The following is a 72,089-nucleotide window of genomic DNA, read 5'->3' as shown; positions in this document are numbered from 1 at the left end:
CTGAAAAATTGTGCTGGATAAGTTGTGTTAAAGCTGTAATTGAATATGTATTAGTGTGAGTTGCGATTTCCCGAACGTATAGCTTTTTACGGAATCGGAATCGGAGGTCCGGAAGTCCTCCAACGGCGGAAAATGCGGAGAATTCTGCATTCTGCTTCGTGTTAGCGCAGGAACAGCTTTCTGTCTTGCGTTAACCGGTTAACCCAGGGTGTTAACCGGTTAACACTGTTAGGAATTGTGAGGTATTGTTGTTTTGCTTGCGTTAACCGGTTAACCCAGGGCGTTAACCGGTTAACACTGTTGTGAGTTGTGAAAATATTGTTGTTCTGTCTGCGTTAACCGGTTAACCCAGGGCGTTAACCGGTTAACACTGTTGAGTTTTGCCAGAAAGCGTGTTCTGTGTTGCGTTAACCGGTTAACCCAGGGCGTTAACCGGTTAACACTGTTGGAAATTGGAAAAATTGGTATTTAAATGTTGTGTACATATTTGATGGTTGGTCTATATCGGTATGTGATCTAGTAGGGATCGTTTCCCGTTGTTTTGAGTAGAATAGGTATTAGTAGAGTGTGCTAATATTGTGTTGGATTAATTGGCATGACATGATATGATTATGTGATAAATATGCTGATGATGTGTAAAAATATGCATAATGTTGTGAATGTATATATTATGCATGTGTTGGTGAATGGACTGTTTTATGGCTTAGAGTGTGAGCATATGTCCATTGTGGGTTGTTGTTGATGATGTTGCATTGCTAGGTGAATTAGCATGCATATTGTGGCCTTTATGGTGGTAGCTAATTCCCATGGTGAGGAATTAGTGAGTAAATCATTGTAGATTGTTGTTGATGTTTGCATGCTAGGTGATTAGCGTGCATAGCATAGCCCTTGGGGTGGTAGCTAATTCCCATGGTGAGGAATTAGTGAGTGAGTCACTAGGTCTCAAATGAGTGGGACTAGTGGGCTTGGTAGCCGTATCTGGATTTGATCGGTGAGGTGAACTATATGTTCACGAATAGTCGGTACCGCATGCATGGAGTCTCATTGCATAATGTATGTATGGCGTATAATATGAATGGATGTATTCCAATATTATACGTGTGTCTGTGTTGGCATTGAGTATGAGTATGAATTGTGTTGGTATTGAGTATGATATTTGAGTTGATGTGTCGTTACTGAATGTGTGATATGATTAGGGTGATTAATGTGTTATTTACTTAGCATTACATGATATTTTATAATGCTTATTATATCGATTGAGGAACTCACCCTTACAACTATGTTTTCAGGTAACGAGCAGTGATTGAGTAGAAGCTAGTGCTTGGAGTCTAGTGTAGTTCCTTAGTGGGTCATGCTCTGATAGATGTAACATCGGGACGGGATGTTTTACCTTGTTGAATAATTTTACATGTAATGTGTTACATGTTTTGCATGATTGATTTGATTTCTATCCGCTGCGTATTGTGCAAATACTTTATGTTTTGAATTAATAAAAGAGCATGACAGTTGTTATGGTGAATGGTGTGAAATGATTGTGTGACACCCTTAATTGCATAATTACTCTGATTGATATATTGCTATTTTAATTAAATATTTTGGGTATTTTAGAAGGGTGTTACATTAGTGGTATCAGAGCATAGTCGGTCGAGTCGAGTCGTAATTATTATGTTTCCCTGTACGTGATAGGTGTTGTGTAACCCTATCAGTACTTATTGTTTTAGCTTGTTGGGTTTTCAGAATAGAGATGGCTGGAAGAGGTAGAGACGATGCTGCGATTGCTGAGGCTCTGGGTATGCTAGCTGGAGTACTTGGAGGGAATCCGAATGTTGTGGGAATGGGAGCTGCTCGTCAACTGAGTGAGTTCCAGAAGAACAATCCTCCAATGTTCAAGGGAGCATACGATCCAGATGGTGCTCAGAAGTGGTTGAAGGAGATCGAGAGGATCTTCCGAGTGACTGAGTGTGCCGATAACCAGAAGGTCAGGTTCGGTACGCATATGCTGTCAGAGGAAGCAGATGATTGGTGGGTTGCTACCCGCACTGAGTTGGAAGCTGCTGGGAATGCTGAGATCACTTGGGCGGTGTTCAGAGAGAGATTCCTGAGGAAGTACTTTCCAGAGGATGTCAGAGGAAAGAAAGAGATAGAGTTCTTAGAATTGAAGCAGGGCAATCGGTCTGTTACTGAGTATGCTGCTAAGTTCACAGAGCTGTCGAAGTATTACACTCCCTATGATGAGGCTACTGGGGAATTTTCTAAATGTGTGAAGTTTGAGAACGGGTTACGTCCCGAGATCAAGCAGGCTATTGGGTATCAGCGGATTAGAGTGTTTTCTGATTTGGTTGACTGTTGCAGGATTTTTGAACAGGATACCAAGGCCAGAGCGGAGAGCTATCAGCAGAGGGTTGATAGGAAGGGCAAGAATCAGAATGATCGTGGGAAACCGTATGCAGCTGGCAAAGGTTTCCAGAGACAGAGTGGGATGAAGAGGCCTAGTGGGGGAGACTCTAGTGCCCCTGCTAAGTGTTACAGATGTGGTCAGGCTGGACATCGTGTCCATGAGTGTACCAGTGCTGAGAGGAAGTGTTTCAAGTGTGGAAAGGGTGGTCATTTGGCTGCAGAGTGTCGGTCGAAGACTGTGACTTGTTTCAACTGTGGAGAGGTGGGTCATATCAGTCCGCAGTGTCCTAAGCCGAAGAAAGAGAACCAGTCGGGAGGCAAGGTCTTTGCTTTATCGGGTTCTGAGACTTCTGCAGATGATCGTTTGATCCGAGGTACGTGTTATATTAATGGCTTTCCTCTTGTAGCTATTATTGACACAGGTGCGACTCATTCCTTTATATCTTTGGATTGTGCTGTGAAACTTAAGTTAGAGATATCTGAGATGCTTGGTAGTATGGTGATTGATACTCCTGCGAAGGGTTCAGTGACTACTACTTCAGTTTGTTTAAATTGTCCTTTGAGTATTTTTGGTAGAGACTTTGGGATGGACCTAGTGTGTCTTCCCTTAGTGCAGATTGATGTTATCCTGGGTATGAACTGGTTGGTGTTTAACCGAGTTTATATCAACTGTTTTGATAAGACTATGATCTTTCCAGAGATTGAGGAAGGAAAGAGTTTGTTTCTATCAGCAAGGCAGGTGAATGAGGCAGTAGCAGATGGGGCAGAGTTGTTTATGCTGTTAGCGACTTTGGAGGCTAAAGATAAACTGGTGATTTGCGATCTAGCTGTGGTGTGTGATTTTCCTGATGTGTTTCCTGAAGAAGTGAATGAATTACCGCCAGAGCGTGAAGTTGAGTTCTCGATTGATTTGGTACCTGGTACTAGGCCGATATCGATGGCTCCGTACCGTATGTCTGCTGTTGAGTTAACTGAATTGAAGAGTCAGTTGGAAGATCTGTTGGATAAGAAATTTATTCGTCCGAGTGTGTCACCATGGGGTGCACCAGTGTTATTGGTTAAGAAGAAAGAAGGTACTATGAGGTTGTGTGTGGACTACAGGCAACTGAATAAAGTGACGATCAAGAATCGGTATCCTTTGCCGAGGATTGATCATTTGATGGATCAGTTGGTTGGTGCGAGTGTGTTCAGCAAAATAGATTTGAGATCGGGTTATCATCAGATACGTGTGAAAACCGAGGATATTCAGAAGACTGCCTTCAGAACAAGGTATGGACATTATGAGTATTCTGTAATGCCTTTTGGTGTGACTAATGCGCCTGGAGTATTTATGGAGTATATGAATAGGATTTTCCATCCGTACCTAGACAAGTTTGTTGTGGTGTTTATTGACGACATTTTGGTGTATTCGAAATCTGAAGAAGAGCATGCTGAGCATTTGAGAGTGGTTTTAGGAGTTCTACGAGAAAAGAAGTTATTTGCTAAACTCTCTAAATGTGAATTTTGGTTAGAAGAGGTTAGTTTTCTTGGTCATGTGATTTCAAGAGGTGGTGTTGCTGTTGATCCTTCTAAGATAGAAGCGGTATCTAAGTGGGAAGCTCTGAAGTCTGTTGCTGAGATAAGGAGTTTTCTTGGCTTGGCTGGTTATTATAGGAAATTCATTGAGGGATTTTCTAAGTTGGCGTTACCGTTGACGATGTTGACTAGAAAGGGGCAAGCGTTTGTTTGGGACTCAAAATGTGAAGAAGGTTTCCAAGAGTTAAAGAGAAGGTTAACTACTGCTCCTATTCTGATATTACCGAGTTCGTCGGAATCATTTGAGGTTTACTGTGATGCGTCATTGTTGGGTTTGGGTGGTGTGTTGATGCAGAATAAGCAGGTTATAGCTTATGCTTCGAGACAACTGAGGGTTCATGAGAGGAACTATCCGACACACGATTTAGAGTTGGCAGCCGTGGTATTTGTTCTGAAGTTATGGAGGCATTACTTGTATGGGTCAAGATTTGAGGTTTTCAGTGACCATAAAAGTTTAAAGTATTTGTTTGATCAGAAAGAGCTGAATATGAGACAGAGGAGATGGTTAGAGTTTCTGAAGGATTATGACTTTGGTTTGAATTACCATCCGGGTAAAGCAAATGTAGTGGCTGATGCATTGAGTCGGAAATCATTGCATATGTCTATGTTAATGGTTAAGGAATTGGATTTAATTGAGCAGTTTAGAGACTTGAGTTTGGTGTGTGAGAGTACTCACAATAGTGTTAAATTGGGAATGTTGCAGTTAACAAGTGGTATTCTGGATGAGATTAGAGAGAGTCAGAAATCCGATGTGCTTTTGGTGGACAAGTTGACTCTAGTGAATCAAGATCAAGGTGGTGAATTCAAAGTTGATGAGAATGGTGTTTTGAAATTTGGTAATCGGGTGTGTATTCCGGATGTTACCGAGCTTAAGAAGAGTATTCTTGAGGAAGGACATCGTAGTGGCCTGAGTATTCATCCTGGGGCTACGAAGATGTATCATGATTTGAAAAAGTTATTTTGGTGGCCGGGAATGAAAAGAGAAATTGCAAGTTTTGTTTATTCCTGTTTGACTTGTCAGAAGTCAAAGATTGAGCATCAGAAGCCGTCTGGGCTAATGCAACCGTTGGCTATTCCAGAGTGGAAGTGGGATAGTATCAGTATGGATTTTGTTTCTGGTTTACCGAGGACAAGTAAGAATTTTGAAGCTATTTGGGTGATTGTTGACAGATTGACAAAATCGGCTCATTTCATTCCGATCAGAATGGATTATCCGTTAGAGAGATTAGCCGAGTTGTATATTGAGAAAATTGTAAGTTTGCATGGTATTCCGTCGAGTATTGTTTCGGACAGAGATCCTAGATTTACATCGAAGTTCTGGGAAGGTTTGCAGAGGGCTTTGGGAACTAAGCTGAGATTGAGTTCTGCCTATCATCCGCAGACTGATGGTCAGACTGAGAGGACGATTCAGTCACTGGAGGATCTTTTGAGGGCTTGTGTTTTGGAAAAGGGAGGTGCTTGGGATTATTATTTACCTTTGATTGAGTTTACCTACAATAATAGTTTTCATTCAAGCATTGGTATGGCACCGTTTGAAGCTTTGTATGGTAGGAGATGTCGGACACCTTTATGTTGGTATGAGTCCGGTGAGAGCGTTGTGGTTGGACCGGAGATTGTTCAACAAACTACGGAAAAGATTAAGATGATTCAGGAGAAGATGAGAATTGCTCAGAGTCGTCAGAAGAGTTATCACGACAAGAGGAGGAAGTCACTTGAGTTTCAAGAAGGGGATCATGTGTTTCTCCGTGTTACTCCGATAACTGGGGTTGGTCGAGCTTTGAAGTCGAAGAAGTTGACACCTCGATTTATTGGTCCTTATCAGATTTTGGAGAGGATAGGGGAGGTAGCCTATCGTATCGCTTTACCGCCGTCACTTGCGAATTTGCATGAGGTTTTTCATGTGTCTCAGTTGAGGAGGTACATTCCTGATCCGTCGCATGTGATCTAAATAGATGATGTACAGGTGAGAGATAACCTGACTGTTGAAACGTCACCTATGAGGATCGAGGATCGAGAGTTGAAGCAGTTGCGGGGTAAAGAGATTGCCTTGGTGAAGGTAGCTTGGGGAGGACCAGCAGGTGGCAATGTGACTTGGGAACTTGAGAGTCAGATGAAGGATTCCTATCCAGAGTTATTCGATTGAGGTATGTTTTCGAGGACGAAAACTCTTTTAGTGGAGGAGAGTTGTAACACCCCGATAAAAATAAGATAATTATTTAATTTAAGTTAATATTATATTTATTAATTTAATTAAATAATTGGAATTATTGGATTATTATTATTATTATTATTGGAATAAATATTTATTGGAAAATATATATAAGTTGGAAATAAGAAAAAGAGTCCCATTTGGTAAAGAAAGGGTTTCACGTGAAAAGCAGAGAAGCGGCTGAAAAGAGGAAAAGGGCAAAGAGACAGAGCAAGAGGAAGAAGGTTGGAGAAGAGAAAAGCTTGAAGCTTAAAGATTCTCCGGATTAACTCAGGTAAGGGGGGTTTATCGTCGTTTAATGGGTATTATGGGTTAATATGTAATGGGTAGTGATAGACCGTTGAATTGACCCTAATTGGAATGTTGAATTGCTGAAAAATTGTGCTGGATAAGTTGTGTTAAAGCTGTAATTGAATATGTATTAGTGTGAGTTGCGATTTCCCGAACGTATAGCTTTTTACGGAATCGGAATCGGAGGTCCGGAAGTCCTCCAACGGCGGAAAATGCGGAGAATTCTGCATTCTGCTTCGTGTTAGCGCAGGAACAGCTTTCTGTCTTGCGTTAACCGGTTAACCCAGGGTGTTAACCGGTTAACACTGTTAGGAATTGTGAGGTATTGTTGTTTTGCTTGCGTTAACCGGTTAACCCAGGGCGTTAACCGGTTAACACTGTTGTGAGTTGTGAAAATATTGTTGTTCTGTCTGCGTTAACCGGTTAACCCAGGGCGTTAACCGGTTAACACTGTTGAGTTTTGCCAGAAAGCGTGTTCTGTGTTGCGTTAACCGGTTAACCCAGGGCGTTAACCGGTTAACACTGTTGGAAATTGGAAAAATTGGTATTTAAATGTTGTGTACATATTTGATGGTTGGTCTATATCGGTATGTGATCTAGTAGGGATCGTTTCCCGTTGTTTTGAGTAGAATAGGTATTAGTAGAGTGTGCTAATACTGTGTTGGATTAATTGGCATGACATGATATGATTATGTGATAAGTATGCTGATGATGTGTAAAAATATGCATAATGTTGTGAATGTATATATTATGCATGTGTTGGTGAATGGACTGTTTTATGGCTTAGAGTGTGAGCATATGTCCATTGTGGGTTGTTGTTGATGATGTTGCATTGCTAGGTGAATTAGCATGTATATTGTGGCCTTTATGGTGGTAGCTAATTCCCATGGTGAGGAATTAGTGAGTAAATCATTGTAGATTGTTGTTGATGTTTGCATGCTAGGTGATTAGCGTGCATAGCATAGCCCTTGGGGTGGTAGCTAATTCCCATGGTGAGGAATTAGTGAGTGAGTCACTAGGTCTCAAATGAGTGGGACTAGTGGGCTTGGTAGCCGTATCTGGATTTGATCGGTGAGGTGAACTATATGTTCACGAATAGTCGGTACCGCATGCATGGAGTCTCATTGCATAATGTATGTATGGCGTATAATATGAATGGATGTATTCCAATATTATACGTGTGTCTGTGTTGGCATTGAGTATGAGTATGAATTGTGTTGGTATTGAGTATGATATTTGAGTTGATGTGCCGTTACTGAATGTGTGATATGATTAGGGTGATTAATGTGTTATTTACTTAGCATTACATGATATTTTATAATGCTTATTATATCGATTGAGGAACTCACCCTTACAACTATGTTTTCAGGTAACGAGCAGTGATTGAGTAGAAGCTAGTGCTTGGAGTCTAGTGTAGTTCCTTAGTGGGTCATGCTCTGATAGATGTAACATCGGGACGGGATGTTTTACCTTGTTGAATAATTTTACATGTAATGTGTTACATGTTTTGCATGATTGATTTGATTTCTATCCGCTGCGTATTGTGCAAATACTTTATGTTTTGAATTAATAAAAGAGCATGACAGTTGTTATGGTGAATGGTGTGAAATGATTGTGTGACACCCTTAATTGCATAATTACTCTGATTGATATATTGCTATTTTAATTAAATATTTGGGGTATTTTAGAAGGGTGTTACACATAGTGTCATAAGTTATTCTCATGGTGATAATGGTGTATACCACCCTTCGACCTAAAACCACTATGGACCCTAGATGTAAAGTTGAGTGCCTTATTGTTGATCAAACATTGTCCGTAACTGGATGACCATAAAGACAGTTGATGGGTACTCCACGAAGCATGCTAAGGGACATGAGTGACCTAGATGGAATTTTCCCATCCTGCGTAACAGGATAAATGTCTATGGGCCCAATATTGAACTGGACAAGGATGACACGGTCTATGCCTTGTGTTCAATATAGACATAACGGCAAAAGGGTAATTGTACACATAAGTATTATCACAGAAGGATTTGTCAGATCACATGACATTTTAGTGTCTTGGGTAGCAGTGATGTGTTGCTAGATACCGCTCACTGTTTATTATGTTAAATACGTGATTTAATATAATTGTCAATGCCGCGAAAACCTACAGGGTCACACACAAAAGGACGGATTGATGAGAGATAGAGTAACTAAGGAATATCGTAATGTACAGTGCACTTAAGTGAATTGTAGAACATCGTAAGGTACGGTGTACTTAAGTAGAATACGAAATATGGTAAGGTACCACGCGCTTAAGTGATTTTGGCATATTATAAGATATGGGCCACATACACTTGAGTGGTCTTTTTAACTTGCAGCCCACACAGGTGGTTCTATAAATAGAACCCTTGTGTAGAAGCATTTGTGCAGTTGCAATTTTGTTTCTCTCTCTCTCTCTCACTCAAAGCCTTCATTCATAGCAGCTAGCACTGAGATTGAAGGAATCCGTTCGTGTGGACTTAGTAGAGGCATTGTCATCGTTCAACGTTCGTGATCGCTCTGTAGATCTACATCAAAGGTTACAATCGCCACAAGAGGTAACGATTCTATCACTGATCATGCACATTCGTAAGGATCACTAAAGGAGAAATATTTTAAATTCCACTGTGTTTTGGATCGCTCTTCTCCTTCACATATCGCATTGAGTCGCACGTGTCGGTGTGAATTATTGTTTGTGTGATTATGTGATATGATTGCGTGGATATGATTTTGGTAGATATGCATATACGTGGATTTTAGATGATCCATTTGATATGAATTATTGATGTGTTGTTGATGTGATATGTGTGCATATTTGTGATATATGTGATGAAATGGTGACTTGTATGCATTATGGAATCATGTGAAAGTTGTATACATATTTAATGATGATTTGTAAATGATGATGGATGATAATATGTACATGAAATCGATATATTATGAAATATGACTTTTATACATCATTTAGTATTTATAAATGAATACTTGTGGATTGTTTAGCCATGTCGTATGATGGTAAACATGTGATTCTTTAATAAGATGATATGATGCATGTTTGTATGAAACGTGACGAATTCTAATAATATATGTATATTTGTTATACATTTCATATTATTATGTTTTTCTATAATGATTTTAATTCTCACCCTTCTGTTGGAATGATGTTCTATCGCGATATCGCTCAGGTACCGGAGATAGTGGTGCTTCGTACAAGGATTAGATTCGGAGGCTATTTCTTGTTGTGTTTTGACTAGGTAGTTTATAGTGCTATGGTCATGTAACATTTGGGTTTATGGGATTATTTGTATTTATTTTGATGTTGAGAGATATTGTTGTGCTCTCTTTTATCTTGTTATTTGGATATGTTGGATTTAATGTTGAGTGCCCTTAGAGCCCAAAATGATATTTTGTGGTAGATGATTTATGGGAATCATCATTATTTACCATTTATAAAGAGAGATGTTATTCCGCTATGTGAGTTTTCATGTTGGTTATTTGGTTTTGATTTATAATCCGTGTTACTTGTATGTGACCATGGAATGTGTTGTTTCTGGCAGAAGTAAATGTGACGCCCTCGTGTATGCATGCTTTAATTTACTCTAATTATGCAATTGTATGTTGTATTTGAGTAGTAGTAGTTTGGGGGTGTTACATGTTAAGCTCATGTATCTAATTTAGAACTGAAAAATAGATGTCACAATTGCACTTCTTCTCCCTTTGTTTCCCTTAGGATTTTGTTTGTCGATTCATGTGATAGAGACATTGAAGATCATTTTTCACTGATGGTGTCAAATAGTCTGGGTAGACCTAGATGGCTCTTAGATAGTGCAAGGAACAAAGATTTAATGACAACCTCTGGTTGAAGGTGAGAAAAACAAGAAAGGGGGTTTGAATTGTTTTGGAAACTAAGCGCTTTTGCAAAATAAAATCACACAGGATTTTATACTGGTTCGCTTATAACACAAAGCTACTCCAGTCCACCCGGCCAAGGTGATTTCGCCTTCAACAAGGACTTAATCCACTAATCTTGAAAGATTATTACAACCAACGTCTAAGAGAAAGATCTCTTAGTCCTCTCAAGTATACAGACTACGCAGAGTCACTTGAGGAATATAAAACAACTTAGATAAAAACAGAGTTTGTAATCTAGAGTGCTTCTAGGATAAAGCAAGTATTACAGCAGTAAGAGCAAATAGAATATTTCACGTTCTGAGCAAAAGCTCGTGAAAGATTGAGAGAGAGAGAGAGAGAATATTTCAGTGTGTTCAGGTGTGTCTCTCAAAGAGGTTCGCCGTTCTTTATATAGAGGTGAAAAACGACCGTTTGTAGTAATGGCAGATATTTAGTCTTTATGAGAGTTTAATGCCATAACTTCTTTGTTTCTTGCCAGAACAAGTTTGTCTCCCTGAATAACTTCTTTCCAATTATAGTTTCTTTCCATTTGAAGTTGAAGTTGCCGTTACTCTTTCTGGATAAGGAAATCCATTATCAGAGTCTGCGTTACTCTGTTAGACTGAGATCTTGGGATGTGGCTTCAGAGCTTCTGATAGTCCTCATCTTTTAAATTTCCAGTGATGTCTTCAGATGATCTTGAGACTTCTGGAATTTCTGATATACCGTTGCTCAGAGTCAGAACTTTCTAGAGCGCGCTTCTTCTTCAGATGCTTCTGATATTCTGATATGCTGTTTTGCTCAGTGTCAGAACTTCTAGAGCGCGTTTCTACTTCAGATGCTTCTGGTCTTCTGATAGTTTGTAACTGATTTGATTTTGTATCTGATGACGCAATCAGATTCCTTTCTTCTTGTTTAGAATCCTGCACACTTAGAAACTTTTCGTTAGAGTGCCATTTTTGGTTTCATCCTTTGTTATCATCAAAATCCTGGAATCTGTTGTAGAACAATTTTTGTTCTTACAATCTCCCCCTTTTTGATGATGACAAAACAAACTCAAATGACAGATGAAACATTAAAAAATTTAGAGTTTATCAGATCAGATAGAAATGAGCTCCCCCTGAGATAGGCTAGGGAGTTCAGAAGTTCTTACCAGAGCTTCCAAGCAATGAAGTTTCTCGATACCTTCTGCAATTTCTTAAGTCCAGTGTTAGATGAATTTATTTTAGAGAATAGTATGTTTGCAGAGTGCTTAAGGTATTAGGCAATTTTTCATCAGAGCTATTTGATTTCTCCCCCTTTTTGTCAGAATCAAAAAGACTTAAACAAAATAATAAGCAGGAAGAAATAGATATATATTCAGATAAGACAAAACATCAGGGATAATGACAAGAGAAAGAACCATCAGAAACAAAGACAAGCAACAAGCAAAAAAATCCTAAGTGCTTAAGGGTTTGGGAGGAGGAGGCATTCTCTGAAGCAGTTGAGTCAGGAGGTTCTGGATGTTGGCGTTGACTGTGTCCTGTTGATCCAATCTGGCTCGGACTTCCTTCTGCTCTTTTTGAAGCTCCTCAAGGGTTCTGAGAACCAGAGGGGCAAAAGTGGAGGACTCCCCCTGAGTCAGAGTAGTCTGTTCTTCAGCGGCTTTAGCTTCAGCTTCGGCAGCAGCCTTTGCTTCAGCTTCAGCAGCAGCAGCAGCATCAGCTAGAGCTTTGGCTTCAGCTTCCCGTACCCTTTGAAGTTCTTCTTGTCTTGCTCTTTCTTCTTCTATCCTTCTGGCTTCTTCTTCAGCTTCTCTGGCCAAGCGCTCCTGTAGTCTTGCCTTAGCGTCTCTGATGAAGTCGTTTCTGACTTGCTCAGAGATGTGCTTCAGTTTAAAAGCTTTAGATGTCATCCAGCCAATGACTCTGTTCCAGTGTGTCCTAACAGAGTCAGGATCATCATTGATACCAGAGTTGATGGTCAGAGACTTGACCTTTTCAACTGATGCTCCTGCAAATAGCATAATTGCTTCCTCTAGGTCAGAGACTTGACCTTTTCTTGAGTTCCAAGCAACTAGTGTACCACCTAGCATAAACACATAGCCATCTGTGGACTTTCTATCTTCAGCATCACTACACCAACTTGAGTCAGTGTGACCCACTAGTTTGCACTCTTTTCTTTCATTAGTTATAGGAAACAAAATACCATAATTGCGAGTTTATTTCAGATACCTTAGTATCCTCTTCGTCGCTGCTATATGTGATACATTTGGCTTCTACATGAATTTATCCACCATACTTACATTGTATGCTAGATCAGGTCTTGTGTGACAAAGGTATCTTAATGACCCAATAAGTCTTATGTATTATATTGGTTCAACATCATCTTCTTCTGAGTCTTTCGACAGTTGCAGTCTTGGTTCAGCACGTGTCGAAGTCGAATTGCAGGCTTCCATCTCAAATCTTTTGAGTATTTCGCATGTATATTTTCTTTGATGCATCATCGAGCATCTATTACTCTTGTAGAATTTAATTCCAAGGAAGTATGAAATGTTACCCAGATTAGACATTTCGAACTCCTTGTTAAGATTAGCTTTGAAGTCTTTGATCTCTTTCTTGTAGCTACCTGTTACCAACAAGTCATTAGCATAGAGACATAGTCTAAGCAATTAATTATTGCTTCTTATTACATATACTTCATGCTCAGCTTTACACTTCACAAATTCCTTCTCTCTTAAGAAACTATATATCTTCTTATTCCAATCTCTTAGAGCTTGTTTAAATTAATGCATGGCTTTATGCAGCCTGTATACCTTGTTTTCTTCTCCTTGTTTCACAAACCCAATTGGTTGTGTAACATAAACTTCTTCATCTAATGGGTCATTCAGGAATTCACATTTCACATCCATCTGACACATATGTCATTTGTTCATGCTTGTTAGACTAACAACCAACCTTATTGTTTCGATCCTAGCAACATGTGCAAAAACCTTGTCGAAGTCGATCCATTCTTTTTGAAGAAATTTCGCCTCAAATTTTGCCTTGTGTCGAGTGACTTCTCCTTTGGTATTTAAATTCACCTTATATAGCCACTTCACGTTGATTGCCTTCCTTCCTTGAGGCAATTTGACAAATGACCAAGTGTTGTAGACTTTGATGGACTTTAGTTCCTCATTTATTTCTTTCATCCACTTTGAATCTCACAGTGCCTCAATTGCATTGACTGGTTTGACATTTTCATAGAAAGCATAGAGTACCATCTCACCTTCATCATCTACCATATCATCTGATGCAATCGCACATTCTTGCAACCTTGCAGGCATGTGTCTTGTTCTTTGAGGTCTGTTTGTCCTTGTTTGACCTCTGACTTCTTCTTATAAAACTTCTCTTTCGACTTCACTTGTCAATTCTTCACATAAGATTCTCACTTACTCATTCTTTACATTTTCAGTCCAATCCCATTCCTTAAGAACATCTATTATCAGGTCCCTATGATCACTACTTGCTAGTTCACTGGGTCGAACAACTTGTATCCATCAGTCGAATGATATCCTATTAGGATCATTTGACTCGATTTGTCGTCAAGTTTTCTTTTCAATTGATTAGGCACGTGTCTATGTGCTATAGATTCAAACACTTTTAGATGACTTAAGATACGCTTGACACCATACCAACATTCTTCTGGCGTGATTCCTTTTAGCCTTTTCGTTGGACATTTGTTCAGAATATATGTTGAAGTCGACAAAGTATCTGTTACCCCCAAAAGAATCCACTTGTAGATGACCACATACATCAAAGTATATGATTTCAAGAATTGCCTTCGACTTGCTTCTTAAAACTTTTTTGAAGTTGTTCTTATATTACTTTGCTTACACACATTCCTCACATACTTCATTTTGAATTTCAATTTCCACTAACCCTAAAACCATATTTCTTCTTTTCAGATCTCTGATGTCTTTGAAGTTGAGATAGTCAAGTCTATAGTGTCATATCCATCTATCCCTGCTAGCTGCAGTTGCAAGGCACTTGTGCTCCATCACATTAAGTTCAAACTTAAAGGTTCTATTCTCATATATGAGATCCTTAAAGGTTCTATCCTCATTCGCAAGATCCCAAAGATCTTGATTGTAGAAAACAATCTTCATCTGCTTGTAATAATTCTTGTAATTCGATTCTTCAGAATTATGAGACTCGCCATAAAATACACATTCAAATTATTCATTGCTCTATGCTTCCCAAGAATCACACAGTCGGTGCTCTAGATACTAGATGTTTGAATTAAAATAAATTCCTTATGGGGAATTACACAAAATCTATGGAGAATTCCGAATCAATTTTGATAAACAAAAATCAATTTTTCTGATTTATTACTCATCTTGTTTTTCACTCTTCACTCAAGTGAATCAACCAACATTGGTTGCAAGATGATTCTAATACACAATTGATAATGAAAGAAGAAGAAAAGGATGAATTGGAGAAGAAAGGAAACTAGGGTTTCAACGAGAAAGGGGAAGAAGAAGAGTTGTGAATTCTGCAGAGAAACTTCTCAGCTTCCAAACTGAAATTTTATTCTACTTTTCTCTATGCAACCGCATTACAATCAATGATAGGGTAACTCCCTATTTATAGGCTGAGATTGTTTGCACACCGAATAATCTCCAACTAACCTAACTAACTCAACTAAAACAAACAAATAAAACTAAGTCAAAACTATGTCGAGATACACTTCTTCGACATTTCGACAACTCCATGTTTCTGTCGAGCAACATGTTTCGACATAAGGAATTACATTCTCAACAATTATGAGATAGAACAAATGTCAGAAGATCCTTTAAGATGCGATCTATCAATTATGTTCCCCCTAGTTAATATAATCATGTGTCCTTATAGAGTAAGTTCATTTTAGATCATGTTGGATTAGAAACTTCATATGGATAAATGGAGAAGTGACACCATCGACCTGGCATCAGAAGAATGACGTGGGCTTTTTGTCGTAATGATTTCTGGTGGACCTACACCGGGTCAAATCCAAACCAGTTGGTCATTGGCCTAGACTGAAAAAATTGGTCTGTAGTGGTCATTGAAAAAATTAAGGTTAAAGAAGGAAATGATAAGGAAGTTTACAAGAAGGTTGAACATGGTGGTATCAACGGCGTCAATATTAAAGTATATCACTTTGTTCAACAAGTTGGAGAAGATAGTGAAATTTATCCTAATTATATTAGTAGTATGAAAGAGAGAAAGATGAGTCGCAAAGAGAAGAGAGTTGCATAAAAGGATAAGTGATCTTGCGCATAAGTTAAAAATGATGACATTTTTTATGAAAAAAGGATTCTTGTAAACACAAGCATTTGAAACGCAATCATACTTAATAATGTACTAGAGAGTGTTCATGTTAAAGCTGAGGAGTACAATACTGATTTCACAAAGACATGATAAAAGGCCAAAAATAAAATATGATATAGATGCAAGCAATGATGGTAAACAATAAAATAAACACAGCCTAAAACAAATTATGACATATAATTGATGAAGCAATTCAGCCAGAAATATTGAAATTGAAGCGCAACAAAGAAAAATACATTGTGACAAGTTTTCCAACAACACTAGGTTAATAAATTAGTCTTCTACATCTAGACAAAAGCTGTGGTAATGTCACTTCGAAACAAAGCTAGCCCCTTCTATGAACCAAGGACCAAATTAGAAGCTCATGCGGCAAAGTAATCTTCAGGGAGATGAAATTTCAAACCATTAGCCTGCAACCATTGGAAATAACTAAATGAATTAAATAAAAACCTGCAAAAGCTAAAACCAGGTAGTTTCCAATCAATCGGTAAAATTAAAATAAAAATATTTATGACATCAAAGTTCAGATGTTTTGTCTTGTCATGATAAATTGGATTCTTAATAATGATGGTAGACTGATTATGACAACACGTTTATAGAAACCGAATTGAGGAGTTCAATTTCATGAAACACTCTTTTTAACCATATTCTCTCACAAAGACCTTGAGACAGCTCTAAATTCATCTTCTGATGAATTAGGGACATAGCATGGCATCATATTCTGTTTCTATTGATTGAATGATGATTACACTGAATTGGATTTATTTATAGATCTTTTTTCGTGACCGGCTAAATCAGGTTAAGTCTAGAACTGTCTCACACGTGTCTGTCAATTTGTTAGAGTTGTTTTAATTGTTTCTAACTGTCAGATGTCAATTTGTTAGAGTTGTTTTAATTGTTTCCAACTGTCAGATAGTTAGTTACAGTTTGTCACAGGGTTATGCTATAGTGTACATTAATCAATAATAATCACAACTGATGAAAGATACAACCATAAACCTAAACAACAATCACAGAGAGATAGATAGAAAGAGAGGCACTCAAACTTCGCATGATGAATCATGCCGTGATCATCAGTGTTATCGATTGCAGATGCATCTATAGCGGAAAGCAAAACGTTCCCATTTTATGCCCCGCCATATCTGCCACAAAAGGCCATGGCACAGCCATCCTCCACAAATTGGCCATGATGGTCGTCACAAAAATTCGCCATAGCTGATATTTGACAATGTTGTTATTCGTTTAACAATAATTACGACTTACTGATAAAAACTAACTATTTCTTAAATGGTGTTCAATTCATAAGTTATTTCGTTGTTGCTAAAATAGTTTAATTACCTCTGCAAATTTAATATCAGCGTCACCATGATCTTTTTTTCTTCCGGCTGCATCACCGACATAAAATGATCTACAGCACAGAAAATGTATTTTTAACATTTACAACCCTTTGTGAATAAAATCTCATGTTATTCTAAGTAAAATTTAAGAAAGGAATCCAAAATAAAGCATCAATTGAGCAATCAAATATAAGAAAACCTAACTGATTCATATCGATGGTAATGCCAGAGTTGAAGTGTTTCTCCATAAGTTGCCACATTCCTGGTTTTGGTTTTCGAAAAGGATCGGCTTCTTTCGTTCCAGCCTTGCCTGATTTACCTGTCCCACAAGCTATAAAAACCTGCATAGATAAATTTTGGTTACTCGGGTCAGTTCAAACACAGCTTCTAACTGACTCGGCTGGCAATAATAACTAATCCTTGGTACTTAATGATGCTGCTCTAATATAAGCTACATTTGTACTACCAACAAATTTACCTGAATTGGGACCTTCACTTTCTCAATAAACTGATTTAGACGTCCAATTTTTGAGTCCACAGCTTTTTGTCTTTGATTCTTCCAACGTTCAATATTGGATTCATTGGTGAAAATTACCTGCAGTAGACAATAAGCACCACAGTAGAGAGCACACTACACTGTAAGTTTCACACAGGCAGCACCATTAAATAAGAAAAAGTATTTCAGTTGAATGGGACAGAATTACAATTGCAAATTGTTAGTAGGCCTCCAGTTAATAAAGCTAATGTAAGGCGCAGAGGCCAAATGGGCCAGCCATGGTGGATGGCGGTCCATGGTGGAGAGACAAAATCCGGCCATGCTGGCTGCTCTGTGGCATCATCATAGCAGATATTTGCTAATGTGCCCAGCCCAAAAAACTTCATTGCTATCCGGACAGCCGATTTTGTAGGGATGAGTTAGGCTCAACCACAATTCTTGAGATGGTATTGGAGCCTATGCGATTTTGTAGGGATGAGTTAGGCTCAACCACAATTCGTGAGATGGTATCGGAGCCTATCCAACATCACTTGTTAGACTTCCCACATCGTCCACGCTTCGGCCTAATCTTACAAGCCGGTTTTGTAGAGATGAGTTAGTCTCAACCATACATTCTGAGACAGCATTCTAGAATCATGTTGTAGTCGAATAATAGGAAATAGAAGGGTATCGGGTTGTTTGGAAGGGGGTCTGGACGGTTGGGAGAAGTGGCAGGCTCTCTAACTCCTGTTTATGTGTAACTTAAATTAGTAACTACCTATCCTAAATTATCTGCATTCTGTCCCAGTGAAACAAGTCGTTTTCTGGGTATTTTCAGCAATAAATATGTCTTTAAACCAGTCATTTCTATTAACATATAGACCAGTTCTAAGATGCATTTCTATGTTCAGTCAAAAATCTATTATAAGCTCTCTTTTACAGATAAAAGGGACACACCAGTTTGTAGCCATTGTTGTATAAGCTTTGCAGCTTATCAGGAATTACAGGATACATGAGAGACCAAGCATTAGGACCTGTTCTGAAAGAAAAATATAATTTTCTCAAAAATCAGAAACTTTGTGCATAATAGTAATAATAATAATAATAATAATATATCGATTCTAAGAACTTATCAGTGCAAGCGCTACTTAACCTCACCGGAAGCCTTTAACACTACCATTTACATCCAAACAAATAGCATTTAATTTAATAATCAGAAAGGCATGACTTCAGATGTAGACATACATATTCACAGCAGTTTTCGCAAGACACCCGTCAAAATCAAATGCAGCGATTTTACTTGAATCTTGCAAACCATCATCCTGCAAATTATCAAAGCATAGAACAAGGGGGAACATGTAAACCATAAATAGAAGTATGCATTTTTTGGATATTCCTTGAAATTTTTAACTGAATAGCTTGCACCCTTTCAGTACAACCATGCTGGGGGAAAACACACACACGCACGCACCAAGGCTACTACTCTCAGATTCTCACCCGTTCAAGAAAAATGACTGTTTGGAACGCCTTCCATTTAGGCAAAAGGGTAGCATCCTGGATCAATAAATAATTTCATTGAAAGTGAAGTAAAATGTGTAAGGACTGATCAGTAAGGTTAACAAAATTATTAGCTTAAAAATGTGATAAGCTTTCATTATCAAAAATCAAAGCTGTCAAGGAAAAACCTCACCTTGTATGTACTCTTGACATCAGAAACTGAAAAGGTGATATTAACCCCAGAATTAACATCAGACGTGGATAACTGCAAGCAATAAATATGAATAAAAAGCATTAGGCACAAAAGAGAATTGCCAATACGCCAATTTGAAGGAGAAAATAGAAGTTTGAAAATAACATAACCAACAATACACGGATACTGGTTTAACTGTTTACATCTTTCCCAGATGGATTCGACTCATTTTAGTCTCTTATGGTCACAGACATTGTTACATTAGTATCTAAATGTATCGGAACTAAAACAAATCCTTCAAATGGAGTTACATCCGTCAAGTTAATCACTACTATCAGTCAAGCTACTTAACATCATTGGTAGTGAAGATATGGCCCGTTAAGTACTAACGTAATATATTGGCTCCCACATGTCTTGCCATATGTCATCTGAATCACCATGAACCAAAATGTTTTTTCCTTCTCATTCTCTTCCTTTCACTCTGGCCTCTTTCTCCTCATCACCACTGTCACACACACCCTATTCCTCTGTCTTACCTTGTTGGGTACGGCTATAATGGTAGGAAGTTATGTGAAAGAGGATAATAGTGGTTTCAATAGAAGTTATTAGAAGTTATTAAGTAAGTTATCTAATGGTAAAATTGGTAGAAAAATAGACTACACTAAAACCAAGTTTTCCCTTTATATATTGTTATAGAAAAATTTTAAAAATTTCCTTATCAGGGTGCAGAAACAACCCACCTATCTCTCCCCAAAGATAGACAATATGTAATTCAAAAAACTCTTTGATAGAGCATGTGCTTACTTTTCTTTTCTTTGAGACACTTTCCTCAGTATCTTGCTTTTCATTTTGTATATCCTCCATTGCTTCACAAGCCTACCAGAAGAGAAAAGAAGTGTAACGTATAACCAAATGCTCATTAGTGCAAGCAATAATCATGAAGAACAAAGAGAAAAAGATCATCAGAAAAACAAAGGACATGTACCAACATTGCTTCCAGATACATACATGGTTGCGAATATCAATCAATACTTCCAAATGACCTTACATTAATATCAACTAGTGTCCAAACGGGCACGTGAAAAGGGTATATTTGAAAGAAAAAAATGCTACACCTAAAATATTCACACTACTTTATTCGAATTTAAGAACAACAACAACATATAGCAATTAATCAGCCATTGTTCTCAAGCTTGTAGAATAGTTTAGGGTTTGAGAAGAAAAAATAAATTACAAACAATTTAGGGTTTGAGAAAGAGACTTACCAAGGTGTGGTTATGGAAGGTTACAAAATTGAATGCCTTCTGATTGAAAAACTCAGGTCTATTGTTGGAAGCTGAGAGAAAGATGCCCTAAAATGAGAAACGCAAAAGAGATACAAATCAGAAACAATATATTGTTGACAGAGAGAAATACGTGAGCACCGCCGGTACAGTGAGAAGGAAGCGTTTGTTTCGCTGCCGGTATAGTGAGAAGAAAGGGTTTGTTATGCCGCCGAGAGTGAGAAGGTAGGGTTAGTGTCGCAGAGAGAGAAGAAACTGGTTTTTTTTTGTGGCTCTATTTTTGTGATATGAAGAAGAAAAAAAAGGAATACTTTATGACTTTATGTTTTCGCATAAAAGAGAGGGAACCAATTTTTTTTAAATCAGGTTAACCAACTTAAATAATATTCACTAGAAAATGTGCTTAATGTGTCCTAACTTTTCAATTTTTTAAATCAAGTGGATAGCATCTGATTTAAAATGTATCATTTAAAAAGTGTTTTTTTTAACCGGTGAACATTGCTTCCACATATATACATGGTTGAGAATATCAATTAATACTTTCAAATGAACTTACACTAATATCAACTAGTGTCCAAACGGACACGTGAAAATGGTATATTTGAAAGAAAAAAAAACTACACCAAATTCATATTTTGCCTTTATATATATATGTTGCGAATATCAACCAATACTTTCAAATTCTAAAGGTAAAATTAGTAGAAAAATATACTACACCAAAATCAAATTTTCCCTTTATATATTGTTATAGAAAAATTTTAAAAATATCCTTATCAGGGTGCAAAAACAACCCACCTATCTCTCCCCAAAGATAGACAATATGTATTCAAAAAACTCTTTGATAGATTATGTGCTTACTTTTATTTTCTTTGAGCCACTTTCCTCAGTATCTTGCTTTTCATTTTGTATATCTTCCGTTGCTTCACACGCCTACCAGAAGAGAAAAGAAGTGTAACATATAACCAAATGCTCATTAGTGCAAGCAATAATCATGAAGAACAAAGAGAAAAAGATCATCAGAAACCCAAAGGACATGTACCAACATTGATTCCAGATACATACATGATTGCGAATATCAATCAATACTTTCAAATGAACTTATATTAATATCAACTAGTGTCCAAACGGGTACGTGAAAAGGGTATATTTGAAAGAAAAAAAAGTTACACCAAATTCATGTTTTGCCTTTATATATATATATATATATATATATATATATATATATATATATATATATATATATATATATATAATATATATATATATATATATATATATATATTTGGAAGAGAGAGAAAAAAGATACACCAAATTCATGTTTTGCCTTTATATATATATACTAACGTCCAGATGGGCACTCGCGTGCCCGTCTATCCGCTTTCTCAAATACTTATGCGCATAAAATATAAATCGTATTATATTTTTATTTATTTTAATTTTTAATTTTAATTATTTATAAAATACTTAAAGATAATAATGTAAAAAATAATAAACTGTTGTATAACCGTCGTTTGTGGGAAAGAGAAGTTAAAATATAAAATAAAATTAAAAAGGGTGTATTTGGAAGAAGAAAAAAAAGCTACACCAAATTTATGTTTTCCCTTTATATATATTAGTATAGATATTAGTATAGATGAACACTTTCAAATGATTACAAAAATTAACTTTCAAACACATTTCCTTTTCAACATTAATATCAATAAAGACTTACATAATTACAAAAATACCCGATCATTTAAATATCATGAGCATCAATATTGTTACTTGAATAATAATATTATTATTGTGCTGAAAATGGAGCTCGCACCTTTTCAGACTTGTCCTGTCCAGCAAATAACTTCGTGAGAGCTTCCTGGTCACCACTCTGGAAACAAAAAAAAACCACATAAACAAACACTCGAGAAAAGAAAGGAAGCGGAAGCACAATGTTTGAAAGGAACACACCTTCAGGGAAGAAAAGCCAATAATGGTCTTAGGATCAGAGTTAGAGGAGGATATAGGGAAGCAACTGAAGTGGTGCCATTTAGTAATGTCCAAGTGTCTCGCCATGTGCCTTGAGACCAATATCAGTCTTAGGGTTTTGGATTGTATGGGTTCATAGCATTTCTTGCACATAGAACGGTTCGACTTCGCATACTCCGCGACAACCTTGGACGGCGCCATCGACAAGTTTTGAAATGAGAGAGAACAAGCGTTCACAGAAATGGCGAAAATAGGACGAGAGGCAATCAACAAGAAGACTTTGGGAGTTTGCAGCATGAAAAATGAAATGATAATTTAGTAGCTTCCTATAAATAAAAGTGTTAAAACTTCTACAGGATCAACTTGTATTGTTGTACACAATAATTTTCTACAAATTATAGTAAAATAAACTAGGGTTTTATAGAGGATCAACTTGTATGGATATATAGAACATAACAAACCACACACTCACTATATGTAAATTGAGAAAAACCCTAAAACGAAACGTAGTAAAACAATATATGTAAGCATTTTCAGAGATAAGAGCGTAAAAAATTGTATCTTTGTAATGTTGTTTGAGTTGAGCGATACCTTGGATACTTAAATGAACGAGTTTCAAAAATTTCTAGAACGCGCACACGAAATAGCTGAAGGATGTGAGGTGAAGAAGAATGAGTTAGGCACCTATGGAGTCTGATGGCAGTGATGGAGGGAGAAGAGGATGGAAGATATTTTTTGAAGGTGAAGAATAATTATAATAAATTAATGGAATCAACCGAGAAAAAAACACACAAAAGAAAGAGTAACACATAAGAAAATGAATAATTTTGAAATACTAAAATAAAATTGAAGATATTTTAGTAAATACAATACTTTTTTAAATATCAAAGTTTAAATTCTTCATTCGATTAAGAGGATTTGGAAGAAAAAAAAGTGTTTCTGGGGGAGTTTTGCAGTATCAGTCCATCCATACAAATCTACCCCAGCAAAAAATAATAGAAAATAGAGCATACAACTTTGAAGATGACAATGTCATTAGAGACATGTCCAAGTATCCAAATAGGTCAAAGCTGAAATAGGTGAATATTAACAAATCCTCAACATGTAATTCACGTCTTAAAAATTAGGTAGAACATAGCATGCCTCTACCACCTTATCCGTTTCTTCAATCGGAGAAGTCCAAGCAGTAAAATCTGAAGAATTAGTTGTTACAATGTTCCACAATTGATCTTCTTCAGCAGATAAGGCAACTACTAAACATGAACTAAATGAATACGGAGAAATCATAATTTAGTTGAACAGCCGCATGGTTGTGTATAATTAATAACTAAGTGTTAAAATAAGATGTATGGAGATAAGACGCCTATTTAGGCATTGAATAAACATGATAGAAGACAGCCTAAAGTTGATGGAGTATTGAATTAGAATATGTGATCACCAGATTACAAACCAGTTATAATAACCTTTATGCCGTGGTAAACCACCAAAAACTCAATCAAATTTAAATGTATGAACTTATTTATACATTAGTTAAAGCTATCTATTGTATCAATGGTTGAGAACCAAGTTGAAATACAACTTATGGCCTGGAAATTATTCAAAGTCCCATGAAATATAAGTGAATTGAAGTAGCATTATATATCTTTTCTCAAAGTCCAAATCTGGTTGCTAAAAACGACCATTTAAGCCTTAAACGCCATGAAAAATAAAACTTCTTACACCATGAGCGATTGAAGTTTTTCGTATTCTCGTGTGTGTGTGTGTGTGTATATATATATATATATATATATATATATATATATATATATATATGTGTGTGTGTGTGTGTGTGTGTGTGTGTGTGTGTGTGTGTGTGTGTGTGTGTGTGTGTGTGTGTGTGTGAAAATTCATTAGTTCTCGACATTGATATGCAACTTGCACTGAAAAAAGATAACGTGGGACACTAATTATCAAAATAGCCTACATGAACTATTTCCTAATTACTCACTACATTCATTTTTAAGTGTCAATTTCTTTAAAAAAAATTATTCCTTTTTAATTGCATTTTTGTCAAAATTATCCCTAAGTAGTAATTATTACAGTAATAAATAAGTAAGAGTATTATAGTTAAAAGAAGAATTATTGTTTGAAAAGTAACAATAATGATGGACGTATGTATAAAAAGTCAAAAAGAAAAAAAGACACTTAAAAAAGAAGGGAGGGAGTAATAAACCACTTTAAAAAGAAGGTCAGGAATCAGGATAGCTTCGCTTTAGTCAAAGGCAATGGTGTATACATACCATAAGCATCTATAAGTTGTTTCTCATCAGTTGAACCTTCAACATTCTCTAGTGCATTTCCATTTTCAAGTCCAGTTGTATCAACCCCGCCATTTAAAGACGAATGTTCACCAGAAACCATAGTAGACTCTGTAGCTTCCATTCCAACCACACCGGAGGCATCATTGGCGTCAGGCACTCCAATAGCTTGCTTAGACTCATTGACATCACTAAATTGAGCTTGTTGAATTATAGAATTCAGACCCCCAACAACATACACATTCCCATCACCCGAAATTAAAATGCAATAGAATCAACTAAATTCCCTAGGGTTTCAGACGATAGACCCTAATCATAAATGGAGGAGAAATCGAAATACCTGGTGGAGAAAACTGTTATGTTGCAGAGAAGAGGAAGGTTTTTAGGGTTATTCTTTTTGTTTAGCGAAGACGAAAATGAAAGACTGTTTGGCGATTACGATTTCTGGTGATATATCGAGAATTGGAATTTGCGAAGTAGGGCACCGAGCGTGAGGTTCTACTGTTAATATATCAATGTTGTGTGTTGGCGTCCTCATGGTACGTCAAGCTACTGCCTAGATCTGACACCGTTGGTGATGGATAATGATGCGATTTGAACAGCTGATTACGGTTCGGATTATTTTTGTGTGTTTTCTTTTTCCACTTATTGAGACTTTTTCGAAATTCTCACAATTGAGAGACATTTGCACCTTGAATTCTAAAATCTAAGATCTTTGGTTTTAGTAATCACTGGCGTCCAAACTGACACTTCCATTTTTTTAATAAATATACGTGAAAATATATACGATATTATTTTATTTAATGTTAATTTTAATTGGAAGTTATATAAGAAGTTAATAGTAGAAAGTTACGTGAAAGAAGATAATAGTGGTTTCAATAGAAGTTATTATGTAAGTTATCTAAGGGTAAAATTGGTAGAAAAATATACTACACCAAAACCAAATTTTCCCTTTGTATATTTTTATAGATTATTTTCTAGAATCACTAAGAACCCCACACGACAACTTTTTTTCCTTCCAAATTTATTAGCTTTTTTTTTCAATTTCCATGTTTTATGGGAAAGGAAAAAAGACGATTTATAAATGTGAGGGACTTTTGTGAGATTTAAGCAATGGTTGTTAGTTTCTTATTTTTTGCCCAACTTTATTAGAACATGTGCATTAGATTTAGGTATAAAAAATGGGAACTGGTTGGGGTTGCAATGTTGGGAATTAGGCATTGAGTTGTCTTGGGTATTTTGATGTTATTGTGCAAAATGCTGGACTGCTAAGTTGAGTTAGTCTTACTATGATATCCGTAAGACTCAGTAAATCAATGTAGGAGGAATAGGGGAGATATAGGAGAGTAAACACTGGTTTTAGGTGAAGAAAGAGGCAAGAGAGAGTGGATAATGAGGGTTGAGAGAAAAAGGTTGAACAAAGTTTATTTTGGTCTCTCTTGACTTCAGTTTGGTCTTTGACTCTTTGCTAACAGAGATGACATATAGCTAGACATCTGAGAGTCTACACGACAGTGAACATGCTACATCAGAACTTCAAATGACATTACATGGGAAAATGGTATGGGATTGTGTGACAAACAAGAGTCAACTTCAGGGATTTCTTTTCAATTTTGTTGCAACTATGGGATTAATATGACAGTGCATGCCATTTCTAGGGACCCAAATAAATGTTTGCTCTCAAATCATTGTTTCCAGTATTTGTAAGATCTTCAGATAGGAAATATGTGTTAAAATTTTAAAAATATCATTATCATGGTGCAGAAACAACCCACCTATCTCTCCCCAAAGATAGACAATATGTAATTCAAAAAACTCTTTGATAGAGCACCTGCTTACTTTTAGTTTCTTTGAGCCATCTTCCTCGGTATCTTGCTTTTTATTTTGTATATCTTTTGTTGCTTCACAAGCCTACCAGAAGAGAAAAGAAGTGAAACATATAACCAAATGCTCATTAGTGCAAGCAATAATCATGAAGAACAAAGAGAAAAAGATTATCAGAAAACCAAAGGACATGTACCAACATTGCTTCCAGATACATACATGGTTGCGAATATCAATTAATACTTTCAAATGAACTTACATTAATATCAACTAGTGTCCAGACGGGAACGGGAAAAGGGTATATTTGAAAGAAAAAAAGTTACACCAAATTCATGTTTTGCCATATATATATATATATATATATATATATATATATATATATATATATATATATATATATATATATATATATATTGCGAATATCAACCAATACTTTCAAATGAACTTACATTAATATCAACTAGTGTCCGGACGGGCACGTGAAAAGGGTATATTTGAAAGGAAAAAAAGTTGCATCAAATTCATGTTTTGCCTTTATATATATATATATATATATATATATAGGTATTAGTATAGATGAAGACTTTCAAATGATTACAAAAATTAACTTCCAAACACACTTCCTTTTCAACATTAATATCAATGAAGACTTTCACAATTACAAAAATACCCGATCATTTAAATATCATGAGCATCCATATTGTTACTTGAATAATAATATTATTATTGTGCTGAAAATGAAGCTCTCACCTCTTCAGACTTGTCTTGTCCAACAAATAACTTCGTGAGAGCTTCCTGGTCACCGCTCTGGATACAAACAAACAAAAACCACATAAACAAACACTCGAGAAAAGAAAGGAAGCTGGAGCACAATGTTTGAAAGGAACACACCTTCAGGGAGGAAAAGCTAGTAATGGTCTTAGGATCAGAGTTAGAGGAGGATATAGGGAAACAACCGAAGGGGTGCCATTTAGTAATGTCCAAGCGTCTCGCCATGTGCCTTGAGACCAATCCCAGTCTTAGGGTTTTGGATTGTATGGGTTCAGAGCATTTCTTGCATGTAGAACGGTTCGACTTTGCATACTCCGCGACAACCTTGGACGGTGCCATTGACAAGTTTTGAAATGAGAGAGAACAAGCGTTCACAAAAATGGAGAAAATAGGACGAAAGGAAATCAACAAGAAGACTTTGGGAGTTTGCAGCATGAAAAATGAAATGATAATTTAGTAGTTTCCTATAAATAAAAGTGTTAAAACTTCTACATGATCAACTTGTACTGTTGTACACAATAATTTTCTACAAATTATAGTAAAATAAACTAGGATTTTATTGAGGATCAACTTGTATGGATATATAGAACATAACAAACTACACACTCACTATATGTAAATTGAGAAAAAACCTAAAACGAAACGTAGTAAATCAATATATGTAAGCATTTTCATAGATAAGAGGGTAAAAAACTGTATCTTTGTAAATATGTTTGAGTTGAGCGATACCTTGGATACTTGAATGAACGAGTTTCAGAAATTTCTGGAACGCGCACACGAAATAGCTGAAGGATGTGAGATGAAGAAGAATGAGTTTGGCGTCTATGGAGTCTGATGGCAGTGTTGGAGGGAGAAGATGAGGGGTGTGTCTTTGGAAGACAATATGATTCCCATGTTGAGGTTATGGAAAGAGAGAAAGGATTTGCTTACTATTGAGCGGGAAAGGTATTTTTGTCTTTCCCTTAGGCTATGTTTGGATACGTTACATTGAACGGAGCGGAATGGAACAAAATCGAGTGGAATAGAGCGTAGCGTAACGAAATAAAATAAATATGTCATTCCATTGTTTGGGTATTTTATAACGGAATAGAGCAATTTTCTCATTCCGTCCAAATCGGAAGGTATAAAAGTGATGGAATGGGATGGAATGCATTTCATCATGTTCGAATCCATTCCATCCATTTTTAATTAAATCAAAGAATGGAATATAAGTTTATATCATTTCATTTTGCTCCATTCCGTCATGTTCCATCAATCCAAACATAGCCTTAGACTTTTTTTGGATTGATGGAACATAACAGAGCGGAATGGAATATGACGGAGCGGAATGGAATATAGATCTCATTCACTTATGTGTTTATTTTATTATAAATGTCTCATTCCATCACCTACACCCCAAATTGAATTGGAACAAACAAGTAGAGATTTGAATGAAATGCATGTTCCATTCCATTCCATCTATTATTCGCAAATCCAAACAATAGAATCTCATTAATTACCACTTCACTCTGTTTCATTCAATTTTATACCATAAATCCAAACATACCCTTAGGTTTTATTTGGATAGATGGAATTAGATGAAGTGGAGTGGAATGAGATAGAATTAAATGATATTTATTGTTTGAATCATTTAAACGGAGTGGTATGATAACACGAAATTATATCACATTTTAAGACTTAATTCAATTAGATTATATTATCATTTACTTTAGTTTATCTCATTTTATCAGATATTATGCAGTATTTCCTTGCTATTTATGTCAGGTATCCATTTTGAAGCAAAAGTGAAAAAGGGAAGAAAAGGAGGTGTAAAAAGGAATAAAAAGGAAACAAATATCAAAGACCAAGCCCAGCCCAAAGAAAGCGCACGTTGTGCCTGTGACGGGCGTCACAAGGGTTGTGACGAGCGTCACACTAGAAGCACCACTGTGACGAGCGTCACACATGGTGTGACGAGCGTCACACCATTCCACTAGCTTTTTGGCGCAAGTCACGCCCTCAGAAAGACTTGAAGAGGAACGTTGAGAAGTTGGTCTCCTATATCCACGCCGCGCATGTAGCCACGTTGAAGAATGGGAGAAACGGAATGCAGTTATCAACACTATTATAAATAGCCATCTCACAAACCTAAAACGGGACCAGTTTTTTTTCACGCTCACATTGCCGAAGCTCTGCCAAATTTTCTTTTCACGCCTTTTGCTTATTTTTCTTTTCCAGCATTGTTTATTTTATTTATTTCTTTTGCAAGCTTTACATTCTTTTTCCCTTGCAAATTTACCTTTCCAGTTTTAGCTTTTAGATATTTTTCGCATAATAGTTTCTACATCGGAAACTATTGTGCAACTTTATACTGGATTTAACCTTACGTTATATTCCAGTTTTATTTCCTTGATTTAATTTACTGTTTAATTGAAGAATCCAAGAACAAATCCTACCGGCTTGTGGTGGAGTGTTCAAGACCATTGTATTACGCATTCAGGTTCTTTAATTGTTATTTAATTTTTAATGTTTTATTTTATTATTTATCTATATTATCTGCCTGGAATGAGTCTGTTTATGCATGATATAAATTCTTATTTATTTAGCATGTCTGGCTAATTTGCCTAGGTATCGGTATGTAAAGTAAGCAGAATAAGGGATCAAGACTGAGTCGGTCTACCTAAACTTAAAATCAAAATCAATCTTTTTACGGTCTCAACTTACAGGTTTAATAACAAGATTTTTTACAAAAGTAAAAGACATAAAGAAGTTAAAATCAATAGAGCGAGAGTTTGAGATTTTAACTGGACAGTGTAAGTTAGGCATTAATTCTAGATCAGGGCGAGAGCAAGTTTTAGAGTTAATTAAATTCTGACCTTTTCCAAAAAGTATTTTTAAAGATTGAATGTGAGGACGAGAGTTAAGCATTTGGATTTAATTATATAACCTAAGTCAACAGAGCGAGAGTTTGAGATAAGGGTGTTTAAAACGGTCAGTATTTTCTTAAAAAGAGTTTCTGCAACTTTATTGTTTTCAAAATATGGTTTTTGACTTAATTATAAGTGACAGCAACATTAATATAAAATCATGGTTTATTCAACAGAGCGAGAGTTTGAGATAGAACCTTTAACCAATAAAGTTAACCGAAACGATTCATTTTAAAACCAAGAAACCGACAAAGACTTGATTCCCTAGTTTTGACGAACTACATACCGATATCCGTCTTATTAATATTTAATCTAGATATTAGTTTAGCTCTTAGTTTTTCCCAAACAATCAAACATTTTCACCTTAGATTTACGTAGTAACCTTAGATAACGGTATATCGATTCATAAGTCCCTGTGGGATCGATATCTTTTAAAACTACGCGATAGAACTGTGCACTTGCAGTTTGTATCCCATTCTCGACTCACCCAGTCGAGCGATCAAGTTTTTGGCGCCGTTGCCGGGGACTTTTATTCAATCGATATCGTAACTCTTCCGTTACGCTGTAGAGACTAAGGTTTCTTTTTCTTCTATTTTCTTTCTTTCGTTGATTTGTATGCCACGCACTCGCTCTCAAGGCGAACCGCTCTATTTACGAATCAACGATATCGAACTATATCTCCGAGTCTTACGACGAATTCGGGAATATCGTGCTGAAAACAATCTCCCTCCTATAAACCTTCCTGATTTCAAAAACATTTTTCCTTCTTTAACCGAGATGGCAGAACCAGCTCGTGCTCTTAGAGATTACGCCGCTCCATCGCAAGATGAACCGCATTCAAGTATTGCTCCGCCCGCAATCGAAGCAAACAACTTTGAACTTAAACCTTCGTTGTTGCAGGCTGTGCAACAGAACCAATTCTCTGGAAATCTTACCGAAGATCCAAACCTTCATTTATCCGTATTTGTCCAATACGCTGATACTGTTAAAGCTAATGGTGTCACTTCAGAGGCAATTCGACTTCGTCTTTTTCCTTTCTCATTAAGAGATAGCGCTAGAAGATGGCTTCAATCTCTTCCTTCAAACTCAGTCACCACATGGAACGAGTTGAAGAAAGTTTTTCTTGCCCGATATTTTCCACCAAGCAAAACAGCTATGTTAAGAGCCCAGATAAACGGATTTAAACAGAAAGACAACGAGTCTCTTTTCGAAGCATGGGAAAGATACAAAGACATGATGAGACTTTGCCCACACCATGGTTTGGAAGACTGGTTAGTAATTCACACATTTTATAATGGTCTCTTATACAATACAAGGTTAACAATAGACGCCGCTGCAGGTGGTGCACTAATGAACAAACCTTACGCTGATGCTTACCAGCTTATCGAGAGCATGGCCCAAAACCACTATCAGTGGGGAACCGAACGAACGAATGTGGAAAAACCTCAACCGAAAACTGGCATGTACGAGATAAGTAACCTTGATCACGTCAATGCAAAAGTGGATGCTTTGGTCCAGAAAATTGAAAGTTTAAACGTATCACCTCCAGCCGCCGTGGTTGCTATAACTCAGAATTGCGAGGTCTGTGGAATCCAAGGCCACACTCCTGCGGAATGTCAACTCTTGACTGGAATCCAAGCAGAGCAAGTAAACTATGCTCAAGGAAGCCCCTATTCGAATACCTATAACCCAAATTGGAAGAACCATCCAAACTTCTCATATAAGAGTAATAATGCTTTATACGCACCTGGACAGTCTCCAAATCAAGCCCCATCTATACCTCCGGGATATCAGAAACAGAATCCTAACAATAATACCCCTAGAAAATCCAACCTGGAAATCATGATGGAAAATTTTATAGCTTCCCAACAACAAACCAATAAAGATTTCTTAAACCAGAACATACACACTGGCGAACAACTTAAACAACTAGCAAGCAAAGTAGATGCCCTGGCTACCCATAACAAAATGCTGGAAACGCAAATATCTCAAGTAGCTCAACAACAAGCACCTACTGCTGCACCAACTGGTACATTCCCTGGACAGCCCCAACCCAATCCGAGAAGCCAAGCTCATGCAATTATATTAAGAAGTGGAACGGAAGTGGAAGGACCGTCTGACCCAAGGATAGAAAACCAAAACCCTAAGAAATCTACTGAGGAAAGTGAACCTAAGGAAAAGGAAGAGAGTAATAAGGAAACCCTAGAAAAGAAGGAACCTTATGTACCTCCACCACCTTACAAACCACCTATACCTTACCCTCAAAGGCTTGTTAAAACCAAAGATGTAGGCCAATTTAGAAAATTTGTTGATCTCCTTAAACAATTAAACGTTACAATTCCGTTTACCGAAGCTATTACGCAGATGCCTTCATATGCTAAATTCTTAAAAGAAATTCTTTCTAATAAAAGGAAACTTGAGGATAGCGAAACCGTTACACTCCCTGCCGAATGTAGCGCTATAATCCAAAACATGCCCCCTAAACTCAAGGATCCGGGTAGTTTCTCTATACCCTGTCACATAGGAAAATTTGTCATCGACAAAGCCTTATGCGATTTAGGAGCCGGAATTAGCGTTATGCCTTTGTCCATATGTAAGAAACTGGAAATGGGAGAATTAAGACCGACCAAAATGTCTGTGCAATTAGCAGATCGTTCCGTCAAATATCCTGTAGGAATCCTTGAAAACGTTCCCGTACGCATAGGTCAGTTTTACATTCCCACTGACTTCACAATTATGGACATTAGAGAAGATGATACGACACCTATTATACTAGGAAGACCATTCTTAGCAACTGCCGGTGCAATCATAGACGTAAAACGAGGACGACTCACCTTCGAAGTAGGCGAAGAGAAAATTGAATTCATTCTTTCCCAATTCTTGAAAGCACCTGCAATAGAAGATACATGTTACTTCATGGATATCATCGATGAATGCATAAAAGAAGCAGAGTCAGGAGAAGACAAATCATCAGACTATCTTTTAGAGGACAAATCTAAACAATGCTTAGCAATAACACCGGACCCTACGCAATGTCTTAACAAACCAACCCCTGATTTGAAAACACTTCCCAAAAATCTGAGATATGAATTCCTAGACTTAGAACTTGAACGACCTGTGATAGTTAATGCAGATCTAGGAAGACTCGAAACAGAAAAACTCTTACATATCTTAAGGAAATATCCAACCGCACTAGGATACCACATCACCGATCTTAAAGGAATAAGCCCTTCTATTTGTATGCACCGCATCATGTTAGAAGAAGACTGTAAAACCTCTAGGGAACACCAGAGAAGACTAAATCCGATCCTAAGTGAGGTAGTAAAGAAAGAAATAACCAAGTTATTAGAAGCAGGTATTATATATCCTATATCTGATAGCAAATGGGTTAGTCCTGTACACGTTGTACCAAAGAAAGGAGGCATAACCGTTATTGAAAACGAAAAAGGAGAAACTATAACTAAACGAATCGAATCGGGATGGAGAATGTGCATTGATTATAGGAAACTAAACAAAGCAACCCGAAAAGATCATTTCCCTTTACCATTCATTGACCAGATGTTAGAACGATTAGCTAAACATTCACATTTCTGTTATTTAGACGGTTATTCAGGCTTCTTTCAAATACCAATTCACCCTGATGACCAAGAAAAGACAACATTCACATGCCCTTTTGGTACCTTCGCGTATAGACGAATGCCGTTTGGTCTATGTAATGCCCCTGCAACTTTTCAAAGATGCATGATGGCAATATTCGCCGACTTTCTCGAAAACATCATGGAAGTATTTATGGATGACTTTTCTGTATACGGACAAAGCTTCGAAGAATGCCTTGAAAACCTGGAAAGAGTTCTGGAGCGATGTGTAAAAGTAAACTTAGTACTTAATTGGGAAAAGTGCCACTTTATGGTACAAGAAGGAATTGTTTTAGGACACATCATCTCGAACAGAGGAATCGAAGTAGACAAAGCCAAAATAGAGGTAATCGAAAATCTTCAACCCCCAAGAACTGTGAGAGAAGTACGAAGTTTTTTAGGACACGCCGGTTTTTACCGACGATTCATCAAAGACTTCTCTAAGATAACTAAACCCTTAACCGGACTGTTGATGAAAGATGCTGAATTCATATTCGACGATAACTGTTTAAAAGCATTTCAAACTCTTAAACAAGCATTGATCTCCGCACCCATTATGCAGACACCAGACTGGAATGAACCATTCGAAATAATGTGCGATGCCAGTGATTATGCTGTAGGTGCTGTTTTAGGACAAAGAAAGGATAAAAAGCTTCACGTTATATATTACGCTAGCAGAACCCTGGATGAAGCACAGATGAATTATGCCACAACCGAGAAAGAACTCCTAGCAGTGGTATTTGCGTTAGATAAATTTCGTTCTTACCTGGTAGGAGCCAAAATAATAGTTTACACTGATCACGCTGCTATCAGGTACCTTTTAACAAAAAAAGATGCTAAACCTAGACTCCTAAGATGGATCTTGTTACTACAAGAATTCGACTTAGAAATCAAGGACAAGAAAGGAACTGAAAACGTAGTAGCAGACCACCTCTCTAGACTTGAGAACCTTGAACCGGAAAGAACATCCATTAATGATGATTTCTCGTATGATAAACTCATAGCTACTTTGGAAGAGAACAACTCCGACATGCAAGTAGAAACCACCTTAGCTATATCTGTCATACCATGGTACGCTGATCTAGTCAATTATTTAGCTGCCGGAATAGTTCCACTTACTTTATCTTACCAGCAGAAGAAACGATTCTTCCACGACATAAAACACTATTACTGGGATGATCCCTTACTTTTCAAAAGAGGCCCCGATGGTATTTTCCGTCGATGTATACCCGAAGAAGAGGTAGAAAATATAATCCAACACTGTCACTCTGCGCCTTATGGTGGTCACACAAGTACATCCAAGACCTGCTCTAAAATCCTACAAGCTGGCTTTTATTGGCCAACTATATGGAAGGACGTACATGCGGCTATTAAGGAGTGTGACAGATGTCAACGCACGGGAAACATATCTAGACGTGACGAGATGCCACAAAAAGGTATTTTGGAAGTAGAGATTTTTGACGTGTGGGGGATAGACTTCTTGGGACCTTTCCCATCCTCTTTCGGTAACAAATACATACTCGTGGCAGTTGACTACGTATCAAAATGGATCGAAGCTATAGCTTCTCCAACAAATGACACCCGAGTAGTAACTAGACTCTTTAAAAATATAATATTTCCGAGATTTGGCATCCCAAGAATAGTAGTCAGTGATGGTGGATCACACTTTATATCCAAGGTACTCGAAAAACTACTACTTAAATATGGAGTGAGACATAGGATAGCAACACCTTACCACCCTCAAACCAGTGGACAAGTGGAAGTATCTAACAGAGAAATCAAGCAAATACTAGAAAAAACGGTCGCCACTTCAAGGAAAGATTGGTCATTGAAATTACCAGAAGCTTTATGGGCATACCGAACTGCTTATAAAACTCCCATAGGGACGACCCCATTTAAGCTCATTTATGGAAAATCCTGTCACCTCCCGGTAGAATTAGAACATAAAGCCTATTGGGCTATTAGAAATTTAAATTTGAATTATAAAGCCGCCGGTGAAAAGAGAATCCTTGACATAAACGAATTAGAGGAACTCAGAAGAGACGCCTATGAAAATGCCAAAATCTATAAAGAAAGAACAAAACAGTGGCATGACAAGCGTATATCAAGGAAAATCTTCAAGCAAGGCGACGCAGTACTTTTATTTAACTCCAGACTAAAGTTATTCCCGGGAAAACTACGATCCAGATGGTCAGGACCTTTTCATATCACTAAAATCTTTCCCAGTGGAGCGGTAGAAATAAAAGGACAATCTACAGAACCGTTCACCGTAAACGGGCAACGTCTGAAACATTATCACCACGCGGAAACCAACGAGGATTCACAAATTCTACACTTAGACGAAACGCCCCCAGGACTCATAGACTATATTTAACAGTTTCTTTGTCGAGCTTGCGACATTTAAACAAAGCGCTTAGTGGGAGACAACCCACAAAATTAATTTGTTATTTTATTATTCTATTATTATTATCATTTCCCTATTTTTCTCTTAATTATTCTTTTAATTTCTATTTAGTATTCATTATTGATTTATTCAAAAAGAAAAAAATATATCTATATATAATAATAATAATTCTTTTCTTCTTTCGGCATTTGGCCAAATCCTAACTTAAACTCATGTTTCTTTTCTCTAGCTAACACTAACCAGATGGGACATTCTGATCGTATGGGTATCAAGTTCAGAGGAATGGCTCAGAAACGAAAGTTTGAAGAACTAGCCGCTAGAGAGATGCTACCTAGTTTATATGCCGATGATTGGGCGATGACTGCCCTTGGATTGAGACAGAGTGTCCTGTTTTTGCTGAATCAGATAGGATGGGAGACCTCCCCTATCCTGAGACATTTCACCACCTACCGGAGACTCACACTAGAATTCCTTAGTTCATTAATCTATCTACCCAGCCATGGAAAAGGAATTAGCAGAGGTTTTATCCAGTTCAGAATGTTCAATATGGAGTACCAATTTAATATTAGAGACTTCACCAACCTTTTGGGTTTTCCTACCTCCTTTGATACATTCACTGTAAGCCAGGAAGAACTTTTTGAATATAGAGAGCTTGAACACTTTTGGGGTAAGCTGACTGGAAATGATGAGCCCGAAGAACATGAGTTTCTCTCTGGAAACATACATAACCCGGCTTTCCGCTATTTCCATAAGATCCTGACCCACACTTTATTTGGGAAGAAGCCAAATAGTACTTCAGTTTCACGTGATAAACTCTTCATCATATTTTGTGCTTCCCAGAACCGTCCAGTAAACGGTGCTACTTTTATGTTAGCTAATTTGGACCATCTTATCCAGGATGAGCGAGCACCCATTAGAATAGGCGGTTTGATCACTATGATAAGTAATGCTATTGGATTACGTCAGCCTATGCTTGACCTTAGCCCTTTTTGTGGCATTACTACTATGAGTATACCCTTCCTCTTCAACACTATGTTTATAGCAAACATAGGGTCTGATGAGTTTGAGCTTATTATTGATAACCAGGTTCTCTGCCTATTCACCATGCCCGATCCTAGAACTAGTGTTCATAACCAAAGGAACTGGCTCTATAACCTGAATGAAACCCCAACTCCGGCTGGATCCACTGAATCCATCCAGGATTATGAGATTTGTGATGACTATGAGCACTATGTTGACCATATCTCTCATGCTGAATCTGACCCTCAGACACCTTCCGGCTACTATGATATTGATCCTCCTCCTCAGCCTGTCCTGACCGAAGAATCAGCCATGCCTGATCTCCGACATCATATGCCAGGAACAGATATTAAAACCGTCATTGAAGCCTTGATGTCAGAGCAAGACGCCCTCAGGGAAGATTTCCACAACTTGAGACATGAAATCCTAGAATACATGAGCAGCACGGCAAGTCAGTTACGTATGTTACGGCATCATGTTAACTCTTTTGCTCCTCCGGCCAGAGATCCGAAGATAGATGGAATTTAGTTATTTCTTTCTAAGTTATTTAGTTTTAGGCTAGATTTTTCATTAATGTTGTTTGAATTCATGTTTATTTCTATTTCATTTCATTGTTTTCTTTCCCTGTAATACATTATGATCATTTTTATTTAAGCTGTTTAGTTAATTTTATTATGCAATGGCTATTACGCTCTACTGTTGTTACCTATTATTATTATTATACAAAGCAAGTAAGCGTGCACAATACATTAAAATTGCAGACTAAAAATGATCATAAGCAAAATGAAACATTAAAATACGCTACCAAAGTAATTCTGTGAAGCGCTGTTGAAAGCCTTTCCAAAAAGAAATGTGTGACGAGCGTCACACTACCCATAACGGACGGCACGTCTATTGCCTGTTACGAGCGTCACAGCCTTGTGACGAGCGTAACGCCCCTCAGACATGTGAACGTTAGGGAGCCGTTGGAGACGAACGTTACACTTTAACTTTTTACATTCCCCATTCATTTTTCATTTACCACACTTAATTACTCTTCAACCACTTTTTCTTTCTATCTTCCAATCCTTCTCCTATAAATATCTACCAAAACTTCCTTCACTCACCACAAAACAATTCTCTCATATCAAATACATTTCTTTCCAAATCATCCCTTCAAAAATTCATCACAATGGCGGGAAATCAAAATTTCGGAAATATCATCTTCCGATCCGGAGATGACAACTATCAGCAAGAGCAATTCGAACGTTTCCAACAGCGAGGCGTCGCTTCCACCAGGTACCCCGATTTAACTTGTTTACAACAATTAGGATTACTCTAAGGTATCGAATGGATGCTCCGCCTAGCCGACTTAACCTTCCTTTGCACTCATAATCAACCCACCTACCCATCCCTAACCTTAGAATTCTTAAGTTCATACGACTACACCACTCCCGCCGGTGAAGACGAATTTTTAACCGGTACCGCAACCTTCCGCATGTTCAACACCGAGTACTCCTTAACCCAAAACCAATTGAGTACCATGTTACAATTTCCCATAGAAGGTCAGGTACACCCCAGAATCCCTCCAAACTCAAACTGGAACACAGTTGGCGTTTTTGGCCTTTTTAAGAAAATTACCGGTATAGATACCTACAACTGGGAAGAACTCCTTCTCTCCCATATACATAACCCCACTATCCGGTACTTCATCCGCATCTTGCAAAACACAATTTTTGGAAGACCAAACAACAGCAAGGTCAACTCAAAGGAGCTATTTTTCCTCCAATGCGTCTTCGAACCGGATACTCAGGTAAACGCCGCCTCTTTTCTCTTTCATCATATCCGCACCTTATGTGCTAGAGGCCGGCAACCCTTTATAATTGGTGGATTAATAACATCCATAGCACTTGGCCTGAACTTAGGGGATAAACTCCAAACTTTAGAATCCCTACCTCCCCTGTCTATGGATATCAGCTATTGCCGCTCCAGCCGCCTGATTAAAAACAGAGTAGGCGGAGGGTATTATCTTATGGTGAACAACCAGGCTGTCCCAAGCGTTGTTCTACCAAATATCGCCCTAACTGATGTCACAAACCCCGACCGCCACCTCTATGATCTAAACGCTCCCGAAACCACCGAGCCTTTACAAACAAACCCACAAACAGATGAGTTTGAAGAAATGGAACAAGGTGATCATCCTCCTACACAACATTCAGCCCCGCTCAACCCTTCCAGTAATGCAGTCGGCCCATCCTCCCAACGTCGTCGACGAAGACGACCTGCGACCAACGACGACATTATGGATGCTATCGATGGAATGCAGGCACAGAATGCAGAGATGATGCAGATGATGCGTCAAATGCAACAGCAACAGGATGCTCGGAATGCCATAACCGACCAGCGGTTTACTGAATTGTTCAGCAGGTTCGACAACTTAGACATACGTCAAAGATCACCAGGTCCAAGAACCAGAGGCGGAAGACAACCTTAGTTGTAGTTTCCTTTTCCTTTCCATATTGTATTTCATTTCCTTAAAACATTGGGGACAATGTTTAATTTAAGTATGGGGGGGGAAAACTTGTTTCTTCCATTTCCATTTTTCAAGTATGTTACCTTCCCTTTCTTTGTTATTTCCCTTTCTTATTTAAAAAAAAAAAAAAATTATTATAATATATATTTATTTTAAGTCAAGTCCCTAGTGTGAAAAAATTCTTATTATCTATTCCCCTCAATTTTCTTGAGCCATAACGAAAATTTAACACACCCAATAAGTATAAAGGTCGCTTATTTTATAAAACTTGAGTGAAATCAAGACAAAAATTATTACCATAACAACGCTCTGAGAACCTCAATATGTTAGATCAGGATAAGTACCTATTATACCGATCCCTTGAACTTTTAGTTCTATGGCAACCCCAAGTAGTTTATACAGAAGTCAGCACCATCTTAATAGCAAACTACGTGGAGAGCCGATGAATATAAGTGAATGATCCCCAAAAGTAACCTAAGATATATAAATATATCAAGAAATGCACTAAGTAAATTAGGTGATCCTTACCAGATCATTTAATCTAAAGGTTGCAGATCATGCAAAAGCACAATACGAAAGATCCATTATGAGTTGGTTCAGTAGGAATCTGGTACTGAACTTGGTAGGGCGGACTACGGTTCGATCCCCCGCAATTTGCAATGGACTGAATAATGAAGTTATCCGACTTATGTACCAGAACTTCTAGCTAAAAGCGGATCATAATCACTAACCAGTTACTCCACTATGTGCGCGAAAAGATAAAGGGCTTAATGTGATTTCGCTAGAATGAAAACGGGTAAAATAAGACTAAAGGAACCAGGATAGCTATCATAGGGTACTTGAACTGATTTGCATAAGGTAGGGTTATCTAAGTTGTAACGGTAGTTGTTGATGTCAAGATTAAACTCAAGTCCTCCCAAACAAAAACCCATTTGCAACCTAGTACGAATTGATGTGTGCTTTGAAATTTCATCTGGCTAAAACTTTTAACAAGTTCTATACTGAATTTTGCTTGAGGACAAGCAAAGATTTAAGTATGGGGGAGTTTGATAACACGAAATTATATCACATTTTAAGACTTAATTCAATTAGATTATATTATCATTTACTTTAGTTTATCTCATTTTATCAGATATTATGCAGTATTTCCTTGCTATTTATGTCAGGTATCCATTTTGAAGCAAAAGTGAAAAAGGGAAGAAAAGGAGGTGTAAAAAGGAATAAAAAGGAAACAAATATCAAAGACCAAGCCCAGCCCAAAGAAAGCGCACGTTGTGCCTGTGACGGGCGTCACAAGGGTTGTGACGAGCGTCACACTAGAAGCACCACTGTGACGAGCGTCACACATGGTGTGACGAGCGTCACACCATTCCACTAGCTTTTTGGCGCAAGTCACGCCCTCAGAAAGACTTGAAGAGGAACGTTGAGAAGTTGGTCTCCTATATCCACGCCGCGCATGTAGCCACGTTGAAGAATGGGAGAAACGGAATGCAGTTATCAACACTATTATAAATAGCCATCTCACAAACCTAAAACGGGACCAGTTTTTTTTCACGCTCACATTGCCGAAGCTCTGCCAAATTTTCTTTTCACGCCTTTTGCTTATTTTTCTTTTCCAGCATTGTTTATTTTATTTATTTCTTTTGCAAGCTTTACATTCTTTTTCCCTTGCAAATTTACCTTTCCAGTTTTAGCTTTTAGATATTTTTCGCATAATAGTTTCTACACCGGAAACTATTGTGCAACTTTATACTGGATTTAACCTTACGTTATATTCCAGTTTTATTTCCTTGATTTAATTTACTGTTTAATTGAAGAATCCAAGAACAAATCCTACCGGCTTGTGGTGGAGTGTTCAAGACCATTGTATTACGCATTCAGGTTCTTTAATTGTTATTTAATTTTTAATGTTTTATTTTATTATTTATCTATATTATCTGCCTGGAATGAGTCTGTTTATGCATGATATAAATTCTTATTTATTTAGCATGTCTGGCTAATTTGCCTAGGTATCGGTATGTAAAGTAAGCAGAATAAGGGATCAAGACTGAGTCGGTCTACCTAAACTTAAAATCAAAATCAATCTTTTTACGGTCTCAACTTACAGGTTTAATAACAAGATTTTTTACAAAAGTAAAAGACATAAAGAAGTTAAAATCAATAGAGCGAGAGTTTGAGATTTTAACTGGACAGTGTAAGTTAGGCATTAATTCTAGATCAGGGCGAGAGCAAGTTTTAGAGTTAATTAAATTCTGACCTTTTCCAAAAAGTATTTTTAAAGATTGAATGTGAGGACGAGAGTTAAGCATTTGGATTTAATTATATAACCTAAGTCAACAGAGCGAGAGTTTGAGATAAGGGTGTTTAAAACGGTCAGTATTTTCTTAAAAAGAGTTTCTGCAACTTTATTGTTTTCAAAATATGGTTTTTGACTTAATTATAAGTGACAGCAACATTAATATAAAATCATGGTTTATTCAACAGAGCGAGAGTTTGAGATAGAACCTTTAACCAATAAAGTTAACCGAAACGATTCATTTTAAAACCAAGAAACCGACAAAGACTTGATTCCCTAGTTTTGACGAACTACATACCGATATCCGTCTTATTAATATTTAATCTAGATATTAGTTTAGCTCTTAGTTTTTCCCAAACAATCAAACATTTTCACCTTAGATTTACGTAGTAACCTTAGATAACGGTATATCGATTCATAAGTCCCTGTGGGATCGATATCTTTTAAAACTACGCGATAGAACTGTGCACTTGCAGTTTGTATCCCATTCTCGACTCACCCAGTCGAGCGATCATGGTATGAATTTTATTTTATTCTATCATTTACACCATGTTTCTTTCCTTCTAATTTGGCCAGAATGAACCATTTATCTTATTCCCTTCTAAAATTTCTATACAATAGAATAAACACATTCGTTCTATTCTGCTCCACTTCATTCCAGTACTTTCATTTTATGATATCCAAACATAGTCATAATCTCATCCCTTAGATTAATTTAAGAGTTTGGCTTACACTATATTTAATCTTTGTTTTAATCAGGGTGTATTCTGTTCATAGGTATGGAAGGGGGTGAGAAGGAATATTTTGAATTAAATGTGTTTGGTTCAAATTTTATGAGGAAAGAGGAGTGGAGGAGGAAACGAGCAAAACTCCTCCAAAAACATATTTTTTTTCTTCCAAATCCTCTTAATCAAATGAAGAATTTAAACTTTGATATTTAAAAAAGTATTGCATTTACTAAAATGTCTTCAATTTTATTTTAGTATTTTAAAATTATTCATTTTCTTATGTGTTACTTTTTCTTTTTGTGTGTTCTTTCTCGATTGATTCCACTAATTTATTATAGTTGTTCTTCACCTTCAAAAAATATCTTCCCACCTCTTCTCCCTCCATCACTGACGTCATACTCCATAGGCGCCAAACTCATTCTTCTTCATCTCACATCCTTCAGCTATTTCGTGTGCGCGTTCCAGAAATTTCAGAAACTCGTTCATTTAAGTATCCAAGGTATCACTCAACTCAAATAACATTACAAAGATACCGTTTTTTACGCTCTTATCTCTGAAAATGCTTACATATATTGCTTTACTACGTTTCGTTTTAGGGTTTTTCTCAATTTATATATAGTGAGTGTGTAGTTTATTATGTTCTATATATCCATACAAGTTGATCCTTTATAAAACCCTAGTTTATTTTACTATAATTTGTAGAAAATTATTGTGTACAATAGTACAAGTTAATCCTGTAGAAGTTTTAACACTTTTATTTATAGGAAGCTACTAAATTATCATTTCATTTTTCATGCTGCAAACTCCCAAAGTCTTCTTGTTGATTGCCTCTTGTTCTATTTTCGCCATTTTTGTGAACGCTTGTTCTCTCTCATTTCAAAACTTGTCGATGGTGCCGTCCAAGGTTGTCGCGGAGTATGCGAAGTCGAACCGTTCTATGTGCAAGAAATGCTCTGAACCCATACAATCCAAAACCCTAAGACTGGGATTGGTCTCAAGGCACATGGCGAGACGCTTGGACATTACTAAATGGCACCACTTCAGTTGCTTCCCTATATCCTCCTCTAACTCTGATCTTAAGACCATTACTGGCTTTTCCTCCTTGAAGGTGCGTTCCTTTCAAACATTGTGCTTCAACTTCCTTTCTTTTCTCGAGTGTTTGTTTATGTGGTTTTTGTTTGTTTGTTTCCAGAGCGGTGACCAGGAAGCTCTCACGAAGTTATTTGCTGGACATGACAAGTCTGAAGAGGTGAGAGCTTCATTTTCAGAACAATAATAATATTATTATTCAAGTAACAATATTGAATGCTCATGATATTTAAATGATCAGGTATTTTTGTAATTATGTAAGTCTTCATTGATATTAATGTTGAAAAGGAAATGTGTTTGGAAGTTAATTTTTGTAATCATTTGAAAGTCTTCATCTATACTAATATATATATATATATATATATATATATATATATATATATATATATATATATATATATATATATATATATATATATATATATATATATATATATATAAAAAGGCAAAATAGTAATTTGGTGTAACTTTTTTTTCCTTTCAAATATACCCTTTTCACGTGCCCGTCTGGACACTAGTTGATATTAATGTATACAAACAAATATAAGTATAGAAAGCATAACATGATTATTAAAATTATCTTACCTGATGTTCCATCAGCGGTGGAGGCATTATGCCAGTAATAGTTGCATCGACGCAAGTACCATACTTACCAATATTCCACAACGGGAAAGGTAATTTTACTTGAGAAATTTCAAAATCCTCTGAATCTTGGTTCTTTTGCTTTTGATTCCGAAATTGGGGTTTGGCTTCTTCAAACCACTTCTGAAGCATATTCTGCATTCCAACATTGCAAACAAAGACTATTATTAGACTCACAATCAAGTACCCCAATCCAACATGCAGACTATAAGTCTCAGATCCCTGTCAATGCAACATCTTATTTTACAGGATAAAGTAAAGTATCCATATTTTTACAATTTCACGCCAAGGATTATGACTTTGATTTGTGTATTAGTATATTTGTAAAGGATCTCGATGCAGAGGCAAGGGACATGACATCTCGCCCATAGCACCTTACTGGTAGCTCGTTTCTTAGTTTGAGCACCCATTTTCTAGATGAGACGCCCTCTCCTTAGATACATCGCCCACGTCCTCGATAATTCGCCCAAAGCGTGCAATAGTGAGAGGTGATGTGTCCTTAGTCACAACATGGCAGAAGAAGTCTCAGGGAAGTTATCCACGCTCTCCTGAATAACAGGGGACTAACTACCCACTCCGACACTCTCTCGAAGTGTTTGCTATACCCAAGGGGCCGAAGATCCAGGCCCAGTACTGCTATAAGTATCTCAACCTTGAAGTTGAGGGAGACAATCTCACATTCACACAAATATTAGATACCCAGAGTTTCCCACATACCTACTTGAGTTAGCTCTAAGCCATACAACAAACTCTAAAGTCTCTAACAACCCTTAATCACTAGGGATTATCACTTACTTTACTATTATTAAATAAAGTTTGAGAAAATGATAATTTTTGTTTTTGTTCATTCTTCTAATCGGAAAGTCACCGGTTGTTTACGTTCCATTTATGTTATAAAAAATTTGAGCAGAAAATAGGAAACAATGGAAAATTTTAAAAATATTAAAAATGAAAACAAAACAATTTTTCAAACTAAAAAATGTCCTTATGTTTAAGCCGAATTTTGATTTCCTGGATACCTAAAAACAGTTTTACCTGAATAACAGAGCCATCAAAACGGGCAATGACACCGGGCATAATGAGACAAAACTCTTCTGAGGAACTATCTTGAATCAGGTCTTTCTTTGTTCCACGAACTCTTAACTTTAAAACTCGTCCAGGATAAATCATCTAAGAAGATCAAATTGATACATGATATAAGAAACATCATTGATTTTGATACAATACAAAATTGAAATAGCCTGCTATTCAACCCTAACCCTTGTAGTTAATCAAATAAATCATGACCTAACCCCTTCAGGTCCCGATGAAAATGATAATCTAGAAGAGAAGAGAAATTGAATTTGATTACCTGCCTATGAATCAATTCGGCGCGGAGGGAGTAAATGAGCAAATAACCAGATGAAGTACCAGCGACGATGACGTGGATGTCATCAAAGACCAACCATTCAACGACGAAGATGAATTCGACATCGATGGGGGACAATTCGGGTCGGATCCTGAGCGGAGAGTGGTTGGAATCAGACCATGAGAGGAGGAGGATGGTGGAGCGGTTGGCGAGGAGGATGAAGTGTGTGTCGATGGCGGAGAGAAGGTTGGGGTTGTCGACCACCCAACCGGGTTTTCCGGCTCCGAGTTCGCCCAATTCTTTGCAGGCTATGCATCCTAATTCTTTCTTGTATGATCGCCTCCCCATTGCTTACTTCATTCACTAGCGACCAAATGGATTGCAAAACTGTCTTTATTAAGGGAGTAGCGTCCAAACAGACACTCTTTACCCGTCTGTCCGTTTTTTTAATAAACACGTGTGAAAATATACACGATATTTTTATTTAATTTTTTATTTAATATTAATTTTAATTTAAAATTATATAAGAAATTAATAATAAAAAGTTATGTATATGATGATAATAGTAATTTCAATAGAAGTTATTATGTAAGTTATTTAAGGGTAAAATTTGGTAAACAAAATAGGCTACACTAAAATCAAGTTTTCTTTTTATATATTGTTATAGATAAAAGTTTTCTCTTTATATATTGTATAGATGCTAATGTCAATGTAACCATTATTTCAACACAAACTAAATTCTTGCTTTTTCTTTTCCCTCTTTTTTTTTTTTAGAGTTTCTTTAATTAACTAATTAGATACTTGTGAGGCCGTTGTTTGATATGATATAAAATATATTTATATATGTGTTTAAATTTGAAATTATATATTAATTTTAAAATAAATAATAATTATATAAATTCAATTATATTAAAATATAAAAAATATATATAAGATAAAAGAAAAAAGAGTATTTAATATTCAAAAATAAAGATTTTAAATTTTAAATTAAGATAATTATTTATTAAAATAAAATATGTATTATGCAAAATATAAAGTTTATTTTATATAATATAAAATATATTTATTTACATATTTAAATTTGGAATGAATTACTTAGTTGTAAAATAAAAAATAATTATATAAACTCAATTCTATTAAATAATCATGCAAAAAGAAGAAAAAAATTATTCGTGAGAAGAAGAAAGAAAAGAAAAAGAAAATCTTGATATTTTAAAATAAGGATTTTCTATTTAAAATTAAAACAAATTATTAATTAAAATAAAATAAACACTATGTTGATAATGATCCATGAGATAAAAAAATTATTTGATACATGTAAAATTTAAAATGATTTACTTATTTGTAAACTGGACAATCATTATACAAATTTAATTGTATTAAATAATTATACAACAAATATTGTGAAAAAGAGAAAGAAAAAATTAATATTTAAAAATAAGAATTTTATCTCTCAAATAAGGCATTAATTGATTAAAATAAAATAGATATTGTGTTGATAGTGATATGTGAGGTAAAATAAATTATTAATTTTATCAAAATTAAAAAATAGATGATTAATATTTTTAGTGACAATAAATAAATAGAAAAAAAAATGAAACTGAGAAAGTGTGGGAAAAAGAAATGTGAGAAAAATTTCAAATTTTAATTAAGAGAAAAAATAAATGGATGTAATATTTAATTATGATCTAATGGATAAAGGTTGGAAAATGAATGTCACATATCATATTTTTATAGGAGAAGACATAAAAGGTAATTTATTGGTTACTTAAATGTCATTTTCTTGGTGTAAATAATATATAGTAAAATGACAATTTAGAATGTTCATGCAACTTTTAATGAATTGATATTTTATATCTATTTCATACAATCAGGGTCGTTCCTAGGGGTAGGTCACCAAGACTACCGCCTAGGGCCTCAATTTTTTATATTGTATTTATATAATTTTAACTAATTGATTTTAAAAAATAATTTTTTAAATTATTTTTATGTTAGTTAAATAATTAAACCTATTTAAAATATATAATAATAACAATCATTTATAAATGATTGTTAATTTAAAAATTATACTTATGGAATAAACTTCTATGTTTTTTTTAATATAGTAGAAGACTTTATATTTAAGTTTTTTTTAGAAGTTTTGACAATGTATTTTTTATTATGATTGTTTTAAATGATTGATGAGTGTTTTAATTTTATTATCAATTAAAAATAAAATGTTAAATGAAATTGATTTTAGTAATATAATTTTTTAACTTCTAAAAAATAAAAAATACATTAATCTTAAAAAATATATATTTTTATTATATAAAAATATCTGTTGGATCGGTCCGGCATACAACATGGTGTTTTAAAAATTGAATAGACCGATGGACCGATCGAATTGGAAATCGGATGAGTCACCGGTCTGGTCTGATTGTTGGATCAAATATGTTATTAAACTAGTCGGAACTGACCAAAACTGATAAAAACCGGTGAATCGATGATTTTGGAAAATCTGGGGTAAAATGTATGTTTTTTCTCATACAAACGACCCCGTTTTGATATATTTTATAAAAAAATTAAAATTAAAGTATAATGTTAAAACTTATTTGGATCCAATTTCTCTCGTTTGCAATTATATACTATTCAAAATTTATTTAGGTTTGTATATTGTCTTATTTTATTGTATGTGGTGATTATGTTTATAATTTAAATTTAAAGAAAGAACTTGTGAAATTATAATATTTTAAAATTTTGTAGGTGTCGTGATATTTTTTAGACAGTGTCATCTGTTTCGATCGATTTAAAAAATATATAATTTTAATATAGATATTATTTTATTCAATGGAGTTGATGTAAATGGTTCGACCAGAAAATCAATGACTCAGTACCCTCGTCGGTTTAATGACCAACCCAGTTTTTAAAACATTGTTTCTATCAATAATTTATATTATTTATTTATTTATTTTAATAAACACAAATTAAAGTTGATGTAATAAGTAGAGAACATTTCCCAACAATGGTTAATAATGTCATTAAATTGTGTAAGATCTCTTTTAGAAAGAAAAACAATTATCACCATAATTTTAGGATCTAATTCAAAATCAACATGACACGTGTATCTAATTTAGAACTGAAAATAGAATAAGGGTTATGCTCACACAAACATTATTGATCGAGGTGATCCACTCTATTTTTGCTATCAAAAAAGTCATGTTGAAAAGGGTTGTTTTCCAATTTTCCACCATAATTACTTATAATGATTACAATGTTCAAATCATTTTTAATTTAAACTTGTTTGCAAAATACTAAGAACAAGGAATGAGACTCATCTTTGTGCCTAAAGAATTTTACTCATGTCGATATTCTATAGTCATCCACAATACTAGTCTATGTTTCTTTATCATTGACTTAGAGGAGGAAATAATATTTTTAGAATGAAAAAATATTTCCACTAATTTTCCCCTTTATCAAACCTCACAAAGAGCATCTGATATTAAGTTTTTTAAGCTTTGATATTAATCTTAAACTTCCATGCCTTACTCGATTGTGGCATAACATTATTCTTCAATTACTAACATGATACATTTCACTTCTTATTTTTTAAGGTCATACAACTTGATTGTGTAACTGTTGTTTATCCTTATACCACTAAAGAGGACAGAGCCATATGGATGATGAATGTCTTCAAGGTCTCTCATTCTATTATTCCAACGTTGTTGATTACCTTTAAGAAACGACTAACAGGTCTTTCAACATGTTTATTTCCTTATCGACAATGTGGGTCAACAAAATTAATGATCAATGGGTGTTATCATTTCTCAATAGATCTAAGTCAGGTGGTTAAGTCGATGCGATTGGTACTAAAATCATCAGAGATGGGATATCGCGATCAATAAAGGATATGGCATGAATATTGTAATTGTACAGGGTGGGGTGAGGAATCAACGCTCTCGGGGATATAGAGATATTCCATATATGTCTTTTGGCTCGTGACTGATTTCGATAATCTCACTGACCAGAGACCAGTGCGGTCTTGTCACAGTTGCACTTCTTCTCCCTTTGTTTGCATTAGGATCTTGTTTGTCGATTCATGTAGTGGAAACATTGAAGATCATTTTTCATTGACGGTTCCAAGTGGTCTGGGTAGACCTATATGGTTCTTAGATAGTGCAAGGAACAAGGATTTGATGACAACCTCCGGTAACTAGTTATGCATCTCGGTTCCTCGATTTGATAGTGGGGAGGGATGCTTACAAACACTCTAACACTCAAATCACTAACTACCGATGTGAGAGGTATTTTTCTGTTAGAATAGTGTGTACCTTGATGATTCCATCATTATGATTTTATAGTAGGGTTTTCAATGGCCTAGAACATTTTGCATCAGATTGTTATTCTTAGATATAAAACAAATTCCTTATGTGGAATTACACCAAACCTATGGAGAATTCTGAATCAATCTTGATGAACAAGAATCAATCTTTTTGATTGATTACTCCTCTTGTTCTTCTCTCAAGTGAATCAACCAACCTTGGTTGTAAGATGATTCTGCTGCACAATTGATAATTAAAGAAGAAGGAAAAGATGAATTAAGGAAGAAAGGTAATTAGGGTTTCAACGAAAAAAAGGGAAGAATAAGAGTTGTGAATTCTGCAGAGAAACTTCTCTGCTTCCAAACTGAAATTTTATTCTACTTTTCTCTATGCAACTGAATTACTATAAATGATAGAGTACCTCCCTATTTATAGGTTGAGATTCCTCGTGCACCAAGCAATGTCCAACTAACCTAACTAACTCAGCTTAAACAAACAAATGGAGTTAAGTCAAAATTATATCGAGACACACTTCTTCAATATTTCGACAACTCCTTGTTTCTGCCGAGCAACATGTTTCTATACAAGGGATTACATTCTCAATACACCACCTAATTCATTTTATCTAAGCTATCTACATTCATCATAGATCTTAATTTCTTAAACACTTCGACTGATACTCCTTTCATCATGATGTCTGCAATCTAATTCTCAGTTCTACAGTGTTCCAAAGCTTCATTTTTGCTACTTGTTCTCGAATATAATGGAACCTTATTTCGACGTGCTTGCTTATTCTTTGTGTTATCCAATTCTTCACCATATTGATAGCAGACATGTTATTGATCTTCATGGTAAATGCTCCATGATTCTTCCATGTAATTTCTTCGACCAAATTCACCATCCATATTACTTGACATGCACATAGAGAAGCAGTTATGTACTCTGCTTCACACGACGACAGTGCCACTACTAGCTCTTTTCTTGATTTCTAAATAATTGGTGCACCACCTAACATAAATACACAGTCAGTTGTGGATTTTTTATCCTCAGCATCACTACACCAACTTGAGTTAGTGTAACCCACTAGTTTTCATTATTTTCAGATACCTTAGTATCCTCTTCATTGCTGCTAGATGTGATACATTTGGCTTCTGTATGAATCTATCCACCATACCTACATTGTATGTTAGATCAAGCCCTGTGTGACAAAGGTATCTTAATCACCCAATAAGTCTTATGTATTGTGTTAGTTTGACATCATCTTATTCTGAGTCTTTCGGTAGTTCTAATCTTGGTTCAGCGGGTGTCGAAGTCGAATTGAAGTCTTCAATCTCAAATCTTTTGAGTATTTTGCTTATATATCTTCTTTGATCCATCATCGAGCATCTATTACTCTTGTAGAATTCGATGTCAATGAAGTATGAAGTGTTACCCAGATCAGACATTTTGAACTCCTTATTGAGATCAGCTTTGAAGTCTTCAATCTCTTTCTTGCAGTTACCTGTTATCAACAAGTCATCGGCATGGAGACGTAGTCTAAGCAATTCATTATTGCTTCTTCTTACATATACTCCATGTTCATTTGTGCACTTCAAAAATTACTTATCCCTTAGGAAACCATTTATCTTTTTATTCCATCCTCTTAGAACTTGTTTAAGTCCATACATGGCTTTATGCAGCCTGTATACCTCGATTTCTTCACTTTGTTTCACAAACCCGACTAGTTGTGTAACATAAACTTCTTCATCTAAGGGACCATTTAGGAATGCACATTTCACATCCATCTGACACATATGTCAGTTGTTCATGTTTGTTAGACCAACAACCAACTTGATTGTTTCTATCTTAGCAATAGGTGCAAAAACTCCGTCGAAGTCGATCCCTTCTTTCTAAAGAAATCCTTTCGCCACAAGTCTTACCTTGTGTCGAGTTATTTCTTCTTTGGGCTTTAACTTCACTTTGTATACCCATTTCACATTGATTTCCTTCTTTCCTTGAGGCAATTTGACAAGTGACCAAGTGTTGTTGACTTCGACGGGCTTTAGTTCCTCATTCATTACTTTCATCAACTTTGAATCCTTCAATGCTTTAGTTGCATTGGCTGGTTCGACATCTACATAGAAAGCATAATGTATCAGCTCACCTTCATCATCTACGGCATCATTTGATGCAATCATACATTCTTGCAACCTTGTAGGCATGTGTCTTGTTCTTTGAGGTCTGCTTGTGCTTGCTTGACCTCTGACTTCTTCTTGTCGAACTTCTCTTTTGACTTCACTTGTCGATTCTTCACATAAGATTCTCACTTAGTTCTTCTTTACATTTTCAGTCCAATCTCATTCCTTAAGCCCCTTTATGAGCATGTCCCTACTGATCATTACTTGCTAGTTCACTAGGTCGAACAACTTGTATCCATCAGTCGAATGATATCCTATTAGGATCATTTGACTCGACTTGTCATCAAGTTTTCTTTTTAAGTGATTAGGCACATGTTTATGTGCTATAGATTCAAACACTTTCATATGACTTAAGCTAGGCTTGACAACATACCAACATTCTTTTGGCGTGATTCCTTCTAGCCTTTTCATCAGACATCTATTCAGAATATATGTTGCAGTCGACACAGCTTTTCCCCATAATTCTTTGGGTAGATGCTTGCCTTTCAACATATTTCTAACAATATTTATAATGATTCTATTATTCCTTTCAGCAGTTCCATTTTGTTGTGGAGTGTATGGGGGCACCACCTCATGCACAATCCATTCTTTTTCACATAATGTGTCTAAGTCTTTCAACACATATTCTCCAACATCACCATTCCTCAAAATCTTGAGCTTCCAATCACTTTGTCTTTTAATCATAGATTTAAACTTGGCAAAAACCTCGATCACTTCACTTTTCTTCTTGATTAGGTAAGTCCATCGTTTTCGGCTAAAATCATATATGAATGTGACTAATCCGCTGTCGCGCGCGGATCAAAACGAGTAATTTTGTAAAAACGTAATACAGCGACAATTAAACTCGGATATCGTCTCAAGGATTCTTGTTTGTAATAATTAAACGTAATCGAATGGGGGGTTGATTTGATGTTCAATTACAAAAATGCAGAAAATAAGTGATTATGAAAAGTGATTATTTGAATAAGCTGAAACGAATCAACCCACTATATCATCTTTCGACTTATCATTGATCCCTATAAAATTCCAATTCCCTAAACGGGTCTGATCCTATTCGATTACAAAAACTACTGACAAGCGCAATAACAATTATACGAAGTTTGTCCCTGAATTCCGAGTAAAGCAAACGGATTAAAACTATTGCGAATTAAGCAAACGCAATATGATCGAACGCGATAATGCAAAAGCTACACTAATCACGAAATTGATTCAAAAGCAGACAACAATCAAATTAAAGAATTCTATCATGTAAAAACAATTAAATTAAGCAAGTAATTGTGATTATAGATATAATTCAAAGGAACAGATTAATGGAAAATTATAAAAGAACCTCAAAGTGGCATCCGATTACAGTGAATTGATTCTTGGGAAATTAGTTCTCCATAGTCATTCTTTGCAAGCTCTCAAATTCGTACATGAACCGTGATTTTCCCGTTCAATTCCCAATGGTGTACGGCTGCTAGACCTAGGGGAAAACAAAGACCCGTTTTACAACTCAACAAGGTCGACCCAGCCCACTACAAATGACCCAACAAAAATACAAATAAAATTCTGCAACTTCAACAGACTTTCTGGCCCTGCTACAGTCCGATTCAGCTCTCGACTTCTGAACAAAAGTTGTAGATCTTTTTCTTAGCTTTCCATCAACTGGTAGCACGTCTCAATCCGATACTCCTAGCTCAAGATATGATTTTTCTCGTGAAAGCTGCTAATGCTGAAAATTAAATACGAAAATTAAATAAGTGCAAAAATAACATAAATTATGAAAACACATTAAAACATAAAAATAATCAAAGCAAACGAAAGAAATGCTTGAGTACAAACATGAAAGAACGTGCATCAAAATGCACTGATCAAATTCTCCCACACTTGAACTTTTGCACTCCGAGCAAAATGAAAAATAAAACAAAACACAGACACATCAACGATTACTCATTCTAGGCTACAAGTCATCTTCGGTTAAGTTTGCTTCGATAGATACTAATCTTGCACACTAAGGACATTGTAAGAACACTAATCCACAATTATGCAAACATAAACCTCCTGAATACACAAATCAACTTGAATCATGTTATTATATTAAAGCCTAACTTACTCATCCTTCTTTGACTCTTTTTCATTCAGGCGCAATCACATTAAGCCCGTTATCTCCACACACTCATAGCAAGGCGACCGGTTAGTGACTCTGATCCTTTTCTGCACGGGGTTCTGGTACTTAAGTGGCATAACCCTTTGCTTACTCAATTGTAGTTGCGAGGGATCGGACCGTAATCCGCCCTACCAAGTTCAGCACCAGAACCCGCTGAACCAACTACAAAAAAGTCTTATTTTCATTTTTTTTAAGGTTCTATATCCGTTTGGTTAAGTGACCGGGTGAAGGTCACCAAACTTAGAAGGTGCATTCCCTTTTCTTTCTCTTTTTTTTTCTTTTCGGAACACTCACTTATATTCATCGGCTTCCCTGCGTAGAGTGTGTGTGAGATGGTGCTGACTGCTGAAATAAACTACTCAAGAGCTATCAGAGGATGAGAATGTAATGCTAAAACATAATAAAAATTCAACTTAATTTCCATATGCAGGAGACTTACGGTGTTAAAACAATACCAATCTTGTGAACTTTTCCCAAGTCTCTACAAACCAACCTCAAATTATTCTATAGCCTAAAACTTTCAACAAAAATGCAATTTTTTTTAGAAAGAAAACAAAAACAAAACAAAACAAAGAACAAAAATAAAGAAAATAAAGTATTCCTTCCCCCACACTTAAAATATGCATTGTTCTCAATGAAAGAAACAAACATAAAATAAGAGAGAGAAGAGAGAGGAAAGAACACACCCGAGTAGTCAAGGAGGATAGGTGATCACATAAGCAGCCTTTCCCAAAGAGATATATTCTACATTTTTTTCTTCCAAAGTGGGGCTGTCACGGAATAGCTTTGGGTAATGTCCATTGAACTTGAAATTTTTATTAGTATCTTCGCCTTTTATTCCAGGACCAAAGAATCTTCTAAAAGTAAAAATGTCAAATCGACACGTGAAGGTGATCTGATCTGGAATGTCAGCCAATGTCCAACCAATTGCCTTTTTATGCTTCCTTAAAACCTGCAAAAGCTTATTTTCTTGATCGAAATCAAGGTTAGAAGAAATTATAGTCGGTAGTTTTTCATTCATCTCTAAATAAGCATATTTCATATTTTCAGGAAGTTGCTTCAACTCGAGGGAAGGTGGCTGCTCAATAGGAGGAGTGTTTGGGGCAGCCGGGATGTCAAGAGCTTTATCTACATGAACAACTTTATTTGCAACCTCATCTGCAGTAAGAATATCAACTTGCAAGGCAGCCTCAATTTCAGCACAAACAGAGCAAATTTCAGTTTCAGTACAAATATTACAAGAATAAACATCATCAAAACCAGACAATGATGGAAAATCAGATGCAAACAAATCACTACAAGTATCATCAACAATTTCAGAAATCAAATCTATTTGAAAAACAGAATGTTCTTCTAAGGGTTGTTGATTTGATCCTTGAGCTTGCTGCATGGCATTCACCAAAGTGGCAAGCTGCCCAATCTGTGTTTGCAAAGTCTTTAAAGTAGAATCTACTTGTTGTTGAAATTGGAGATTATTTGCAGCCATTTGTTTGACAATATCTTCTAGTGAAGGTTCAGAAGATGCAGAACACACTACCTCAAATTCCTTCAGATGCTCATGCGGATCCTCACCTGCAAGACCACTAAACCTTGGAAACAAGTATATCAAACCAGATTTCAATTCAAAAGGAGTGTGAGCTTCAGGATATTCAATACACATGTCATTGTAATTCACATCAGGGACAGCTAACTGCCTTAAAGTTCTTTGGTCAGCCATAGTAAAAAACAACCACAGTGAAGGAAAACGATTAAAATAAATTTAAAAAAATAAACTAACACCGAAATTAATCTAATGACGTCAATTAAGAATTTTGAGAATTTTTTCAGATTTTTTTAAAACTACCAAAACAGAAAAAAAATCATAAAAAATAGAAAAATAAGTAATTTCGATTTTTTAGGGTGTCGTCCACTATTTATATTACTGATTTTTTCCTAATGAATCGACAAAAAATCGGAATAATCTGAGACAATTTGTTTAAAAACAGATTTTTTTTTTATCTCAAACCGCAAAAAGACCAATACGCAAGTTGGACGAAACTGCGAGGAAACTAGGACCTATACGCTTAGACACTAAACCTATGACTCTAAAAACGATTAAAAGAAACAAGAATCCCCGGCAACGGCGCCAATTTGATCCGCGATCGCTCGCGGATCAAAAACGAGTATTTTTGTAAAAACGTAATACAACGACAATTAAACTCGGATATCGTCTCAAGGATTCTTGTTTGTAATAATTAAACGTAATCGAATGGAGGGTTGATTTGATGTTCAATTACAAAAATGCAGAAAATAAGTGATTATGAAAAGTGATTATTTGAATAAGCTGAAACGAATCAACCCACTATATCATCTTCCGACTTATCATTGATCCCTATAAAATTCCAATTCCCTAAACGGGTCTGATCCTATTCGATTACAAAAACTACTGACAAGCGCAATAACAATTATATGAAGTCTGTCCCTGAATTCCGAGTAAAGCAAACGGATTAAAACTATTGCGAATTAAGCAAACGCAATATGATCGAACGCGATAATGCAAAAGCTACACTAATCACGAAATTGATTCAAAAGCAGACAACAATCAAATTAAAGAATTCTATCATGTAAAAACAATTAAATTAAGCAAGTAATTGTGATTATAGATATAATTCAAAGGAACAGATTAATGGAAAATTATAAAAGAACCTCAAAGTGGCATCCGATTACAGTGAATTGATTATTGGGAAATTAGTTCTCCATAGTCATTCTTTGCAAGCTCTCAAATTCGTACATGAACCGTGATTTTCCCGTTCAATTCCCAATGGTGTACGACTGCTAGACCTAGGGGAAAACAAAGACCCGTTTTACAACTCAACTGGGTCGACCCAGCCCACTACAAATGACCCAACAAAAATACAAATAAAATTCTGCAACTTCAACAGACTTTCTGACCCTGCTATAGTCCGATTCAGCTCTCGACTTCTGAACAAAAGTTGTAGATCTTTTTCTTAGCTTTCCATCGACTGGTAGCACATCTCAATCCCTGAATTCCGAGTGACCTAGATGGAATTTTCCCATCCTGCGTAACAGGATAAATGTCTATGGGCCCAATATTGAACTGGACAAGGATGACACGATCAATGCCTTGTGTTCAATATAGACATAAGGGCAAAATGGTAATTGTACACATAAGGATTATCACAGAAGGATTTGTCAGATCACATGACATTTTAGTGTCTTGGGTAGCAGTGATGTGTTGCTAGATACCGCTCACTGTTTATTATGTTAAATACGTGATTTAATATAATTGCCAATGTCGCGAAAACCTACAGGGTCACACACAAAAGGACAGATTGATGAGAGATAGAGTAACTAAGGAATATCGTAATGTACAATGCACTTAAGTGAATTGTAGAACATCGTAAGGTACGGTATACTTAAGTAGAATACGAAATATGGTAAGGTACCACGCGCTTAAGTGATTTTGGCATATTATAAGATATGGGCCATATACACTTGAGTGGTCTTTTTAGCTTGCAGCCCACACAAGTGGTTCTATAAATAGAACCCTTGTGTAGAAGCATTTGTGCAGTTGCAATTTTGTTTCTCTCTCACTCTCTCTCTCACTCAAAGTCTTCATTCATAGCAGCTAGCACTGAGATTGAAGGAATCCGTTCATGTGGACTGAGTAGAGGCGTTGTCATCGTTCAACGTCCGTGATCGCTCCGTAGATTTACATCAAAGGTTACAATCGCCACAAGAGGTAACGATTCTATCACTGATCATGCCCATTCGTAAGGATCACTAAAGGAGAAATTTTTTAAATTCCGCTGCATTTTGGATCGCTCTTCTCCTTCACATATCGCATTGAGTCGCACGTGTCGGTGTGAATTATTGTTTGTGTGATTATGTGATATGATTGCATGGATATGATTTTGGTAGATATGCATATGCGTGGATTTTAGATGATCCATTTGATATGAATTGTTGATGTGTTGTTGATGTGATATGTGTGCATATTTGTGATATATGTGATAAAATGGTGACTTGTATGCATTATGGAATCATGTGAAAGTTGTATACATATTTAATGATGATTTGTATATGATGATGGATGATAATATGTACATGAAATCGATATATTGTGAAATATGACTTTTATACATCATTTAATATTTATAAATGAATACTTGTGGATTGTTTAGCCATGTCGTATGATGGTAAACATGTGATTCTTTAATAAGATGATATGATGCATGTTTGTATGAAACGTGACGAATCTAATAATATATGTATATTTGTTATACATTTCATATTATTATGTTTTTCTATAATGATTTGAATTCTCACCCTTCTATTGGAATGATGTTCTATCGCGATATCGCTCAGGTACCGAAGATAGTGGTGCTTCGTACAAGGATTAGATTCGGAGGTTATTTCTTGTTGTGTTTTGACTAGGTAGTTTATAGTGCTCTGGTCATGTAACATTTGGGTTTATGGGATTATTTGTATTTATTTTGATGTTGAAAGATATTGTTGTGCTCTCTTTTATCTTGTTATTTGGATATGTTGGATTTGATGTTGAGTGCCCTTAGAGCCCAAAATGATATTTTGTGGTAGATGATTTATGAGAATCATCATTTTTACCATTTATAAAGAGAGATGTTATTCCATTATGTGAGTTTTCATGTTGGTTATTTGGTTTTGATTTATAATCCGTGTTACTTGTATGTGACCATGAAATGTGTTGTTTCTGGCAGAAGTAAATGTGACACCCTCGTGTATGCATGCTTTAATTTACTCTAATTATGCAATTGTATGTTGTATTTGAGTAGTAGTAGTTTGGGGGTGTTACATGTTAAGCTTGTGTATCTAATTTAGAACTGAAAAATAGATGTCACAATTGCACTTCTTCTCCCTTTGTTTCCCTTAGGATTTGTTTGCCGATTCATGTGATGGAGACATTGAAGATCATTTTTCACTGATGGTGTCAAATAGTCTGGGTAAACATAGATGACTCTTAGATAGTGCAAGGAACAAAGATTTAATGACAACCTCTGGTAACTAGTTATGTGTCTCGGCTCTTCAATTTGATAGTGGGGAGAGACACCTACAAACACTCTAACGCTCAAGTCAGTAACGACCGATGTGTGGGGTATTTTCATGTTATAATAGTGTGTACCTTGATGTGATTTCATCGTTATACTTTTATAGTAGGGTTTTCAATGGCCATGAACATTTTGCATCAGATTGTTATTCTTGGGATTACACCAAATCTATGGAGAATTCTGAATCAATTTTGATAAACAAAAATCAATCTTTCGGATTTATTACTCATCTTGTTTTTCACTCTTCACTCAAGTGAATCAACCAACATTGGTTGTAAGATGATTCTACTGCACAATTGATAATGAGAGAAGAAGAAAAAGATGAATTGGGGAAGAAAGGAAACTAGGGTTTCGACGAAAAAGGGGAAGAAGAAGAGTTGTGAATTCTGCAGAGAAACTTCTCAGCTTCTAAATTGAAATTTTATTATACTTTTCTCTATGCAATCGCATTACAATCAACTAAAACAAACAAATAAAACTAAGTCAAAACTATGTCGAGATACACTTCTTCGACATTTTGACAACTCCATGTTTCTGTCGAGCAACATGTTTCTACGCAAGAAATTACATTCTCAACGCACCGCCTAATTCATTGTGTCTAAGCTATCTACATGCATCATAAATCTTAATTTCTTAAACACTTCGACTGGTACTCCTTTTGTCATGATGTCTGCAATTTGATTCTCAGTTCTGCAGTGTTCCAAGTTCAGCTTCACTTTTTCTACTTGCTCTCGAGTATATAATGGAACCTCATTTCGATGTGCTTGCTTATTCCATGTGTTATAGGATTCTTTGTCAGATTGATAGCAGGCATGATGTCTATCTTCATGGTAAATACTTCTTAATTCTTCTCTGTAATTTCTTCGACCAAATTCACCATCCACATTGCTTGACATGCACATAGAGAAAAACCTATGTACTAGACTTCACACGATGAAAATGCCATTATTGGTTTTTTTCTTGAGTTCCAAGCAACTAGTGTACCACCTAGCATAAATACATAACCATCTGTGGATTTTGTATCTTCAGTATCACTACACCAACTTGAGTCAGTGTGACCCACTAGTTTGCATTCTTTTCTTTCAGTAGTTATAGGAAACAAAATACCATAATTGCGAGTTTATTTCAGATACCTTAGTATCCTCTTCGTCGCTGCTATATGTGATACATTTGGCTTCTGCATGAATTTATCCACCATACTTACATTGTATGCTAGATCAGGTCTTGTGTGACAAAGGTATCTTAATGACCCAATAAGTCTTATGTATTATGTTGGTTCAACATCATCTTCTTCTGAGTCTTTCGACAGTTGTAGTCTTGGTTCAGCAGGTGTCGAAGTCGAATTGCAGGCTTCCATCTCAAATCTTTTGAGTATTTCACATGCATATTTTCTTTGATGCATCATCGAGCATCTATTACTCTTGTAGAATTTGATTCCAAGGAAGTATGAAATGTTACCCAGATTAGACATTTTGAACTCCTTGTTAAGATTAGCTTTGAAGTCTTTGATCTCTTTCTTATAGCTACCTGTTATCAACAAGTTATTAGCATAGAGACATAGTCTAAGCAATTAATTATTGCTTCTTATTACATATACTTCATGCTCAGTTTTACACTTCACAAATTCCTTCTCTCTTAAGAAACTATATATCTTCTTATTCCAATCTCTTAGAGCTTGTTTAAATTAATGCATGGTTTTATGCAGCCTGTATACCTTGTTTTCTTCTCCTTGTTTCACAAACCCAATTGGTTGTGTAACATAAACTTCTTCATCTAATGGGTCATTCAGGAATTCACATTTCACATCCATCTGACACATATGTCATTTTTTCATGCTTGCTAGACTAACAACCAACCTTATTGTTTCGATCCTAGCAACATGTGCAAAAAACCTTGTCGAAGTCGATCCATTCTTTTTGAAGAAATTTCGCCTCAAATTTTGCCTTGTGTCGAGTGACTTCTCCTTTTGTATTTAACTTCACCTTGTATAGCCACTTCACATTGATTGCCTTCCTTCCTTGAGGCAATTTGACAAATGACCAAGTGTTGTAGACTTCGATGGACTTTAGTTCCTCATTTATTTCTTTCATCCACTTTGAATCTCATAGTGCCTCAATTGCATTTATTGGTTTGACATTTACATAGAAAGCATAGTGTACCATCTCACCTTCATCATCTACCATATCATCTGATGCAATCACACATTCTTGCAACCTTGCAGGCATGTGTCTTGTTCTTTGAGGTTTGCTTGTCCTTGTTTGACCTCTGACTTCTTCTTATAGAACTTCTCTTTCGACTTCACTTGTCGATTCTTCACATAAGATTCTCACTTAGTCATTCTTTACATTTTCAGTCCAATCTCATTCCTTAAGCACATCTATTATCAGGTCCCTGTGATCACTACTTGCTAGTTCATTGGGTTGAACAACTTGTATCCATCAATCGAATGATATCCTATTAGGATCATTTGACTCGATTTGTCGTCAAGTTTTCTTTTCAATTGATTAGGCACATGTCTATGTGCTATAGATTCAAACACTTTTAGACGACTTAAGATACGCTTGACACCATACCAACATTCTTCTGGCGTGATTCCTTCTAGCCTTTTCGTTGGACATTTGTTCAGAATATATGTTGAAGTCGACAAAGTATTTGTTACCCCCAAAAGAATCCACTTGTATATGACCACATACATCAAAGTATATGATTTCACGAATTGCCTTCGACTTGCTTCTTAAAACTTTGCTGAAGTTGTTCTTATATTGCTTTGCTTACACACATTCCTCACATACTTCATTTTGAATTTCAATTTCCACTAACCCTAAAACCATATTTTTTCTTTTCAGATCTCTGATGTCTTTGAAGTTGAGATAGTCAAGTTTATAGTGTCATATCCATCTATCCCTGCTAGCTGCAGTTGCAAGGCACTTGTGCTCCATCACATTAAGTTCAAACTTAAAGGTTCTATTCTCATACATGAGATCCTTAAAGATTAACCTTCCACTTGAGTTGAGAACTCTCTTCATCTTGTCTTCAATCAACACTTTGTAATTCTTTTCGACCAACTGCCATATGTTAAGCAAATTACTTTTCATGCCTGGTATATACGATACATTGAAAATTACTAACTTCTTGTCTTCTTTCCTCATAATCAGAACATCACTAATACCTTCAGCTGTTAGAGTATTGTCATTTGCAAATTTCACCATGTTCTTCATCGAGGATTTTATGTTGACATGTCAATCTTTCCTACCAGTCATGTGTGATGAGCATCTTGGGTCCAAGTACCATTGGTCCTTGAATCTTTCTTCATCTCTTGTTGTGACCATCAACAACATCTCATCTTCTTCATGCTTTGCTTGCTTTGCATCATTTTCTTGATTCTTATGTTTTTTAAGACAATCATTAGAGTAATGACCATACTTCTGACAATTAAAACATTGAATGTGACTTTTGTCAGGTTTTCGTCCACCTCTTCTTCCTCTACCAGCAGCACCACCTACATGGTTAATTTGGTATGAGGGTCTTCTCTGGTTCGACGCATTTCTTTCTTGCTAGTTTTCTCTATCAATCGAATTGTTGTAGCCTCCTCTACATTTGTTGTCAAACCACTTCCTTCTGTCGTTCTTTTCTCTTGTTGATTGCGTATACAAAGTCACATCATTCTTCAACTTGCTTGGAGCTCTTTCAGTCATTCTTTGTTCATGAGATTCAAGTGTCCCTTGAAGTTCTTCCTTCGTCAATATTGACAAGTCTTTCGATTCTTCTATGCCTACTACTACGTGACCAAACTTTGGGGTCAATGACCTCAAGATCTTTACGACAACTGATCTTGATGTCAACGTTTATCCGTATATCTCGATTTGATTCACTAGTTTCGTAACTATAGTGAAAAAATCAGTTATGCTTTCACATTCTTCAATCTGAAGCAGTTCATATGTTTTTTTGTGAGTTCGTAATCTCACCTTTTTCACCTTCTCAGCACCTCTAAACGATTTCTCCAAGATTTCGTATGCTTCTTTCGCTGATTCTACATCACTGACCTTTTCAAAATTATCTAGATCAACGCATTGATGAATCATAAAGAGGACTTTATAATATTTCTTCTTCAATTCTTTATGTGTAGCCTTTTGTTCATCCGTCACGTTTTCTACAAGCTATGTCACTCCCTCATTCACAAGATCCCAAAGATCTTGATTGTAGAAAACAATCTTCATCTGCTTGTAATAATTCTTGTAATTCGATTCTTCAGAATTATGAGACTCGCCATAAAATACACATTCAAATTATTCATTGCTCTATGCTTCCCAAGAATCACACAGTCGGTGCTCTAGATACTAGATGTTTGAATTAAAATAAATTCCTTATGGGGAATTACACAAAATCTATGGAGAATTCCGAATCAATTTTGATAAACAAAAATCAATCTTTCGGATTTATTACTCATCTTGTTTTTCACTCTTCACTCAAGTGAATCAACCAACATTGGTTGCAAGATGATTCTAATACACAATTGATAATGAGAGAAGAAGAAAAGGATGAATTGGAGAAGAAAGGAAACTAGGGTTTCAACGAGAAAAGGGAAGAAGAAGAGTTGTGAATTCTGCAGAGAAACTTCTCAGCTTCCAAACTGAAATTTTATTCTACTTTTCTCTATGCAACGGCACTACAATCAATGATAGGGTAACTCCCTATTTATAGGCTGAGATTGTTTGCACACCGAATAATCTCCAACTAACCTAACTAACTCAACTAAAACAAACAAATAAAACTAAGTCAAAACTATGTCGAGATACACTTCTTCGACATTTCGACAACTCCATGTTTCTGTCGAGCAACATGCTTCGACATAAGGAATTACATTCTCAACAATTATGAGATAGAACAAATGTCAGAAGATCCTTTAAGATGCGATCTATCAATTATGTTCCCCCTAGTTAATCTAATCATGTGTCCTTATAGAGTAAGTTCATTTTAGATCATGTTGGATTAGAAACTTCTTATGGATAAATGGAGAAGTGACACCATCGACCTGGCATCAGAAGAATGACGTGGGCTTTTTGTCGTAATGATTTCTGGTGGATCCTACACCGGGTCAAATCCAAACCAGGTGGTCATTGGCCTAGACTGAAAAAATTGGTTTGTAGTGGTCATTGAAAAAATTAAGGTTAAAGAAGGAAATGATAAGGAAGTTTACAAGAAGGTTGAACATGGTGCTATCAACGGGATCATAAGTCAATATTAAAGTATATCACTTTGTTCAACAAGTTGGAGAAGATAGTGAAATTCATCCTAATTATATTAGTAGTATGAAAGAGAGAAAGATGAGTCGCAAAGAGAAGAGAGTTGCATAAAAGGATAAGTGATCTTGCGCATAAGTTGAAAATGATGACATTTTTTATGAAAAAAGGATTCTTGTAAACACAAGCATTGGAAACGCAATCATACTTAATAATGTACTAGAGAGTGTTCATGTTAAAGCTGAGGAGTACAATACTAATTTCACAAAGACATGATAAAAGGCCAAAAATAAAATATGATATAGATGCAAGCAATGATGGTAAACAATAAAATAAACACAGCCTAAAACAAATTATGACATATAATTGATGAAGCAATTCAGCCAGAAATATTGAAATTGAAGCGCAACAAAGAAAAATACATTGTGACAAGTTTTCCAACAACACTAGGTTAATAAATTAGTCTTCTACATCTAGACAAAAGCTGTGGTAATGTCACTTCGAAACAAAGCTAGCCCCTTCTATGAACCAAGGACCAAATTAGAAGCTCATGCGGCAAAGAAATCTTCAGGGAGATGAAATTTCAAACCATTAGCCTGCAACCATTGAAAATAACTAAATGAATTAAATAAAAACCTGCAAAAGCTAAAACCAGGTAGTTTCCAATCAATCGGTAAAATTAAAATTAAAATATTTATGACATCAAAGTTCAGATGTTTTGTCTTGTCATGATAAATTGGATTCTTAATAATGATGGTAGACTGATTATGACAACACGTTTATAGAAACCGAATTGAGGAGTTCAATTTCATGAAACACTCTTTTTAACCATATTCTCTCACAAAGACCTTGAGACAGCTCTAAATTCATCTTCTGATGAATTAGGGACATAGCATGGCATCATATTCTGTTTGTATTGATTGAATGATGATTACACTGAATTGGATTTATTTATAGATCTTTTTTTGTGACCGGCTAAATCAGGTTAAGTCTAGAACTGTCTCACACGTGTCTGTCAATTTGTTAGAGTTGTTTTAATTGTTTCTAACTGTCAGATGTCAATTTGTTAGAGTTGTTTTAATTGTTTCTAACTGTCAGATAGTTAGTTACAGTTTGTCACAGGGTTATGCTATAGTGTACATTAATCAATAATAATCACAACTGGTGAAAGATACAACCATAAACCTAAACAACAATCACAGAGAGATAGATAGAAAGAGAGGCACTCAAACTTCGCATTATGAATCATGCCATGATTCATCAATGTTATCGATTGCAGATGCATCTATAGCGGAAAACAAAACATTCCCATTTTATGCCCCGTCATATCTGCCACAAAAGGCCATGGCACAGCCAGCCTCCACAAATTGGCCATGATGGTCGTCACAAAAATTCGCCATAGCTGATATTTGACAATGTTGTTATTCATTTAACAATAATTACGACTTACTGATAAAAACTAACTATTTCTTAAATGGTGTTCAATTCATAAGTTATTTCCTTGTTGCTAAAATAGTTAAATTACCTCTGCAAATTTAATATCAGCGTCACTATGATCTTTTTTTCTTCCGGCTGCATCACCGACATAAAATGATCTACAGCACAGAAAATGTATTTTTAACATTTACAACCCTTTGTGAATAAAATCTCATGTTATTCTAAATAAAATTTAAGAAAGGAATCCAAAATAAAGCATCAATTGAGCAATCAAATATAAGAAAACCTAACTGATTCATATCGATGGTAATGCCAGAGTTGAAGTGTTTCTCCATAAGTTGCCACATTCCTGGTTTTGGTTTTCGAAAAGGATCGGCTTCTTTCGTTCCAGCCTTGCCTGATTTACCTGTCCCACAAGCTATAAAAACCTGCATAGATAAATTTTGGTTACTCGTGTCAGTTCAAACACAGCTTCTAACTGACTCGGCTGGCAATAATAACTAATCTTTGGTACTTAATGATGCTGCTCTAATATAAGCTACATTTGTACTACCAACAAATTTACCTGAATTGGGACCTTCACTTTCTCAATAAACTGATTTAGACGTCCAATTTTTGAGTCCACAGCTTTTTGTCTTTGATTCTTCCAACGTTCAATATTGGATTCATTGGTGAAAATTACCTGCAGTAGACAATAAGCACCACAGTAGAGAGCACACTACACTGTAAGTTTCACACAGGCAGCACCATTAAATAAGAAAAAGTATTTCAGTTGAATGGGACAGAATTACAATTGCAAATTGTTAGTAGGCCTCCAGTTAATAAAGCTCATGTAAGGCGCAGAGGCCAAATGGGCCAGCCATGGTGGATGGCGGTCCATGGTGGAGAGACAAAATCCGGCCATGCTGGCTGCTTTGTGTCATCATCATAGCAGATATTTGCCAATGTGCCCAGCCCAAAAAACTTCATTGCTATCCGGTCAGCCGATTTTGTAGGGATGAGTTAGGCTCAACCACAATTCTTGAGATGGTATTGGAGCCTATGCGATTTTGTAGAGATGAGTTAGGCTCAACCACAATTTGTGAGATGGTATCGGAGCCTATCCAACATCACTTGTTAGACTTCCCACATCGTCCACGCTTCGGCCTAATCTTACAAGCCGGTTTTGTAGAGATGAGTTAGTCTCAACCACACATTCTGAGACAGCATTCTAGAATCATGTTGTAGTCGAATAATAGGAAATAGAAGGGTATCGGGTTGTTTGGAAGGGGGTCTGGACGGTTGAGGGAAGTGGCAGGCTCTCTAACTCCTGTTTATGTGTAACTTAAATTAGTAACTACCTATCCTAAATTATCTGCATTCTGTCCCAGTGAAACAAGTCGTTTTCTGGGTATTTTCAGCAATAAATCTGTCTTTAAACCAGTCATTTCTATTAACATATAGACCAGTTCTAAGATGCATTTCTATGTTCAGTCAAAAATCTATTATAAGCTCTCTTTTACAGATAAAAGGGACACACCAGTTTGTAGCCATTGTTGTATAAGCTTTGCAGCTTATCAGGAATTACAGGATACATGACAGACCAAGCATTAGGACCTGTTCTGAAAGAAAAATATAATTTTCTCAAAAATCAGAAACTTTGTGCATAATAGTAATAATAATAATAATAATAATATATCCATTCTAAGAACTTATCAGTGCAAGCGCTACTTAACCTCACCGGAAGCCTTTAACACTACCATTTACATCCAAACAAATAGCATTTAATTTAATAATCAGAAAGGCATGACTTCAGATGTAGACATACATATTCACAGCAGTTTTCGCAAGACACCCGTCAAAATCAAATGCAGCGATTTTACTTGAATCTTGCAAACCATCATCCTGCAAATTATCAAAGCATAGAACAAGGGGGAACATGTAAACCATAAATAGAAGTATGCATTTTTTGGATATTCCTTGAAATTTTTAACTGAATAGCTTGCACCCTTTCAGTACAACCATGCTGGGGGAAAACACACACACGCACACACCAAGGCTACTACTCTCAGATTCTCACCCGTTCAAGAAAAATGACTGTTTGGAACGCCTTCCATTTAGGCAAAAGGGTAGCATCCTGGATCAATAAATAATTTCATTGAAAGTGAAGTAAAATGTGTAAGGACTGATCAGTAAGGTTAACAAAATTATTAGCTTAAAAATGTGATAAGCTTTCATTATCAAAAATCAAAGCTGTCAAGGAAAAACCTCACCTTGTATGTACTCTTGACATCAGAAACTGAAAAGGTGATATTAACCCCAGAATTAACATCAGACGTGGATAACTGCAAGCAATAAATATGAATAAAAGCATCAGGCACAAAAGAGAATTGCCAATACGCCATTTGAAGGAGAAAATAGAAGTTTGAAAATAACATAACCAGCAATACACATTTCCTTTTCAACATTAATATCAATGAAGACTTACATAATTACAAAAATACCCGATCATTTAAATATCATGAGCATTGATATTGTTACTTGAATAATAATATTATTATTGTGTTGAAAATGGAGCTCTCACATCTTCAGACTTGTCCTGTCCAGCAAAAAACTTCGTGAGAGGTTCCTGGTCACCGCTCTGGAAACAAATAAACAAAAACCACATAAACAAACACTCGAGAAAAGAAAGGAAGCTGAAACACAATGTTTGAAAGGAACGCACCTTCAGGGAGGAAAAGCCAGTAATGGTCTTAGGATGAGAGTTAGAGGAGGATATAGGGAAGCAACTGAAGTGGTGCCATTTAGTAATGTCCAAGAGTCTCGCCATGCCCCTTGAGACCAATCCCAGTCTTAGGGTTTTGGATTGTATGGGTACAAAGCATTTCTTGCACATAGAACGGTTCGACTTCGCATACTCCGCGACAACCTTGGACAGCGCCATCGACAAGTTTTGAAATGAGAGAGAACAAGCGTTCACAGAAATGGCGAAAATGGGAAGAGAGGCAATCAACAAGAAGACTTTGGGAATTTGCTGCATGAAAAATGAAATGATAATTTAGTAGCTTCCTATAAATAAAAGTGTTAAAACTTCTACAGGATCAACTTGTACTGTTGTACACAATAATTTTCTACAAATTATAGTAAAATAAACTAGGGTTTTATAGAGGATCAACTTGTATGGATATATAGAACATAACAAACTACACATTCACTATATGTAAATTGAGAAAAACCCTAAAACAAAACGTAGTAAAGCAATATATGTAAGCATTTTCAGAGATAAGAGCGTAAAAATCTGTATCTTTGTAATGTTGTTTGAGTTGAGCGATACTGGATACTTATATGAACGAGTTTCAGAAATTTCTGGAACCCCCACACGAAATAGCTGAAGGATGTGAGATGAAGAAGAATGAGTTTGGCGCCTATGGAGTCTGACGGCAGTGATGGAGGGAGAAGAAGAGGAGTGTGATTAGATTTTTATGAACTTACATTTTTATTTTGCTAAATAGTGGAAATTAGGAAAAACATTGTTTTATATTGATTGATAGTTGAAGTATATGTTTAATTGAAATTGGAAACATATTCATTTCATTTAATTATTTTACTCACTTGTCATTTGTATAGTTTGACCAAACACGACTTTAAATGTTTATTGTAAGTCGGTGGTTGAATTGGAATTTGATAATATAAAAGATGATTATCAGTTTTGGCTTGCTTATAGTGTATGTGTTGGCTTTGGCGTCATGAAATGTTATGCAAACAATAATAAGGACGAAACTATATCCCCATGTTGGTTTGGTGGTTTTAAGGAAAGGCTACAAAAGATAAAGAAAACAAATATGTTTGTTAGCATTCCCATAGACGATATTATAACACATTAAGTCATAAGTGTTTCAATTTATGATCACACATGAAGGGCATAGATCTAATGTTGATTTTACACCGCTGGATGTAAAAAACATACACAAAAGCAAGAAGACAAAAAAGTATGGTGGACGACAGGGTTGAATGTATTTCGCAATATTTTCAATTAAATTTATTAGAGAATTCATATTTCTTTCATGCGTGTCAGATGGATATATATGAACAAATCACCAATGTATTTTAGTGTGATAGAAATATGATTTGGGATTATGGGTATTTTTGTGATGTTTTATATATTGCGCCAATCATGCAAATAGACCATTTGCTTTGTTTTATTATTTCTACCACTATAATGGTTTAATAATTTTTGGTGCAACTCTATTGTATGATGAGACAATTGAGTCATTTAAACGGTTGTTTGATACATTCTTACAAGCACACAACAACAAAAAACCAAGTATTGTCTTCACTAACTAAGATGAGGTAATTTTCATAGCACTTGTTGAAGTAATGTATGAGACTCATCAAGGATTAGACACTTAGCATTTGTCGTAAGATGGAATTAAGCATGTTTGGAAACTTCATGAAGAAAGGAAGTTATTTTTTAAGAGATTCCAAAAAATGCATGTATGATATAGACATTGGATAAGATTTTGAAACAATATGGACCAGCATGGTCAATGAGTATAATGTTCATAAAAACAGTTGTATTAAATATATTTAAGCAATTAAAAATGAGTATCATGTTATATGAATGAAGCATTTATACTTGGTATGTGAAGTACCCAAGTCAGTGAAAGTTTGAATGCTCACTTTAAACCTCGTATGAAACTGAATGTCGATATCATACAATTCTTTAAACATTTTGAAACAGTTGTCGAGGATAAGAGAACAAATGAACTGAGTTGTGAGTATGGTTCCTCACATAAGTTTGCAAGATTAATATGTGAATTGTCAGCAATACTAGTACAAATGGGAGAAATGTACACTCATACACAATGTATTTGAGTTGTTTCAAAACGAATTTAAATTATTTTTAATTTTATCCATATCATAGAGGAATGAGACTCATTTTTTACGTGAACGTGTCATTATTAGGGATAACAAAGATCTTGGAAAGTGTGATTTGTTTGTGCTTTAACCACTATTGCTTGTAGTTATAGAAAGTTCTAGACATTTGGTATACTTAACTCTCATGCTTCGAAGAGCGGTTCTTAATCCATCTACCTAAAGCATGTAATTTGGTTACTAAATTGCGCAATTTTATTTGGTGGAAAATATTTTGACCAGGAACGCCTTTTTTAATTTTATTCCATGTTGTTATAGAATTCGATGGAAGGGACTCCTATATGCTTTGGCTCTATCCCTAAAGGAAAACTAAAAAAGTATATGTTGAATCATGTGTGGGTCTACTCCATTGCATTTCAGAGTGTCGGAGTATTCAACAAACACCGAAAGGTATAAATTTGGGTCATCCGTTGGGGAACCAGAAAACTAGTTATGTTGCACCATGTGCACCAAAGAGGATTTTAACTGAACAAAATTTGTTGTTATGGCACGACGTGCGTGGTTCTGCATTTGACGTGAAGTAATCGCCATTTTTCATAGAAATAATACTTGATTTCGTTAATCGATTCGACGAGATTCCGTAAACTTTTGGCTCTTCGCATACAACCGAGAACAAGAAAAACTAACAAAAATTACAAAAAACTGAAAAATTGTCTTTGTCTAAACGGTGAAACAACCGAATTACGTTATTTCAAGAAATTGATCCCCGGCTACAGCGCCAAAAACTTGATAGGTTGCAAGTGTACATCTATATCGAAGTAATAAAATGAGTTATCATCCTCATAAATCAATAATCAATTGATGTTATGTATTATTTTCATGTTTATCTAAGGTTACATGAAAATTCACTTATCA

General features: G+C 35.9%; 2 protein-coding genes and 2 pseudogenes across 3 annotated transcripts; all 4 read right to left on the bottom strand.

Moving 5' to 3' along the window:
* Positions 1-15,871: 15,871 nt before the first annotated feature.
* LOC127126402 (polynucleotide 3'-phosphatase ZDP-like) lies at positions 15,872-27,691 on the bottom strand (annotated as a pseudogene).
* A 3,729-nt stretch (positions 27,692-31,420) lies between these two features.
* LOC127133795 (uncharacterized) lies at positions 31,421-31,520 on the bottom strand (annotated as a pseudogene).
* A 12,998-nt stretch (positions 31,521-44,518) lies between these two features.
* Positions 44,519-46,280, bottom strand: LOC127130493 (uncharacterized). Its single transcript, XM_051059493.1, has 3 exons — positions 45,936-46,280; positions 45,620-45,754; positions 44,519-44,806 (listed from the first exon to the last, which is right to left on the bottom strand). The coding sequence occupies exons 1-3, from the start codon at positions 46,278-46,280 to the stop codon at positions 44,519-44,521; spliced, it is 768 nt and encodes a 255-aa protein (XP_050915450.1).
* Positions 46,281-65,227: 18,947 nt separating this feature from the next.
* LOC127126400 (polynucleotide 3'-phosphatase ZDP) lies at positions 65,228-69,840 on the bottom strand. 2 transcript variants are annotated; one of them, XM_051055328.1, is made up of 10 exons: positions 69,025-69,837; positions 68,884-68,940; positions 68,573-68,644; positions 68,380-68,436; positions 68,128-68,204; positions 67,840-67,921; positions 66,886-67,002; positions 66,612-66,748; positions 66,409-66,478; positions 65,228-65,479 (listed from the first exon to the last, which is right to left on the bottom strand). In XM_051055328.1, exons 1-10 carry the CDS (start codon positions 69,337-69,339, stop codon positions 65,432-65,434), a joined length of 1,032 nt encoding a protein of 343 aa, XP_050911285.1. In that variant the 5' UTR covers positions 69,340-69,837; the 3' UTR covers positions 65,228-65,431. The 2 variants fall into 2 exon arrangements, with proteins under 2 accessions (XP_050911285.1, XP_050911284.1); XM_051055327.1 differs by lacking the exon at positions 65,228-65,479 and adding an exon at positions 66,008-66,285 and having other exon boundaries at positions 69,025-69,840.
* Positions 69,841-72,089: the final 2,249 nt, after the last annotated feature.

The sequence above is a fragment of the Lathyrus oleraceus genome, chromosome 3 (genome assembly GCF_024323335.1).
Source record: "Lathyrus oleraceus cultivar Zhongwan6 chromosome 3, CAAS_Psat_ZW6_1.0, whole genome shotgun sequence".
NCBI lineage: Eukaryota > Viridiplantae > Streptophyta > Magnoliopsida > Fabales > Fabaceae > Lathyrus > Lathyrus oleraceus.
This window is presented reverse-complemented; position numbering and strand designations above follow the sequence as displayed.

Bases quoted from the DNA above. Each gene is read 5' to 3' on its own strand.
- LOC127130493 (XM_051059493.1), bottom strand. From the start codon at position 46,280: ATGGGGAGGCGATCATACAAGAAAGAATTAGGATGCATAGCCTGCAAA. The intron at 45,755-45,935 runs GTAATCAAATTC...TGATCTTCTTAG, and splicing joins CCGAATTGATTCATAGGCAG to ATGATTTATCCTGGACGAGT. The intron at 44,807-45,619 runs GTAAAACTGTTT...TTGCATTGACAG, and splicing joins TTGATGGCTCTGTTATTCAG to GGATCTGAGACTTATAGTCT.
- LOC127126400 (XM_051055327.1), bottom strand. From the start codon at position 69,339: ATGCAGCAAATTCCCAAAGTCTTCTTGTTGATTGCCTCTCTTCCCATT. The intron at 68,205-68,379 runs GTGAGAATCTGA...GATAATTTGCAG, and splicing joins CAGTCATTTTTCTTGAACGG to GATGATGGTTTGCAAGATTC. The intron at 66,749-66,885 runs GTAAATTTGTTG...TTATCTATGCAG, and splicing joins AAGTGAAGGTCCCAATTCAG to GTTTTTATAGCTTGTGGGAC.